Source organism: Lytechinus variegatus, chromosome 7, assembly GCF_018143015.1.
Source record: "Lytechinus variegatus isolate NC3 chromosome 7, Lvar_3.0, whole genome shotgun sequence".
NCBI classification, from domain to species: Eukaryota; Metazoa; Echinodermata; class Echinoidea; order Temnopleuroida; family Toxopneustidae; genus Lytechinus; species Lytechinus variegatus.
This window is the reverse complement of record NC_054746.1, coordinates 8,720,767-8,776,777: the sequence shown is the minus strand read 5'-3', so window position 1 is coordinate 8,776,777 and position 56,011 is coordinate 8,720,767. Positions and strand designations below refer to the sequence as shown.

General features: G+C 36.2%; 2 protein-coding genes across 5 annotated transcripts; one reads left to right on the top strand and one right to left on the bottom strand.

The window, feature by feature from the left end:
• Positions 1–248: 248 nt before the first annotated feature.
• On the top strand, positions 249–35,567 carry LOC121418369 (serine/threonine-protein phosphatase 4 regulatory subunit 3A-like). 4 transcript variants are annotated; one of them, XM_041612200.1, is made up of 16 exons: positions 249–537; positions 6,033–6,088; positions 12,742–12,840; positions 13,313–13,939; positions 17,512–17,655; positions 18,009–18,053; positions 19,235–19,351; positions 22,977–23,031; positions 23,583–23,659; positions 24,637–24,739; positions 26,151–26,309; positions 27,001–27,170; positions 27,632–27,777; positions 29,142–29,356; positions 29,838–30,061; positions 30,505–35,567. In XM_041612200.1, the coding sequence occupies exons 1-16, from the start codon at positions 378–380 to the stop codon at positions 30,601–30,603; spliced, it is 2,496 nt and encodes an 831-aa protein (XP_041468134.1). In that variant the 5' UTR covers positions 249–377; the 3' UTR covers positions 30,604–35,567. The 4 variants fall into 4 exon arrangements, with proteins under 4 accessions (XP_041468134.1, XP_041468133.1, XP_041468132.1 ...); XM_041612199.1 differs by having other exon boundaries at positions 30,502–35,567; XM_041612198.1 differs by having other exon boundaries at positions 29,838–30,112.
• A 7,603-nt stretch (positions 35,568–43,170) lies between these two features.
• On the bottom strand, positions 43,171–55,294 carry LOC121418368 (cilia- and flagella-associated protein 36-like). Its single transcript, XM_041612196.1, has 9 exons — positions 55,075–55,294; positions 50,829–50,893; positions 49,147–49,251; positions 48,189–48,406; positions 47,020–47,170; positions 45,881–45,958; positions 45,127–45,288; positions 44,485–44,662; positions 43,171–43,494 (listed from the first exon to the last, which is right to left on the bottom strand). Exons 1-9 carry the CDS (start codon positions 55,277–55,279, stop codon positions 43,400–43,402), a joined length of 1,257 nt encoding a protein of 418 aa, XP_041468130.1. The 5' UTR covers positions 55,280–55,294; the 3' UTR covers positions 43,171–43,399.
• Between the last annotated feature and the right edge of the window lie 717 nt (positions 55,295–56,011).

Genomic DNA, 56,011 nt, shown 5'->3' with positions numbered 1-56,011 from the left:
GAGGGGGGGGGGGGCAATGGGGCCCAGTTCGAAAGGAATGAAGATTGGGAATAATTGTCAAATTCTAACAAAATATTGTAGTAGGTTTTGAAACTCAAATTTTCTCTCATGAGGTCTGACTTTAGTAGTACCTCGTTATTTTATATTGATATCTTACGAATTTGATTGAAATTTCTTGAATTCAAACTTCCCGCAGAGAAAGGCTTTGTAGTAACGTTGACCTTTGACAAGTGCTCAGATATTAGAGCGGGAAACCCGTCAGGCTATGTAAAAAGCCTACCAAGATGGCTGCCGTATGAAGTGTTTATCGTCATTTGTACGCCGTACATCGACATGAAAAAGTCCCCTGTTGAATCAAATTTTGTGGTGGAACTGTGATGTATTTGTCGTCCAAAATGTCAGATACCAGGAGAAGAGTAAAGCTTTATGTTCTTAATGATGAGCGACAATGGGATGACAGGGGGACTGGTCATGTATCATCATGTTTGGTGGATCGTCTGAATGGGATGTGTTTGCTAGTTTGTTCGGAAACCGATGGTACGTAAACGTCTATCACGTATCGCTATGGAGCGAAGAGCCAGTGCCAGAGCTGGAGGGGATGATGGGCCCGTCCAAACGCCCGTAATCCTGAGCTGCGGTGTCGTAGCAGTGGGTCGCCCTTGGCTATTGCGCTGGCTCTAAACTATTTAGGCTTGTTATCAGTTGGTTCAAATGTCTGACTATCTATGCAGTGTCCATTTATTACCCATATCCACATGTCATTCAATTGTTTTTTGTTCAAAATATATTCAATGGCAATGATTAAATTTAAGTGCAATGGCAAATGTGCATTCAATTGTGCATAGTCTGGATACGCATGGAGAGTAAATATTATCGCCAATGCGAGGTTAATCTCTCGTTAAATGGTTACGCCACCGTCTTCTTTGCTCTTTTTTTTCATGGAAATCTATTTTGCAATCGTTTAACCAATCAGCAAGCCAGACAATCGAAACTGAAAGCATGCAATGTTTTGATTGTTTGGCGTTTGATTGGTCAATTGGGATTACACAATCAAATGTTTCAAATAAAAGCCAAAATGGTGGTGTAAATATCAGCGAATTTTCATCATGGTTCTTAAAAAAATAATGTTGGTCAAGCATGTTGTGATGTGAAGTCGGATTAGAATGAACATAAAAAGTTTGTCAAAATACAGTGTATGCAGAATGAATATTGTATTTTTACAAGTTCAGTTTTACCATCTGCTGGTTGGAAATTATTTTGAGCCTTTGTTTACTTCCATTTAGAGATTAATTCCAATATGATATTTTATCAATATTTTCTTGACAGAATGTAAGATTCCACCAACTTCTCAGGCAAATCCTCTGTGCGTTCCACATGTAAACATTCATGATGGTTCCTTAAGAGCTTACTTCAAAAGTAGTATCTTCAGGTTTCTACAGTCCTTTATCCAAGATTGATAAAATAATAAACAATAGAACTTTTTTTAATCATCCTTGAATCAAAATTTACTTTTATTTGACATAAAAGTAAATTCAGATTCAAGTATACATATACGGTTGATTTCAAAGCTGTGATACATGTATAAATCTTGTGAATATTTGAGCAATCTTAAGTACATGTATCTTACATATGTACATACATGTACATAAGGTTAAACGAGGTTCGGTCCTGGACGCAGGATCTTCTGTTCCTCTATGTTTAGCTCCTGGTGATATTCAGTGAGGTTTTGCTCTTGGGGGCATGGAGACATCAATGAGGTTGAAATTAGGTCATCTGCAACAACTCAGACAACACATAGACATCCATGCAATAATTATGTGAAGAGAAGCAGACTGGATGTTAGATAAAATAATTTCAGTGCCAGAGTTGTAAATAACTGGAACTCCTTGCCGGCAGAGATGGTTACTGCATCGACGTTGAACAGATGCAAGTAAAATGTAATCTTACATGCGATTCCTCTTTGCGTCGATAATCGATCTCCGCGGTGCAGTGAGGGAATGCTGGGGTCGGTTTGTTCAGTTGGTGTATCCCCTTGACTCGAGTCTGACCATGTCGATCTCCTGAGAAGTTTTGGGGCGATGATGGGTCTGTTACTGCTAGTACTACTACATATACACATATTAGCGCTACTTGTAGCATTTTGCTAGTTATATCCCCTTTAAATGTCCTGAATTAAATTAATCCCCTGCTGAATAGTGGACGGCAAGACTTCCATATGTCCCCTCCACTAAAATAAAAAAAAAAAATGGAGAAGGTTTATCAAGAATTATCGAACATTTATCTAAGAGATTTAAGAAGGAAAAGTTGGATACATACCAAAATATGGCTTTATTTCGTCAAAAATTCAAGCGTGTGTAATACCCAATGGCATCGGTTTATTTATTCAGAAAAATAAATACCCAATACTCTTGGAGAGTAGACTAGTCGTAATATCGGTTGATAATGGGCGTTGTGCGTGCGCCTGTAATCCAAGCTGTGGGAAAGTTACAAATCGATGCAGAGGTTCGAGCCCTGGTCACGTCTTTCGGATGGTGACGTTAAAGGTAGGTCCCAGACGTAAATAATCGTATCTGATTGATACACGTCTGACAAAACTCAAGTACACACACACACGATAACCGTTATGAAAACCATGGCTTTCAACAATTCCTGCTAGCTCAGTGAGTAAGGCGACAGACAGAAGATGCCTCGATCAGCAGCGAGAGGTTCAAATCCAGAAGTAAGAAGAAAAAAAAGAGAACGAAAGAAGGGGGTTTTGGAGAAGTATTTTTTAAAATTAGTGGAGGGGACATATGGAAGTCTTTCCTAGTGGACTACTACTCTTCCGAACCCTGGACAAAACAGCTTTGACATTTCATTGGTTTACTAGGTGACCGGTAAACCTACCGCACTCCTAAAAAAAAATGAGAACAAAAAATCGGGCTCCTAAAAAAATTAAAATAAAAGAATTATTTTAAAATGCAAAAATTTCACATTTTACATATTTGAATCCATGAAATGGCCATCTATTTTCCATAATTCCTTGAAATTATTTTGAGTTAGTTGAAAACTGTCAGAAAAATGAAGAATATTCACCTCTTTCTCGACTCCGTTTTGAATTTAAACTCGGTATATATTGTAGTCCCATATGTAGATTTTCATGGCAACACCATGGAAGTCTACATGTGGAACTACATACTGAGTGTTCAAATCAGAGTCGGGAAAGAGGTGAATATTTTTCATTTTTCTGATAGTTTTCAACTAAATCAAAATAATTTATAGGAATTATGAAATAATAGATGGCCATTTCATGGATTTAAAGATGTAAAATATGAAATTTTATTTAAATAAAAAATTAATTATTTTTTTTTCAGGAGCGTGATATTTTGTAAACACATTGACCCAGGCCTAGTTTCACCACAGATTGATTAATAGCTACACAGCTATTGCATATATAGAAAAATCTACAATTTATCATACAGGTATTGTATTAAATTGATTTGAGCTCCTCAAGGAGAGCGATTCTGAGGAGCTCAATTGAGCTCCTCAAAAAAATAAGCAGAGCGATTAATTGAGCTCCACGAAATTATAAACACGAAGGACTGCAAAACTAAACTATAGTGCAAGTAAAAAGATGCATGTCAACTGGAGAGCTAACCAAGGGTGAGTGTTTCCAGGTGGCTCCTGAAAGATTCAGTTGGAGCCAAAACCACTGTTGTAGGCAGGACATTCCACAAGCAGATGGTAATTGGGAAAAATTCATCCTCCCTTTCGATGAAGTGAATCATCACAAAGACATCAGATATTGCCACTTGATTGTCACAGATTTTATATTGTGTGTACGATATACATACATGTAGTTTGTCAATGATTTGTCTCACCCTGAATATTCCTACACTAACTGTCGCTACTTACAGAACTTGTCAAATGGGCTGAAAATGTGGATTACCCCATACCTGTTCCCTTAGTGCACAGACGAAAATCGTGTTTCACTGTTGACATATTGCTTTATGAGAAGTATAGTATGTCGCTACCACAAACACTGTCCCATCTTTGGTCAAGTCCTGGTTTTAACGGTTGAGCACAAATATGATTAGTACATGTAGGGCTGTTATGAAGTCTTTATCGCTAGTCTCATCGATATTCGCTTGTTTTTGCCACTTCACAATAATGATAACCTTTTTTCTCGTTGTTGATAATACCCGCTATTATATAGGGACACAGTGATTTTCCGCGATTTTCACGGAAACGGCCTTTTGAAAGTGGATTTTCAAACGGAAAATCACAGATAACGTTTTTTTCCTCAAACTGTACAGAACAGCAACAGCAATTACTCCAAAATCTCAACAAAATGTGAATACTTACTGTCTTACATGTACTGGCCACAAAACATGATCTCACCCCCACTTGGCTATAATCATGACAATACAAACATAGTGACTGCACTTGACTCCATTCGACTGAATACATCGCAAGCTCAATTTTAGCAAAGTACCAACTAACGTAGAAGGCAGCACACGGCCGTTTGTTGCTGCCCTCTACATTCGAAGATGTACAGCATGATATAAAAATGACGTGGAGGCAAAAGACGTTGACTGCTCAGAATGATATCCAAAATAAGCCTGAACAGAATCGATTTTAAAATTGGTGTCCGATCAATGTCATCAAGCGCTGGTGCAGATTTTGCAAAATCGGTGCATCAAAAAAAAATGAGTGTGAAGGAAATAAATATGGCCGGCTGTTTCGTTGGTACTTACAGTCATCAAAATAAATAGTAATGTCTTTCTTAAATAATCTTAACTTACTACTTACTTGATTTATATTCCCCTACAACTGGCATTTATCTTTAAATCAGGATTCAAAAGGGCAAATGAGTTTTTAAAAAAAAACCAAGAATGCCAAGAATTAAAATTCTTGGCATTCTGTACAAAAACCCTTTTTCATGACTGAATAAATGTCTGTGTGTCATTGTCAGTCCCTTTGGGGGAAGGTGCAACATCATTTCCATGAACTGATTAATTAGCGTTCAGATTTCCCCAAAGACATCAATGAAAAAATATGACAACATTAATGGAGTTGGTCATGGGAGCACCTTTTTCCTCTTGCAAAGTCGCATCATATTTCAAATCACACTCACTATATAATTTTGTTTGAAGACATTGCTACGACTGACATACAGCTAAACTGCTAATTATTTAGTAACAGTAACTTTTAAGAAGTGGAATTCAGCGTATTGATGCTGAAATATTAATTAATCTGAGACTCTTGATTCTTGACTCATTGAATTCCTTCTTTAATTTCTTCATCAAATCAGTATAAAATTAATAATATCATTTGTTTTATCAGTTGGAATAAAATGTATTTTAAAGCCAAAATATAAACAAACTTTTGTTAGCTGTGCCAGAAAGGCAGAAAGTGATCCTCTCCCACATGTACACATTGATGTTAGTAGTCTAAAGATTAACATCAACTGATCAATCATTGAGAGTCACGAAAAGAGAGAATATTCTTTATTTTCTTGGCAGTTTCCAACTAAATCAAAATACTTTCAAGGAAATAAAGATTATAGATGGACATCATGGATGTGAAGAAATGAAATGTCCTTTTTTTCATCAAACTTCATGTTGCAGGCGTGGGCCCCATCTTACAAAGAGTTACGACTGATGGAATCAATCGTAACTCTATGGAAATCCGTCAGTGTCATAATTTTTTCTCCAGGAAATTTGCAAAATGTCCTTTGTAAACAAAGGAGATCACACCAAATTGTCAAGAAATCAATAAATTTATGGATATACATTCATATCTATATTTTTTTTAATAAACATGCATTTTATATGTTGACTTTGCTGGCTTTCCATAGTTGCGATTGATTGGATTAATTACAACTCTTTTTAAAATGACGGGGCTCAGGTCTCTCAATGGGCACTGATGGCTGTTCCATATACAGTGAATTTTAATTTATGATGTGGGACAACATGCGCTGAGGGCATGGACAGTAAGCTAAGGGTTTGTTGTTGATCAGCTCTCTTTGTTTATCTTCCTTTTTTTTATAGGTTCTATCCTGTTGGAATCCAAAATTCAACCAGACACAGCATACCAGAAGCAACAGGTAAATAACTCTTTAAATGTGATTTAGGTATCTGTTATTTAAAAAAAAAAAATCAGAAGAATGCTTGAACATTTGTTGGTTGTAAATGTTCCTTTCATTATATCATTTATCCCTTTTCCCCACTAGATCAATGTAAATCCTAGATTTATTCATTATGAAACACATTAAATCATCATTTCAATAATTGTAAATTAAAATGCGAAAGAAATCATCAGTGTGTCACACAATTAGCTTTCCCGTTTTCATATCACCAGGATGTACAGTACGTATATATTTAGGGACAGTGATTTTCCGCGATCGCGGAAAACGGACGGAATTCACGGAAAAGGCCTTTTGAAACGGAAAGTGGCATTTCAAACGGAAAATCACGGAAAACGTATTTTCCCTCAAAATACACAGAATAGCAACAGAAATTACTCCAAAATAACAACAAAATGAGAATATTAAATGGCCACAAAACCCCAGAAAACACGATCTCACTTCGCTACAATCATGACAATTCACACATTGTGATTGCTCTCGACATCAGCACACTCGATAGTACCCCGCGCCCGCGCCGGCGGGGTTGAGCTTCACATCGCTCAACTGCACGGTCATATGTTGCTTCCCTCTACGTTGAAGATGTAACAGCACGATATCGTGGTCTTAAAATCCAAGATGGCGGATTGGCGAAAGTCGTTGACTGATGATAACGATGTCCAAAAAACCCCAAAATTATCGATGAAATTTAATTTCACCGTAAAATAATGCTAATTATGTGAAAGGTGAGGATGTATGCATGCTAAATCAGTTTGAAATATTAAATACACCGATAGATCCGATTAGAACTGATTCTATTGTGTTGTTGGTACAGTAGCAGATACAAATTTTGGCCAGTGCGAGTGTATGCGCTGTGATTTTGCTATTCAATGTGTAAACGGAATTGTCACTTTTCCGTGTGTACAAAGTCTATGGGGAAACGGAATTTCCGTTTTCTGACGTGCTGAAACGGAAAAGGCCATTTTTTGAAACGGAAAATCACTGTCCCTATATATATCTTTTTGTGAAAATAGACGCGTAATGTACAAAAGAAAAAACAAAGGAAAAGAAATGAAGGCTGTAATTTTGATGCAAACAATCATAACTACTGAAATCCATCAAGTGTCATTTTTTTATACAGGAAATATGCAAAATGCCCTACGAAAACAAAGAACAACACACCAAATTGTCAAGAAAGAAATGAATTTATGGATATACATTCATACTTAGAACATTGTTTGAACAAACATGCATTTGTAAGTAGACTTTGCTGGCTTAACATAGTTGCGATTGATAGGATCACTCGCAACTCTTTGTAAGATGGGCCCCAGAAGTGAAGATGAAGAAAATCATCAACAAAATAGCAGAGAGTTTTGAATTCGAGAATTCCAGGGAGATTAGCAATGGAGTGATGGAAGAGGAAAGAGAGATGCACATGTGAGATTTTTAGAATGGGGATAGGATAGGTTTAGTTGGAGATCGTCTTGGAAATACGGTCATCAGTGGTGGTGGTCTGGTGGATGAAGCAAGAAGGTGTAGATTTTAAGCCTGAGTCGAATCGATTTTAAAATCGGTGTTCGATCGATGTCATCGAACACCGGTGCAGATTTTGCAAAATCGGTGCATCGAAAAAAAAAAATAAAAAATACGTCGGCCGGCCGATTCGTTTGGTTTACACAATCAATCATCAAAATATCAGTAATGTCCAACTTTACTACTACTTACTTGATTTCTATTGCCCCCAAAATGAAACCGAATGAGTAATTATGATGCTATTCACCATTAATTTGAAGTTTATTTCGATCATAGTTCGAGTCTTACTCGTCTGCTCGTGCCGAGATAATTTATGCACGATGAATTCATGAATGGAAGTCATGCATGGCCATCGATCGTGCATGCGCAGTACTGTTCTTTAATCAAACCAGAAAATGGCCGGAAATTGACGCGATCAACGTAAAATAAATCTTGCTTTCATGAACAATATTAAAATCATGACCATAGAACATTATTTAATCGTAATATTTAACAATAATTTGCATATGATAATCATTAATATGAATTTAGAGCTTGATGTGAAACGTTTGTATTTCGTTTCAATTTTCAATGGCGGACATCTCATGACGATCGACTTGACTTCTTGAGTCGAGCTAGTGCACTTGTCTAAAAAAAAATAATCATCACGTCAGGATTGATTCTCGAACATTGTCTACATGCAAAAACTCTGTTCAAGTTCGTAATATCACCATATAATAACATTTTACATGACAAAACAGAGAAAATTGCGTTTGATATTTTTTCCCATCAATTTGAAGCTAGTTTGTGCCCAACTTTGGGCTCTGATTTCATGAATGGGAAAATATGTCATACGTCATCAAACACGCATGCGCATTGTGCTTATTTTCTCGGAGCTTGGAGGAGACGTCCAGAGATGGAATAACAATAGAAATAATCCCAGTATTATTTCTTCCATATGAACATAACATACTTTGCTGACATCGTCAATATTCTTAGTATGACCATAAAATCTTGTTAAATCGTAATAATTTAGATGAATTTAGGGCTCGATTCGAAACATTCGTATTTATTTTGATCGCATGCTCAATTGCGTCTAAAAAACTGGATTGTCATTATCAGGATTAATTCTCGAACATCGTCATAACTCATATTCCACAATCTTTCCTCACAATCGTTATATCAGCATTGAATAGCAATTCAAATGACCATCCAGAGAAAATTACGTATTTATTCCCATAAATTTATTTGGAGCTCATTTTGGATCCAACTACACAATCTCAGGCAAGTTACAGCGCTCTCCGTTGATTGCAATTGTTTGCTGGCGCTGACGTCAAGCACGCCTGTCGTTTCGGGAGAGTGAGTGTACGGAGCTGCGGACGGGGCTGGTGAATGGACTGCGAATGCTAGTCGACCGAAAATCATTCGGATCGACTCTGCGTGATTCATGTCTTTATCATTGTTTCATTTTAAACTTATATGTTGTCATCTGCAAATATCATTGTTGAAGATATTTTGGAAGAATTCTGCTTTGGTCCCCGGCCTTTTTTGTGTGTTTTGTGATCATGGAAAATACAAACGAACTTTGCTCTGTCATCTGCTTGTGCAACGCTCACCCGGCCAACGCCAGCGCATATCGTCAGTGCGTAGTAGTGCATATGCAAAGCGCATCGCATCGACGCAAAAACAAGATTAAATTTTCCCCGCCTTCAATATTCGATGCATCGATGTTCGATCGAATTAGAGCTGTCGAACACCGGTTTTCAAAATAATCGATATGACTCAGGCTTAGTAGATTTGGATGAATAAAGTTCATTGAAATGGCTTCGATCCTAGCTGGTAGAAGGTAAGGTTTGTGTCAGACCAGCAACAATGGCTCAGAAACATAGAATGTGAAGTAATTCAAAAAAAAAAAAGCCATGATGTGAAAAATGTTTGATGTTGAGTAGGGAAGATGAACCAGACCTTCATCGCGATCGCGCCGGCGCTCCTACCGCGCTCCTAAAAAAAAAGAAAGAAAGCAATAAATCGCGCTCCTAAAAAAAAATGAAAAGAAAAATTGCTAAAATTTCACATGTTCGAATCCATGAAATGGCCTTCCTTTTTCCATAATTCCTTGAAATTACTTTGATTTAGTTGAAAACTATCAGAAAAATGAAGAATACCATATTCATCTCTTTCCCGACTCTGATTTTAATTTAAACTCGGTAAACAATGCAGTCCCATGTAGTCCCATATATAGATTTTCGTGGCAGCACCATGGAAGTCCACATGTGGGACTACAATATTTACCGAGGTAAGTTCAAATCAGAGTCAGGAAAGAGGTGAATATTCTTCATTTTTCTGATAGTTTTCAACTAAATCAAAGTAATTTCAAGGAATTTCAAGTGCAGAATTATGGAAAAAAGGCCATTTCATGGATTTAAAGATGTAAAATGTGAAATTTTAGCAATTTTTTTTTCCATTTTTTTTTTTTTTTAGCAGGAGCGCGTACGACATCTTGTAAACGTATTGACGTGACCCAGGCCTAGTTTCTAGTTTCACCATGGATTAATTAATAGCTAACACAGCTATTGCATATAATGTTAAGAAAAATCTACAATTTATCATACATGTATTGTAATGAATTGATTTGAGCTCCTCACGGAGAGCGATTCTGAGGAGCTCAATTGAGCTCCTCAAAAAAATAAGGAGAGCGATTTATTGAGCTCCACGAAATTATAAACGTGAAGGACTGATGAACCTATGAAAAGAGCATGAAATCTCAAATTAAATGGCCTAACATGAAAGGGAAGACCAAAGATTACATGGAAAGAACATGTACAGTGAAGAAGGAAAGCAGTATGTTCGCTCTGAACAAGGAGGATAGTGAAGACGTGACTTTGTGGAAAGACCTGAGGACGGTCTTCATGGTACAAGAGCCAGTGACCCTTCATCAGAAGAAAAATACTGACTGAAATTAATGATTGTGATGATGATTTTGGTGTTATAGGCCTACTGTCTTTCTTCTTTTCTTTTATTTTTAGTAATACCTGTGAAAGATATGAGGGGATTTGTACATGTACCAATATGCAAGCTGCAACTTTGATTCAGATAGAGTGAAAAATCTAATTGCTTAATGTGATGGCAAGATAGCATCCACATAATATTGTATACGGTAAACACTGTAGTCTGTAGATCATGTCAAACCATTACTTAGCAAGGACACATTTGTTTGCTTTATTTTGTTTCAACATGCATTATAAACAGCTACATGTATGTGTGTCATCGAGTGTAAATTAATACTTTCTATACCTAGTTCAAAACAAGTTCAAACATGTTCCCCTAAGAGAGAAAGATGATTTATAGTTTTATTCATATTTTGTGAATCAATGTATCAACAACAAATACATACTAGTAAATGTAGTCGCAGCCCTTCATTTACTTTCTCACAATTTGCACACGTACATTTCAAGAGAAAGGTTGCCCTGTGCCCGCTAGGTTCTAACTATTATTAGCCTGTCAGGAATCGGGATGAAATCCCAGTGGTTTCAGACCTGAGATGGTTCCTGAGTTCCGAGATGAATGCATTTAGACTGTCTGACAAAAGAAAATGAATATCTAAATCCAGCCTCATATCATTTTAATGTATTCTTACATGTACAATGTATTTGAGAAGGATTGGGAGTATGCATTTATCTTATCCCTGAAATAAAGAAACCTTTAAATGTATAAAATATTGGAGATCATGTTTTTCTTGTCTCAATTCGATTTGCCCAGAGAGCAACGGCATCTTCTCGTAACGATCATAATCACATGAAAATAATGTTGATGCCCGGAAGGAAAACCTGGCTTGAACCTGGGCCAGAAGGTTTAGCAAAAAATTACCGGGTCCTGGATCGGCATCAGGAATGGCTTTATTTCGGCCTTGATCCTGATTTCATCGTTTGAATTCTCATATTTATGGTCTCATTCCGATGTATATTCTTTTTTTATATGTGCCGAAATTAGAGATTACATACGGCAAACACGAAGTCAAATGCGTTGCTGACCTTGAAGTTCCGCTTGGCAAAATCAGACTCAGAATTCAAACGAAGACGTCGAGATTGAATCCAAAATAATGCCGTTTCCGATGTTCGATGTGGCTAAAATTCATGTAAAGGATCGATTAAGTCGGGTTATTTGGGAAAATATAAGAGCCCAGTACATGCATGGAGGTAAATGGTCATATTTATCTCGCTTTTTATTTGGCATTTTTTCTGAGACATAACAGCTTGCGATCTTTGCTGTTTAGCTCTCAACCTGCCTTGGCCTCTTGGCCTGGGGAAAATACCCCCCCCCCATCTCGCCGATCTCTGAGATCCAGCCCAGCCTGGCTCCTAGCATTTCATGAAAAGTACATACTTTTTTCACTGATGATTAAATCATGGACCTACTATTTAATGCAGAATCACAACTCACAAGTATTTTACTGTTGTGCCATATAACAGCAATAAAAAACAAATCTATTTTCATTACAAACTATATACAGGTAGGTTTGTAGCAAAAATTGCTTGGTCATTTCTTCAGTGTACAAGTATCTCTCTGAGCAGCATTCACAAACATGCCGGTGTAACATATCAACATGTGTCTTGAATGAAAAATTATTGTAAATGTTAGTGTATGGCACAGGTTGTAACTGGAGAAGAAAAAAACATGGACTTTGTGCTAGTCCAGTTCTTTGAATAAAGAGCAACGTGATAAATATTTGTTTAATTCATAGATCCAGGTTATTTCATGTCCTTGCATGCTCTGATCAGCAGTCAAGCAAGCAGCACCAGATACCCATGTACATGTAATTGGTATTTGCTTTTTCACATGAATATTCATGCCTCATTGCTTATCTTCTGCTTTTTTTTTAATATATTAAAATTCTTAATGGTTTTTTGGATTCCATCTGAATGTGATCACCTATTTTTTGTTTTTATTATACTCTACTTGAAGTTGAACATCAATCCTGGGCATATGATTCACGTGAAAAGTGAATTAATTTCACAGCTAAGGATTTTATTTTATAATATAATTTCACATTTTCCCTTTTTTCACCTCCATTGGTCTTTATTTCAACAGTATCTGTTGCCATTTTTTGTTTCTCTGAATGACAGGAAACTCTAATTGTTTGGTCAGAGAATGACAATTATGACTTGGCTCTTAGTTTCCAAGAGAGAGCAGGCTGTGATGACATCTGGGAAATCATCTGCCAGGTAATTCAAGTTCAGTGAAAAAAATGATTCAAATGTGTTCACTGTTGAAATGTATTTTGGATTAAATATTTACATTGGGAGTAAGTAATAAATGACTGGGGAAAATATTGGAATGTTATTTTGTTTAGAAAAATATTGCATCATGCAGTGAACTAGGTATATACATGTACAATGTAGGAGGGTAGTTTAAAAGGTTTTTTTTTAATACTGAAAGGTAGTTTTAATGGAAAAGGCTGTATTAAGGTATTTAAAACAGGTAGTTTGAACTAGCTTATTGATGGGCATTATACTTAATATGGGGTTAAAATATTTTACTTTGCTAATTGGTATTTGATTTGAATAATCAACAGAACAAAAATCATTTATTGCAGTCTTTGGCAAAGTTAATGTAAGCATAATATATGGCTCCTAATAAAGCATCAGTGGATTGGATGTACAGTGTGAAAATTCATATTTCCCCCACTTTTGACAGGTTCAAGGGAAAGATCCATCGGTTGACATTACGCAAGATGTCGTGGATGAATCCGAAGAAGACCGCTTTGAGGAACTCCCTGAAGCAGCCACACCTATCGAACTACCTCCTTGTGAAATCAGCAAACTGGAGGAGATAACAGAGCTATTCAGCAGTGCTTTGCAGTCCCCCATCAAACGGGAAAAGCTTGCCATAGCAATAGAGAAGGAGAACTACATTCGGAAACTCATTGAACTATTTTGTATTTGTGAGGACCTTGACAACAACACGGAGTGCTTACATTATCTCTACGAGATCATGAAGAACACCATACTCCTCAATAAGACGTCGCTCCTCGAGATTCTGTTTTCAGACGAACTTATCTACGATGTGGTAGGCTGTCTAGAACACGATCCCAATGCGACGGACTGTCGGCGGCATCGGGAGTATTTGAATTCAAAGGCGAACTTCCATGAAGTGATCCCTATCACGAATAGAAACCTTTTGAATAAAATCCACCAGACTTACAGAGTTCAGTACATTCAGGATGTCATTCTGCCCACACCTTCTGTCTTTGAGGAGAACATGTTGTCAACGCTTAGTTCATTTGTCTTCTTCAACAAGGTGGACATTGTAGATATGATTCAGGTAATGTTTCCTTTTATTCAGTTTTTCATATTTTTGTGTATATTCATGTAAGATATATATTAGGCTATGATTATATCTTTGCAAGGTTATAGTGGGTTGTAAAATATTGTAAAAGCACTGCACTAGACACATGATTAGCCACAATTTGAAAATGAACAAAGTTTTCCAATGATATGAAAGTTAAAACAATTGCTCCAAAATCACAGAGATTACATGTACAGTATATTTCATCTGATCCAAATTCTGATGTGGGATATTCAAGTGCAAGAACTTGGTAAGCCAATAGTTTTGTTATACTTAGAAAAAGGTGCTTTGAGAGTGGAAATATCTAGAAATGTTACCTGCCATATAATTTGACCACCATGGTTACTTGTATTTGTCATCATTTATCCTTGTTCGTGTATTTATACATTTCTGTGATACACCTGTAGGTGGTCTTCATAATTTTTAATTAATTGGTTATCAATTCATTAAATTTAGTTTACGGTAGCTTGTGTGAAGTGTGTTTCCAATTTTGAGGGAAATTTCCAATCCTGCATCAATAAATGTCAACCATCCAAACCTTGGAGCTATTCATGATTTACATTATTGTGCCTGCATAATGTTATCTTTGAGGTCTTTTTTACTGTTCAGTCACAAAATATGAATATTGTAGATTTACAAATGACTGTTTTCTCTAATTAGTTGGTTTTCATTCTCATTCACGTGTCATCATGGCATTGATAGAACTTTACGATTATAATCCAATACAACTTTCCTGTACATTTCTTGTACCCATTGTTTTGATAATCTTTACTCTTCCTTTTTATCTTTAAAACAAGTACATGTATGCCTTTTCTTTGATGTCCTAAGCAGTTTTTTGACCTCAACTTCAGGAATTACATGTACAGATAAATTTACATCATTGAAATTCATTGCTTTTCATGATATTTCATATTGTGATACAAATTGGTTTGCCATTTTCATTAGAAATTTTGATTGAATTTGTAAACCACTGCTTGGTATGGGTTAGGGAATCGGGTAAAATCCTGCGCAAATTACTGGGGGAAATGAGTTACCGAGGGCACTGTGGTAGACCATCCTCATTCTTCTAGGAACCTGGCAAAGAGTGCATCAATTTCCATGCCTTTCCTGAATTGATTGGAAAGAGAAGAAAGGCAGTAATATCCTGACCAGAAAATGGTTATTAATGGAATCATATTCTTGCCAGTGCATGCATGAAGCCCAAATATCCTAATCACAAGAAGCATGCATGTTGGAAAACATGTCATGGAGTAAAAGCTGCAGTGCAGAACATTGTATTTACATGTATGAACGGGGGGGGGGGGGAGTTCACAAAGATTTAAGGATGACTTAAAATCACATTTGAATGCGTAGTTGCATGTGTTGTAAAAGGCATGACCGCATTGGTCAGATCATGCCAAGAGGTTGCGCAGTACTGCGTATTAATAAATAAGATTGCATTTTGCGTTATCATATTACATGTCGTCATTTCATTCCTAAATGTGAAACACCCCTGGGGTCTTGGATGTTTTTGTTGGAAAGATACATGTTTGAAAGTAAACAAAACATGTAATTGTGCTGCTGTGTACATGTACAAATGGTATTTATACCAAGGCTATAAATATTTTATGTACATGTAATAGACCAGTTCGTAATTACTTCATGGGCAATTTTGGTCAAATGACCTTTCACTTCTTTCATCATGATAGGCAGATTTCAAAGCAAGATATTACGTAAGTTTGCCTTACATAGCAGGATGAAGGAATTGAATAGACCAGGTGACCAGAATAGCACACCAATGAACGCTTAATGAAGGTATTTGTTGCATTCCTACTTTGAATGCATATCTTAGCATGTTGCACAATGTACTTGACAAACTGTGAAATACTAGTCGTTCGTGGAAGCATTGTTGTTTTTTGTGGATGTAAATGAAAACGACAATTCAAAAGAATATATGAATAATCAAGACATCAAAGTTGGTGCTTATCTCATTAGATTTTAAAGCACCATGTCACTTTAGTGCAAATGACCTTCTTCTGATCATGCGTAGAATCTTTTGATCATGCGCAGAAAGGAACTACGAACTGGCTTATTGACCAAGTATAATTGAAACCTATTTTTCATTATTAAGAAAACTAAATTATTTGTAATTATATTTTTGTTTTCACATGTTCATTTAGTCCAAAAGAGAGTGTCACAAAGTTAACACTACTACTGGATTGTATAATTGCATTACATTTACTGAATGTTGGCAAAGCTGCTGGGTGTTCACTTGTTGAATCCAGTTGAAATTTAACAGTGGATCTTTTAAATTGTGTTGGAAAGCCACACTTAGAGGCTCAGCCCTGTTTATTCTTACTGGTGTTACTCAATTACTTTGTATTAGATAATGTACAATTATGTCAATTATCTGAACAAAATGCTTGTATTGACAATACATACATGTGTACATTACAAGCTTGTACAAAATTTGTCAAATTTGTACCTCATGTAAATTCACTCTTAGTATAATACTTCACTGCTTTGTAAAGGAACGGGATTCAACAATTGACAAAGGTGTATTTACTGTAAGATGGGTCTTGTCATTTATTTTATAGATCTATGCCAATGCACTGGCATGAGAGTTAAAGGACAAGTCCACCCCAACAAAAACTTGATTTGAATAAAAAGAGAAAAATTGACACTGAAAATTTCATCAAATTCAGATGTGAAATAAGAAAGTTATGGCATTTTAAAGTTTCGCTTCATTTCACAAAACAATTACACGCACATCTCGGTCGGTATGCAAATGAGGAACTGATGACATCACTCACTATTTCTTTTGTATTTTATTATATGAAATATGAAATATTTTTATTTTCTCGTCATTGTCATTTGAAATGAAGTTTCATTCCTCCCTGAACACGTGGAATTCCATTATTTAAACATTTTGTGCTTCAGGCAAGGAGATCCTAATCGTCAAATTCGTAAAAATTGGATTATTGTATAATTCAAACAATAAAAAACAAAAGAAATAGTGAGTGACATCATCGACTCTCTCATTTGGATGTAACTGGCTCGTTCATATAACTATTTTGTTAAAAATAAGCGAAACTTTGAAATGTCATAACTTTCTTATTTTACATCCGGTTTTGATGAAATTTTCAGCATTGTGCTTGTCTGATTTTTCTCTATTGATTCAAATCAACATTCTTCTGAGGTGGACTTGACCTTTAAATAGACATACATACATGTATCTCATAGCAGGATTAATGTTTTTCTTTGAAAGTAAAATTGTAAAATACAAATATTTGAAAACTATAATTTTGTTAATATGTCACTTGCTTCCTTCTTTCATTGGGATGGCAGAACATGTATGAAGTCTAATGTGCAAATTCATGTAATGGTTAGTTTTGAGCCATTATCGTCAAGGACACCATGATAATAAGGGATGTTTGCACAGTACAACACTTCATTTCAGTGTGAGAAAACTTGTTGAAGGAGCTCATCAGTATTCCATTAAACATACGTACCTCTTCGTAAAGAACCCTTTTGAACCAAATCAATACCGTTGCTTTGCCACTTTGTAGGACGATGAGAAATTCCTGCCCGAGCTCTTTGCACAACTCATCAGTGAGAGTACGGAGAACCACAGGCGGAGAGACCTTGTTTTATTCCTCAAAGAATTCTGCTGTTTTGCTCAGAATAGTCAGAACAGGGAAGGCTTCTTCAAGGTGAGCACATGTTCTTGTTACTTTTTGAAAAACTTATTTAGTCAAATGACTCCCCCTCCCCCCGACAAACCAAAAATACATGTATTTAGATACATTAATTTAGTTACAACTCATTTCGATTTGGATTGATACAGTCATAAATAAAGCATTGCACAATATTTCTATTCTAATTCTAACAAACTTGTGTTACATCCAAACTGATGTTCTTTTTTGAGAACTTTTTTTTGTATGAAAGTAGTACTTTCAATGTACTTGGGTTTTATGCTGTGATTGTTCCTCATGAATGTCAAAATTGTAATATTATTTGCTTTGTTATGTAATTTCTGTTTTGTTTTGTTTTTTTCAATATTCAGACGTTATCAAGCTTAGGTATTCTCCCTGCCCTAGAAGTTGTCTTGGTGAGTTGAGTCTTAAGTTACTATTATTATTATTATTTATTCGGCATAATCAAACATATATACAACAAATACAAACAATAGGATAAGGAGAGTCACATGGATGCCGGGAAAGGAAAAAGATTAACTAAATAACTATAACCCGAAGGTCTTCCTTTCCAATCCATGTGACTTTACAAACATAACATGCATGTAACACAAAAATTGTAAAATACAACTGTAGGGGAGACCGGGGCCAGCTGGAACATGGGGCAAGCTGAAACACCGCAACCCTCTTCAAAGCCTGCAAAACTAATTCATACAACACTGCCCTCGATCGATCCCTACTAATAATACAACAGTGTTGAATTATCATTGCAACAAACTGAGGGCAGCACTGCAAAAAATCTATTTCACAGGCGTCAAAGAAAACCACAATGCTCCAACCCACCCCACGCTCCAACCAACCCCGGTCCCCCCCACAGTTGTTGAAGATAATAACAAATTAAATAAAAATCAAATAAAGAATCAAGAAGAAGTGTCAACCTTGGTAGAAGTAGAGCTCATAAGAACAATAAAAAAAATAATACTTAAATGTGAGCACGTGCCCAGATTGATGCATTATGAATGAAAAGGGCACTGTGCAATAAAATAATTTAGCATGTGAGCAAAATGATTAACATATAAATTAAGTTTTATTAGACCCTATACATGTAGGCAGAGAAGCCAACACTATGATTGAGACAAGAGATTACTTACATAGTCTGATGACATTCTATTTATGATATTTCTATATTTTTGTTTGTTTGATAAATTTCTTTTTGTCTTGTATATCAAAACTTTATCATATGTACTTCTAAAAAATGGGTTTTGTTATTGTTTTTGTTATTATTAGCATCATCACTGTATTAATTTTTATTATTTTGAATCCATAAACTATACAAAAAAAATATTTATGTTTAAAATAATATTCAGTCTTACTCTTACAATTAGATCGAAAACGTCTAGGGCCCCAAAACATGAAGCTCAGTGGATCATGGGGCTGGTTTCGATTGATTTCATTGATTCTTGTGTTTAATCAGTGGTAATAATCAGCACCTCAATCGATAACTCTACTTTATGTAAAACAGCTCAGGATAGATTTTCAACATAAATTGCTTGTTATAAAAGCAACAATGTTTTTATTCAATTTTCTTTATTTATAGGGTATGGATGATTCAGAGGTTAGGCAAGCAGCAATAGACATCTTCTCCTTGGTCGTAGGATTCAATGCGTCTATGGTTAGGGAGTTCATCATGCATGAAGGTTCATCATCGGAAGACGTGAGTCTATATTCTACTAAAGGGGTGGGCGGTGTAAAGGCCCTGTCACATTGTCGCATGCAAGCCTTGCGGATGAACTGCAGGCACAAGTCGCCCACAACATTATTTGGGCAAATCAGACTAGTGCTCGCTCCTGCAGGCAACCTCCTGTGAAATACAGGCGTGATACTGTCAATGCGTGTGGCCTGCAGAGGGACAGTGATTTTCCGCGATCGGGGAATTCACGGAAATGGCCTTTTGAAACAGAAGGTGGCATTTCAAATGGAAAATCACAGAAAACATATTTTTCCTCAGAATACACAGAACAGCAACAGAAATTACTCCAAAATCTCAACAAAAAACGAATATTAAATGGCCACAAAACACGATCTCTCTTCACTACAATCATGACAATCCACATATTCTGACTGCTCTTGACTCCATCACCACTCGCCCCGGCACTTGGCCGGCGGCACGGCGGGGTCGTCCGTAGCAAAAACATTTACATGCACACATACATAGTTTGATTTAAACAACATGGTTATGTGTTGCTTCTCTCTACATTTGAAGATGCAACATCACGATATTCCGGTCTTGAAATCCAAAATGGCGGATAAGACAAAATCGTTGACTGCTCGAAACGATGTCCAAAAAAATAAAAAAAATTATCAATGAAATTTCATTCAACCGTAAAATAATGCTTATAATGTGAAAGGTGAGGATTTATTCATGTCAAATGTGTTGGTCAAAGTATTTTGTGTACCCGCATTGATACGATTAGAGCAGATTCTACTGAGTTGTTGGTACAGTGGCAGATACAAATACGGAATTGTCATTTTTTATGTACACAAAGTCTATGGGGGAAACAGAATGTCGTTTTCTGACATGCTGAAACGGATTTTAAGCTTTTCTGAAACGGAAAAGGCAATTTTTTTTTAAAGGAAAATCACTGTCCCTACCTGCAGATGACCTGCGGGTAGCAGAAATAGTCATCCAAAAGTCATGTACAAGGCATGCAAGGAACAATGTGACAGAGCCTTTACATAAAAAGATGATGATTGATATTTGTGATTGATAGCAACTTTTTGTGCATGGCTTGCCAAAGACCTACAGTTGTACAAGTGATTTTATCTTTTATGTAACAGGGCCTGAGGCTGAAATGAATCCATGGCCACCCCTGTCCATGGATACCCCTCTGATTGCCTTGATACCCCTCTGACCTCTGATTGGCCTTGGATTTATGTGCCCTTTTTGTGCCTGCCCTTATTTTTCTTATTTGTACATGTCTTTTTGCTGTACTATAGTACCCATGAAAAAGAATGATGGCCTCAAGAGAAATTGTTTATACCTCATTCTTATCGTCATGCAATCCCTTTGCCTTTCGTAGCTGATGCAAAAAGTATGAAGCCTGCAAAAAAAATTCTACACTAAAAATGATTGCCACAACTGGGGAGCGTTTCATGAAAGGACTTGTCAGACGTTTTATCCGACAAGTACTGTTTTATCCGACAGTTGCTATAGTAACAGTGCTTCTGATCTGACAACTTGTCGGACGAAAATATTGATGATTGCCACAACTGATATCAAGATCTGACACGATCACTACGATTACTCCAACATATCTACCACGGTTTCAATCTTGGCGTAAATTATGACGGTAGGAACAAGGTATAAACCACTGATCTGACACATGATTTGATCCAGAATCCCAAGTCAGACTGTCCTGTATTTGACCGCATCTCGTTTCCTTACTTTCCCCAGCAGTCACCCCTCTACAACCCCGCACTCGAGTCGACCCAAGCTGTATAATCTCCTATTATTCTTGTCAGATGCGTACATATTGAAACAATGCTGAGCATCTTGTAGGGTATCGATGAGCTTGAGTTAACAACTGTTTCCTTCAATCAAGCCCAGACCACACCAATTACTCATTCATAGTAATGAAAAGGAAATGCTTATTTACTTCAGAAAACATGTATGAGTGATAGGAATAGGACTTGAATGTGTTATATCATTAGGGTTCCATTTCAAGAAGACTTGTTAAATATTATAATAAATACAATTTTTTTTAACAAGTTTATCATCAGCCAATAACATTGAAGGATTTTGGTAGCCTTTAACTGTTGATGCGAATTTGTTATTGTAACAAGTTTTATGAATCAGGCCCCAGGGGCCCGTTTCATAAAGAGTTACAACTGTTGTAACTTACCTGTTATGGCAAATACCATGCTAACCTTGATTTTGATTGGCTACTGAGCCCTGTTGCCATGGTAGTTGCCATGATGATAAAGTTGCTCTTTGAAACGGACCCCAGATGTTTTGTAGAAGGTCACTATTGTTAGAGAAAGTGTAATTTTTAAACGGCATCATACATGTATGCTGATATAAATAATGACAAATACATTTAAGAAGATTTTCCAGAATAATTTGTCTTTATATAATGGCCTTAAAGTCTTACAGTTTCCAAATTATTGACTTTGAACGTTATATATCAAGGTGTTGTTTAGCTGTAGAATTAGTATTCTCTTGATATAGGTTGTATTGAATTATATATATAAATCTGGTAATATAGTATGTAATCTTTGAATAAAGATCTTGTGTGTTATTTCGAAATAGGACTCTTTTAATCTCCTTAGTCTTCATTTAGATACGATGTTGCAGTATAATCACCTCTTTCTTCACTGAACCATAATCATAAACTCATAATTCTCATATTATTGTTATTGTTGTGGAATGGCAGTAGTTATCCATGCAATACCACATGAATGTATTCCCCAATGTTGTTTTACATAGATTGAGAATGACATTCATTTTTAGTGTTGTTGAGGAGCCATTCATGTTCTGTGTTGTTTGAGAGTGCTATTCATTTTGAGGTGAGACATTCATATTTAGTGTTGTTTTGTTGAACTATTCATGTTCAATGTTGTTGAGAATGACATTCATGTTAGGGCGTACCGTTCATGTTCAATGTTGTTGAGAATGACATTCATGTTAAGGTGTACCATTCATGTTCAATGTTGTTGAGAATGACATTCATGTTAAGGTGGACCATTCATGTTCAATGTTGTTGAGAATGACATTCATGTTAAGGTGGACCATACATGTTCAATGTTGTTGAGAATGACATTCATGTTAAGGTGGACCATTCATGTTCAATGTTGTTGAGAATGACATTCATGTTAAGGTGGACCAATCATGTTCAATGTTGTTGAGAATGACATTCATGTTAAGGTGGACCATTCATGTTCAATGTTGTTGAGAATGACATTCATGTTAAGGTGGACCATTCATGTTCAGTATTGTTGAGAATGACATTCATGTTAAGGTGTACCATTCATGTTCAATGTTGTTGAGAATGACATTCATGTTAAGGTGTACCATTCATGTTCAATGTTGTTGAGAATGACATTCATGTTAAGGTGGACCATTCATGTTCAATGTTGTTGAGAATGACATTCATGTTAAGGTGGACCATTCATGTTCAATGTTGTTGAGAATGACATTCATGTTAAGGTGGACCATTCATGTTCAATGTTGTTGAGAATGACATTCATGTTAAGGTGGACCATTCATGTTCAATGTTGTTGAGAATGACATTCATGTTCAGGTGTAACATACTTTGTCTACCTTGTATACACCCATGCAGGATGTACTACTAATCAACCTTGTCATTGAGCAGATGATTTGCGACACCGATCCAGGTAAGTCAACTTATTAATAGCTACCCTTTGCTTCTTCCATTTCAAGGCCTGACGGCGGCTCTTGCTTTTACTATGTGTAAATATAGAAAGTGGAATTTATGTTTTCTAAGTCATGTCCACCTTATTCCTAAATATTGCAGAGCTCTCAACCATCTTGACTTGAGAGAATCTCATTTTTTTTCCTATTCAAAGCTTTTTTTTTTTCATAGTTCATTCCAATTTTTGAATGATTTTACTGTAAGCTACTATGAGAAATGCAATTTCTTTCATACATTTTGGCAAAATCATCCCTATTTTTCAAATAAGAAGGTTGGAAAATCTAAGGTTGATATTCACACTTAGTGATGGAATAGTTCAATGGTTCTTTAATATTTTGTGATGAGTCTTAGTGACAACATTGTCTAGATATCAGAAAATAGTGTTTTTATGGTAGAGCTGTGTGATAGGCATTAGTTTTATTGAATTAAGCAAAGTGATTTATTATTTAACTTGATGAAATTGTTTCAAATATTACCTGCATTATTGATATTGTATTTTTTTTTGTTATGTAGATCTTGGCAGTGCCCTTCAACTGATGAACATCCTCAAAATGCTTGTAGATCCTGAGAATATGATGGCAACTGGAGTTGTGAGTTATATTCTAATTATCTATTGATTAGAGCTTAGTTTTTGGATGATAACTGAGCAAGATTTCTGACATCTTTTCAATTCTCTGTGAGATAAACTATTTTGTTTCCTTCTTTTCAAAAGTAAATACTGTTTATCTCAATATATGATTGATATATTTTTACCATGTCATTCCCTTGTTTTTTAATGCTTAAATGATTCAGCCTTGTTTGTGAATTCAGTCAACTGGACCCTGTCTTACAAAGAGTTGCGATAGATCCAACCAACCTGAAACGTATGGAAATCCATGAATGTCATATTTTTTCTGCAGAAAATTTGTGCAATTGTACGTTGTGAGCAAAAAGATGCACCCTGAATTTTCAAGAAAAACAATGAATGTATGAATAAACAGCATATATCTAGAGAATATTTTTAACAAACATGTATTTTAGATGTTGACATTGTTGGCTTTCCAAAGTTTTGGTTGATCGGATCAACCGCAATTCTTCATAAGCCGGGGCCGTGATCCAACTTGCAACAGTCACAATATTCTGTGCTACTCGTGCTTCTTGCATGGCGGCCATGGTGTTTATCACCGTCACAAAAGATGACTTCACAATAGTGCATGAATCGCACAATGTGCCACCATTTAATCCTGCATCTAGGGAGCATTTCACAAAACAAATAGCGATCTTTACTGATCTACTGAAATCCCTGCATCTGATTGGCTAAGAGCAAAATTGTTACTGAAATGTGCCTTTAAGTTAATCTATAGGGCTGTTATTAACTTGATCAGCTATATCTTTTTATTGTGGATTTTCTTTTATTTGATATTCCATCCAACTAAATTCTTGCAGTGAGACAAAATACGTCAAGAAAATATATACTCTTTTTATGTTCGCATATGGTTTTCTTTCTTTGAACCTGTAATTTACATTTATTTATTTTTGTGTGTATGATACATAAATTGTTTTCATCTTTTCCCCTTACTTTTTGCAGAAGACAGAGAAGACAGAATTCTTGACATTCTTCTACAAACACTGTATGCACGTCCTTACCGCTCCTCTCCTTGCCAATACGATAGATGACAAACCCAGTAAAGGTAAGCTTTATTTTAAGATTGATAAAACTGAGCCTCATTGCATAAAAGACATTGATTTTGAAACTATGCCATTCAATGGTAACTTTCAGAGTCCTTGATTTTGATTGGCTGATGAGCGCTGTTACCATGGTAGTTGCCATTGGATTGCAAAGTTACCATAACAGTAACTTTTATGCAAAGGGGCTCTGGGCTCTTTCATCACACTTAGAGAGCATTTCATGAATCAAGTGGTGGTTTTCACTGGCTATTGTTTCAAACTACTGAAATCCTTGCATGTGATTGGCTGAGAGTAAATTAGGAAAAATCACTAACTAAACTTTGCATGAAAGGCTGCCTTGTTGTCAATGACTAGTAAGTAGAAGTCATTCATTTTTTTCTTGCCTGCAGAGCAAGGCCATAGGCACCGCTTTTCTGATGGCGGTGGCGTCGGCGTCTACATCAAATCGTAACCTAAAGTAATCAAGTATCATTGCTCATCTATCAAGGTCAAATGTCATTCAGGGTCAAATGTCATTTATGAACATAGTATTAGATTATTATAGGAATGGCGTTTTTTGTGAATGATTATTTTATCAAAGTCAGCACTGTTGCCATATCGAATTGTGTAATGTAGACAAGACTGCCAGAGGCGCTCCACTTGTTATTTTGGCTGATTTGTTCATTACCTTTTTTATTCTGACATTTCAATTTAAATCTTGGAACAATATGCTTCTTTGATTTCACTGTTCATCCCGGGGGGCCACTTACATTGGCGAGTGGATACCATGCGCGACCAAAAAAACACGTAAAAAGGGTGTCTTTTTCACAACAGGGCACGTTACGTACGTAACGTGAAAAGGGTGTCAAAAACACAAAAATAATGAAAAAAGGGTATCTAATTCGCTAGGAAGATTACGTGTTTAGGGTCGAATTTGCGGGGATGATAAAACAAAATTAAAATGTTTTATAAAGGATGTCCTTTTTGCCCCAACACTTCGTGTTTAGAGTCCGATTTGCGCGAGGTGTAGAAGGTGGGGTCGTACTAAACCAAATAAGGTAAAGCCGAGAACCAAAGGACCCGTAACAAAACATTCCTGTACTTGTTTAGGGGTTCATTTCAGGGAATATTTGCCAAGAGTATCGTTTTGTTTCCAATACTTGTTAAGGGTAGGGTTTCACACGGCAATACTTGTTAAGGGGTGCATTTTCAGAATATGGAAATTACGTGTTTAGGGTGCTTTTCGAGACCCCATGATCGCGCATGGTATCCACTCGTGAATGGAAGTGCCCCCCCCCCCCCCCCCCGGGCTGTTCATCCATTTTCTTTTTATTTACCTGTTAACATTGTACTCAAACATAAGATTATTGGCGTAGGTATGGATTTCTCATGCAGTACTTCCTGACTTTCATTGTCTTACTTCTTCTTCAACAGATGACTACCAGACATCCCAGCTGTTGAGTTTGATTCTAGAATTATTAACGTTTGCAGTGGAGCACCATACGTACCACATAAAGAACTACATCATAAACAAAGATCTTCTCAGGAGAATATTAGTCTTACTTAGATCTTCGCATCATTTCCTTGTATTATGTAAGTTTTGGAAGATTTGTTTTTCATCTAGAATAAAAGATAGTCATATTTTTCTTGTATTTATTATACCTACCCCCCCCCCTCAAAAAAAATCACTTGATTTAACAAAATATGGGGTATAAACAAAATATACAAATCAATTATTCAAAACAAAAATAATACTGCATTGATAAATAATACTACCTAGTAAATTTACCTAGTTAAAGTTGTATCAGCAAAAAATGTAATTTTTGCAACTATTATTACTATTATTATGATCATCGGGGTTACATTTGTATGGTATTATTTAACTTCAATAGTGGAAACGCCGTGGTGTGCGGTTCTGACTCTCGCCTTGTAATCAGAGGGTCGTGTGTTCGAATCCAACCATGGCCTAGCGTCCTTTGGCAAGGCGTTAATCCACACTTTGCCACTCTCGACCCAGGTGTTAAATTTGTACCCGGTAGGATGTGAAAGCCTGTATGTAGTATGCCTAGCAATTGAGTCTTGGAACTCCCCATGGACTGCTCCCCAGGGAGTGGAGAAGGTGCATACATTGTGTGCGGGCATGCAAGGATCCGATGACCGGGGTAATAATATGTCTGTATAGCGCTTAGAGACGTCGTTCCAAAGTATTGAGCGCTATGTAAATGCGGAATATTATTATTAGTAGTAGTATTAACTTTTTTTCCCCTTTCATTGTCAATTGCAGGTGCTGTTAGGTTCTTCAGGAAGGTAGTAGCCATGAGAGATGACTTCTATAATAGGTATATTGTCAAAGGGAACCTCTTTGAGCCCCTCGTTAGTCTCTTCAATGTCAACCGGTCCAAATATAACCTACTCAACTCCGCTCTCATCGAACTCTTTGAATTCATTAGGATAGTAAGTAGAATCAAATACTCTTGTAATTCCTTCGATTTGATAAATGTATTGTTTTGATGAGTTATGTGAGATGAGAATTTGGAGAATCCTTTGTTCAGTCCCAACTCTTTTAGGGCTTTGCAGTCATTTGGTTAAAAGAGTAACATTTTAACTTGAGAGACTGTTCCAAGTACAGCAAACACCATTGAAATGTGTGGCAGAGCTTTTATTTAGAAAAAAAAAGATGAATTCTTATAGTAGTCTGCCGTACAATTGTACATAATAATGTGTTTTTCATTCAACTTGTGCTTCAATTATTTTATTGGCTATATGATATAAAGCTTTTTCATATAATTCAATGCTATTCCCCACCTCCACCATCGCTCTTCATCAGAGATTTTACCTAATTTGACGCATCATTTCTCTTAAATCGTTTCCATAATATGGATATTGCGTAATCATCATCCTGTTTTGATCACCAGGAGGGAATCAAGATGCTTTTGACACACATAGTGGAGAAGCACGGTGAAGAGTTGAAAGGCGTGGACTATGTAGCAACATTCAAAGGGCTTAGTGTCAAGTATGAACAGTTCATGGACAGAATCAACACCAGGCCCAACTTAGACAAGTAAGTCAGTATAACAATTTCCTTGTCAGTATTTTGTATGGTATGGTACAGTTATGTAGAAACATGTTCTTTGGAAGATATTTTTATCTCATTATTTATGCTACTTTGTACAATTGTTGTCCATTTCATTTGTTAATATTTTTTAGATTTCTGTCAACAATGACATGAAGTTCTGTCAGAATTAAACAGTGCTTGCATTTTACTTTTGACTGCTGGTTTGGGATTGAATGTGAATGATATTCTCTATATAGGGACAGTGATTTTCCGTTTAAAAAAATTGCCTTTTCCGTTTCAGAAAATGTTAAATTCCGTTTCGGCATGTCAGAAAACGGAAATTCCGTTTCCCCATAGACTTTGTACACACGGAAAAGTGACGATTCCGTTTACCCATCCAGTAGCAATAATACAAGTTAACGCTCGCGCTGGTCAAAATTTGGATCTGTCACTGTACCAACAACGCAGTAGAATCCGCTCTAATCGGATCTATGCGGGCACAAAAAATATTTTGACACATATATCTAACATGAACACATCCTCACCTTTCACATGTCTAGCATTATTTCACTGTTTGAATGAATCTTTATAGATAATTTGGGGGATTTTGGACATCGTTTCGAGCAGTCAACGATTTCATTCTATCCGCCATTTTGGATTTCAAGATCGTGCTGTACATTTTCAAACGTAGAGGGTAGCAAAACACGACCTGAATGATTTCAATACGGCCGATCGACTGCACCTGCCAGAGCGGCTGGGAAGAACCTGGGCGAGGGGCCGGGGTACGATCGGATGTGAAGGAGTGAAGAGCAGTCACGATGTGTTGATTTTGTCATGATTGTGGTGAAGTGAGATCATGTTTTGTGAGGTTTTGTGGCCATTTAATATTCGTATTTTGTTGAGATTTTGGAGCAATTTATGTTGCTGTTCTGTGTATTTTGAGGAAAAATATGTTTTCCGTGATTTTCCGCTTGAAATGCCACTTTCCGTTTCAAAAGGCCATTTCCATGAATTCCGTCCGTTTTTCGCGATCGCTGAAAATCACTGTCCCTATCTATACAGAATTTTTTTTTTGTAGGACACTCAAATGGTAAGCAGTAACTGCGTGCACATCGAGTTCCTGTGTGTGCTTTGAACTTCTTCACACTATAAGCTATTGAAAAAAAATTTCGCTTGAGAAAATAAGATAATATTTGAACAAGATTAGCCATATTGTAGCATTTGTATTTGTTATCATCATTACCTCATGGCTATCATTATAACCATCTTTTTATCATCATCATCATTATCATCATCATCATCCACATCATCATCCTAGCTTTTGTTTTCACACAATACTGTTCATCAATACTTTTTTTATCACATTTCAGTTTGAGGCATGCAAGCATCCTGCAGAATACGAGATTTCGACGGGATGCACGTGACCTGGATGAGGAGGAGGAGCTCTGGTTTGATCAAGATGAAGATGGAGAGGATGCGGAAGCAGTGGTTCCCGTTGTAGATAGTGCATTCCGATCAGCCAAGATCTGCGGTGATGTCATCGATGATGTCGAGGACACGGGAAGGATAATTGGCAACAAGAAAGGTGAGAAAAGACAGATATCTTTAAAAGATCAATGCCATTAGTGGTAACAATCTGAAAATATGTTGCAGAATCCAATGAAATTAGCTCCCGAAAGTTTAAATGTACAGATGAAAATATGTGCAAAATGAGTCTGGAAGAAAATGTGTAATTGCAAAGAAAAATAGCACACTTAGCATGGTGTTACAGCCAAATGGCAGCAATAATAATACACTGTACCACATGTGCACTCCAACAATGAAAGCATCAGTTTGTCTTGCCCAAGTGTGGGTCAAAAGTTGTAATTATTTGAATTCCTATTTCAGATATACATTGAATTTCTCTGGTTGTATGGAGTAATCATCATGTAATCTCACTCATGTATATTGATATTCATTGGGAACAATGGCGACACTAAGTCAAGTTAATATTGATATTCATTGTCCTGCTAACTTTGGACACAGTATTTAAAAGTATTGTTCTTGATTATACCTCACTATCCCAGAAAACCAGCTTTTGAACAGGTCGGAACCTCTGAACGCCAGCAATGGAAGACCGGACACACCTCTCAGGCCGTCACCTGGTAACAACCCCAACAAGAGGGCGGCACCGTTGACCAACAACAGACCATCCAGTCCCATTCCTGTGTCTTCGAACACGTCGACATCACCAACCATCAAGAAAATGGCAGACACGGAGCTAGCCAATAACATCGGTGGCAGCGCTGAGGTAAAGAAGGTTTCACCGGCATCTGAATTGAAGGCAAATAGTGCGGCAAAGGTACAGCTATCGCATGCTTCGTGTGTGTGTCTTGTGCTGTATGTCCAGTAGATTGGAGACCATTGCATGTCAAATTTTCTCAGAGTCATCCTCAAAAAGGGGATTATGGGAAGAAATCATTTGCAATTGGGAATCAAGTTTTTTGGTTGGAATCAAAATATACCGGAGCTGATTCAAACTAAGGTTGGATATTTTGGGACCATAGAAGAAATCCAACTTAGAAGATATTATTGCATGCTTTGATTTTTCTATTTATGGGAAGGTCAACATATGCGTAGTCTCATGCATGAATGTTTGTAGGGATATCAATAGGGTAGTTCAACTTCTTATTCTTCCAAAAACCAGATCTGCTAATGTAAACTTTGCTTCTTCTCTTTATTTGACCTCAGCAGGGAGGTTTGGTGGGGTTGGTAGACTATCCTGATGAGGATTCCGACGAAGACGAAGATGCAGACGAGCACCCTCCTCTGAAGAGAGCACGTCTGATCTAGGAAGCGTCCAGTCCAGTCAGATCAAACCCGTCCTCCACCTACTCACCTATGCCTTGAGTTGCTGGTCCTGTTGAGACGCACGCAGACCCGACCTTGGACGTTGCCAAACTCGCCGTCACGTGCAACAAGTATTACATCTCGCAAGGGTTCACGTCTGCCTCAAGGGACCTTGGCAAAGACACGCTGACGCACACTCCAGGAACAACGGTTAAGCTTAGGGCTTCCTCGAGAGCTTACAAGCTTGATTATGATGATGATGATTGGGATGACGATGATGATGAAAATGTGCCATGCCCAGATCACAATGAATTGCTTGATAGATTCTACTGTGTATACAAGAAGATTGTCATCATGTATACTTAAAATTTGCTTCCTCATGTCCCATGAGAAGTCGTATGTTTTTAAAGCCAAGGACTGTTTGGGATCTATACCAAGCTTTCACTTGAGCTTGAAACCTGCACTTGTGTGTGTTTTAATGTTTTTGATTAGTCTTTTTTAAAGGCCTATCTCTTCCTTCTTTTAACACTATAGATTCCAGTATGGCTTTCATACACACTACTTACAATGACGATATTCATGGATTTGGACAAGGGCAATAATTGGGGTATCTTTTTATCTTCTGTTCGATGAGGCATTATCACAAGCCAGTTAGAGAAGAAATGAAGAAGATTGGATGTTTTATGATTTTTATTTTAGAAAGACCTGTGACCTCTGCCGATGAGATAGGGGGAGTGTGTCATGAATAATTTTCTCAGCGGTTTTCACCGGCGGATGTTAAAAGCTACTTGAAATCATGGCTTCTGATTGGCTGAGAGCAAATAAGTCGGTGAAAATCACGGACGAAACTCTTCATGAAAAGCTCCCGGGGAGCGGACAACCCCCTGGAGCAGGATGGATGGGATCGTCTGGGTTGCATTTCATTAAAAACAAATAATCATTTATTTCACCAACAATTTTTTTGCTCAGAGCCAATCAGATGCAAGGTTTTCGGTAGCTTGTAACGAATAGTCGGCGATTCTCAATGTTAATTGTCCCGTGGAATCTATGCTGCACCACCATCACTCAGGTATTTGATGGGAGTATGTAACTCGAGGCCCCCATCACCAACCCATGTAAAGCAGTGTACAATTGTTGTAAAAGTCAAGATATTTTTCATACCACTTTCCAGTCGAGTGTATTTTGCATTATATAATCGTGTATGAGGTTGAATGTGCTTGGCAGTTTCCAAATGCGCAATTATAGGTATTGTGTCAGAGAGAAAGAGAGCGAGAGAGAGAGATTTTATGTGTGAGATGGAGCAAGAGAGATAGTGTGAACTTATAGACGTGTTCTCAGTCTGTCATTCAGTCCTTTATATTGATTTTTAAAATTCTTTCTGACATTTTATGTAACTGTCCACCTTATGCACAATTTTTCACGACCAGAAAATTCACAAGACCTTTGATTTTCATGAAAATTCATATGAATCTTCTCCACCAGCATAGATTTTGGAAAGACCCGTCATGGTTTGAAGATTCATGGTGTTTTTTGTTTTGTGTTTTTTTCACGAAGAACAGGATTATAATCAGAAGATATATGCATTATCTGTTTCATTCTTGGGGTACAGATCTGTCAACATAACACTCCTATTTTCCCCATAAGGTCATTGAGGACCCAAGTTAGGTCAATGGATAGGGCTTTTCCTCATGTACGATTCACAAAAAAGCACGATCATGTTGAGTGGTCCAAAAATGCAACATTATTTCTTCATTTTCACCACTAATATTTTTTCGAATGGTGCTAAATATCGGTCCTTCAGCTGCGGAGGAAGTGTGTTGACTTGATCTTACAGCACGGCCGTCCAAGCAAACTGCGTGTCATGCGCCATTCTGTGTTTCTAATCAGTGATGCATTTAGAGTCTCTTTCAACTACTGTGAAGTCAGGCATTCCAACTACATGCACAAATGAAATTGACTCAGTGTTTATGCTCATCCTTTCCTCCCCCTACCCTCCTGCCAATTATTTCCTTATTTCTGAATGCAAATTTCAATGCATATCATGCATTGACTCTTGCTTTCAATTGTCAGAGGGATTTTTTTTATTAAGTTGTCTTTGATAACAAATTCTATTATGTGTCTTATGTGACAAATACTGGTATTTAAGTTTGGTTTGAGAAAGATATATTTTTTATGGATAATGACGCCAAATTATTTTCCCTTCCCACTTACTGTGTTGTGTTTGGATTTGTACAAAGCAAATATGTGTTGCCACAATGTTTTGCTATTATGCTGTGTGTAAAATATCAGAGTGTACTAAAACATGTATATCTTTGTACAGCTAGTTAGTCATCATTCGTGGCAGAGTAGAAACCTTTATTTCCAAACCGATATAAAGAAATTAAAAATTATTTCGTATTTGAATGGTGCCTGACCCGATCCGCGTTCGAATGTCGAATAGCTTCTTCCCTCTTTTACCACTTTTAGATGGTTTTATCAGATTTTACTTGTAATTTTTATTTTGTAATTTATTTTGTTCATATGGAATTTGAATCTTGTCATTTCTCTTGAATTTTATTTGAAATTTACTCAAAATATTTGTAGATTTCCTTTAGAGAGAAGTATATTTAGCATTATATTGTAAATGATATTACATGGAGTTTGTTCAAACCGTGTCATGGACTCTGAATGATATGGTTTATATTATGCAATTACATGTAATGACAAGTAAAGCACATCGCATCCCCTTATTCTATCCATGTTTTTGTAAAACTATCAATTGATGGATAAACTTCCAGCAATTGCAACTACCATGGCAACAAGACTAACAATATTGAACAGCCAATCACAATCAATGTCATGGAAGTTACAATTGATGGCAGAATCATCAGTGGTAGGTTTTGTGCAACAGGGCCCACTCTACATCTCTGGTATTTCTTTGTATTCATGTGAAATTCAGTAAGTCCATACTTGCAATGCTTCTGCCAAACCATTGCAAGAATGCCAGTGTTGATGACAAATTGAATTTATGCTCGTTTTCACTTTGCTGTTGAGCAAGTGTACAAGGCATCTCCATATGATTCGCTATAACACTTTATTTTGCTTCCCAGGGGCCTGTTGCAGAAAAGAGTTGCGATCGAACGAAGCTAAAAAAATCTTGTGCAACTTGATATTTTGACTTACGTTTAAAAATAAAAGCAACTCTTCATGCTACAGGCCATAGAGAACACCATTTCAGGAAAGTTGACAGCAATTTTTGTTTCCCTGGCATTGTTGCAGGAGTGTTGACACTTGACAGCACTGTTGTCGGCAGTGTCTGAATGTTACAATGTTGTGCCCCAGTCCCACTCACAAAGCCAACTTCAAACCGATGGATGATACCCCATTCACAATAACATATTATCTTTGATCGGACTAGAGTCGGTTTCCTCGGTGTGACTGCACCATATACTGTCATTCAATAATTTCTTTTATTTAATTCCAGAAGTGTCCAGAGTGAGATTAAACACATGTTAAGATGCAATTTTTCTCTGTCCAACAAGTGTCAAAAAAATAGTATGAATATTTGAAAGAGAAGCACTCTGACTACTGCAGAGCTTAACACCAATCCTTATATGATGATTCAGCTACCTGTTAATAAACCAGTGGGGTGTGTCACAAAGATTTAAGTGTGACTTAAGAGTAGCACTTGAATTTCAGTTGCGTGTGGTTTATAAGGCATTACCACATTGGTCAGATCATGTGCACTGCCGTATATCCATCAGATTACATGTTAGATGTCAGGTGCCCATTGGCGTTTAAGCTCGACTCTTGAGGGGGTGTTGCAAGAAAATATTTGCGAATCCATTGCAAATATTCTGTTGCCATTGTTTAAACTGATAGATCAACATAAGCTGTAGCAAACCAGATTACACCCCTTGTTTCAAACAGATTAGCAATCAATCACGAATTTGCAATTAATTGCAAGACATGATTGATTTAGGGACCAAAAATAGACTTGTAATTAATCGCAAGCACAAGTTTCTTGCAAAACCCCATTAGTCACACTTTTTGTGAAACACCCCAAGAGCAATTTCGGGTAAGTTGATTCGGTAGCCAACACATTTTTTGTTGAAGTTGATTAATATCAAGCCTTGCATACTAAATTGGCACATTCAGATATTGGTTATCGTCTCTGTCTTTGTCTATGAATTTTCTATATTTGGCATGATACAGATTGAGATGTATTTATTATGTTTTTGAGAGCAGAATCAATCAGTATTTTGATGGAGAGGCATGTCGGGACATACTTTCCCATGTCATAACATGCAAGATGTTACACCATCGAGTGAAAAATCAGTGTCATTCTTATGGGTTTATCATCTGATGTGGTCTTTAGATTTGAGTGTATCCTGTGTATTTGTCATTTATAGCACATCTTCTGCCATTTACTTTCACGTGCATTCAGATGTAGGTACATTTCTCTCTTGGTTATCTCTGCGTATTTGTCTCTTCCCACTGTTTTTCCGAGTACAACTTGAATTTAATTCTATTTGTGTTTTATCCTTCATGTCCATGGTCTGCACCCCATCTCTCTTCCTCTCTTTTCTCTTCCCTTTTCTCCTCTTTTCTCTTCACTTCTCTCCTCTTTTCTTTTCTCTTCACTTTTCTCTTCACCTTTGTCCTCTTTTTCTCTCCTCTTCTCTCTCCCTCTCTCTTGCATCCTTTCCAACTCTCCTTACCTATTCTCATTATTCAAATTCATTTATTTATCCCCCTTGCTCAATACGAGTGAGATCACTGCGTGTGAACCTAAATGGCAGTTGGCAGTACTGGGTCGTATATTTGTAGAACACTTTTTTAATAATGAGAGAGAGAAGAAAAAAAAAGTATGAAGTACAATGATATGAACTATATTATAGGGTGCCTGATTGCTAGAAATGGATCCAAGGTCACCCCTTTTGTGAAATGTAAATAAATTCTTTGGAGCAGAACAACAAAAAAAACTATGATTTGCCTCTGAGCCTTTTATTGAGACATCTGGTGATCTGTAACTTTTTGATAGTGTACAAAAGTGTAGTATGTGACTAGTTTGTGAGTGAATCATGAATAGTGATTTGCCTCCATGAGAGCGAGTGTGAGAGGGTTGATTGTGATAAGTGAGTAAACTTTCAAATATGAAATGAACTGCCAATGAGCCCTTTATTGAACTATCTGGGGCCTGTAACACAAAGCTTAGCATCGATCATAGAACATTTTTCTATGATTGATTCCATTGACTACACTGTACAATTAATCGTGAAAATCAAGCATACAATCAATCGCCAACCTTTGTGTTAAGGGACCCTGGTGATTTGTCATTTATAAGAGTGTGGATGGTATGATAGTAAAACCTGATTCAGCAACTTTGACATTCTTGGTATGATGTCGATTATTAAACTCCAACAGTGTACCTCAGGGAAGTGTGCACTTTGCCAACCCCCCCCTGACAGAAATTAGATTGTCAATTTTTTTTTTTGACTGGTAGAATGCTTCTGGCAGTAACGGTAACCTGTAACCTTTTTTAAGTCCCCCCTGACAAGGCTTTTTCCAGGTTTGCCACTTTCTTTCATACTGCAGAATATGCACTTGTATGAAAAGTAAAATTTCAGGGTAAAATTTAGTTATTTTCAAAATACCTAAATGAAACTGGATCCTTGCAAAGGCTATAACTAATAGGATCCGTGATAAAACAAATTTTCTCAGCTGAATCTTGGAATGATGAAAGAAACCTCTGCATATGCATCATTATTTTGGATACAAAGAACATTTATGTAGAATGAATGAAAACGGTTGAAAATAGTTCTTATCCTAGACTGTTTAGGGAAATTCCTTAAAATATTCAACGATGTTATACATATATGTCCCACTTCCAATGATTCCTCTCTCAATTCACTTCATGAATTGCTCAAGTTGTGATCATTTGAAAGCATGATTTTAAGAACTAGGTAATTGAGAGTGTCCCACACGAAATACTGGGGGCCGTTTCATAAAGCTGTTCGTAAGTTAAGAGCGGCTTTAAGAACGACTGGTGATCCTTTCTTACGGCGCTTAACCATTGCCAATGAATATATCATTTACCACACGAAAGGATCACCAGTCGCTCTTAACTTACGAACAGCTTTATGAAACGGACCCCAGGACTAATATATTTTATATAATATATTCCGCATGTTCCACAAAAAAGGTTCATGGCACTTTGTATGATTATAACGTGAAAATAATTAAATCATAACATTTTGTAATTGTAAACTAGCATTTGTTTCATAACATTGGCTAGAATGTTATGCGGTATGGTCCATCGAACGCAGAGATATGAGCCTTCTTTTAGCTCTCAAAACCTCAATCCAAGTTTCATCATTACGTTGAATTAAGTACTTAATCAAATCACGTTTTATTTCCCTTTTTTGAAAAATAGTTTTGGCTCACAACTTGCGCTGATACTTCAAAAAAAAAAAAAAAGATTCATGCCCATTAAGAAATCTGCATGATATCTTTAATTACACATGAAAATGAATTGATTTAGGTGACATCACAAGACGATTCAATTCATTGCGCTCAGTAAAAAATGAAGGTGTAATACGCATGTAGCCTGCTGCGCACTGCAGCTGCCCTAGATATCATGCGCGCTTGCGGGATTTTGATTTTCGCTTTCAATATTTTTTGCTCCTTTCCAATAGATTAATGCAGGGAAAAACTTGAATTTTTTTTATATTTTCGCTAAATTCAAAGGTGTTGTAAAACACAAATAGCGAATATTTTTATTAACTGTAATGAAAAAATATTGCATAATCATCCTCTTCAAGGTATTGATCGACATAAACTACCGTGCAGAAATTGCTGGTATATGCCACGATCGTGGCCATATACCGGATTACGAAATTGCAAAAAGAGGGCAATTGACCAATCAGGAGCCTTCTCTCATATACAACCCATCTTGTATATTAAAATATACATGTACATTAACAGCACTGTAATATAGGAGAAAATATCCTGGTAAAGCTGGCAATAGAAAATTCCTCTTCTATTATAACATCAAATGAATTCATATCATATGACAGAGAGAATTGTAGCCTCTGTTTTCAGATAATTGCAAATTGTCATCAGTCACGCATGCAGAATTAAATGCAATAATGCATATTTTCAGGCCTTAAGTTCTCTGATCATTAAAGCATTACCCACAAGTGGTTCAATGATCATGACTGGTTCCTGACCTTTTTGAGAGAGATCGGATATCCTTTATTTCATTTTAAAAAATCAGGCTTTTAATTTGATCTCTTAATTTTAACAGGAAAACATATATGAATCAATTTGCAGCAACAACTTTACAAAAGTCGAAGCACACAGGGATAACTAAAATTGAAATACTAAGAATTGTATATCAAGTGACAAAATATCATGTACAGTAATCCATCTGTAAAATGAATAAACAAGCCACAATCATCATGCATGGCAAGGTCTGCAAATGCACATTTAGTAATTCATATAATCATTTATCCATGACTGATCACAATTTGCAACTAGTTGAAACAAAGGCTACATTTTACCAGGCATTTTACTCTTTTGTATTAGATACAATTCATTAGAATTCTTGATAGCCGGGTTATTATTTTTTTTTCCCAGCATAATTTATCTTCCTTTTATAAGTGTTGTTACTGTATGGTGTAGAAAATAATTTATACACCGGCACTAGTATTGACATTTACAAGGTAGACTGCACAAGAAAAATGTCACAAAATATTCAAGATTCTTTTCCACTTCATGGAAATATTTATTGAGCATCAGGTCATTACAAAGTTATAGATGATAATACTTTGTACAGAAGTAGGTATTTAATTCTCATATATACTTGTTCAAATTCTAGTCTACTCAGTGCTTGTCGAAAAGTGCAACATGTCCAAGAGGAATACATTTTAAGCATGAATAGATGTTTACTGGAGTTACTATTTTTTTTACAGTTTGAATAACTTCAACATCTCTTTAGCTCGGATATAAAGTTAAATGTTATCTCATTTCTCTCTAGAAATGGGACAGAACAAAATAAAATAAGGAATATACATTTTGGTCAATAACTTTGTAATCGGGAATGTCCATATCTGCCCAATACAATTCACAGGTTGATTTCTTCCTTTCATTCTGGACGGAAAACAATGCAAGGTGATCCAAATAAATTAATGCACAAACATAAGGGATTTCTCAGTAATATGCATAAGCATTTTCTTTTTCAGACTCCACTAAGTGTAAAATAATAAGCACACCACTTACCAGGTGTATTGTATAACAAAATGGATTTCAGCTACCCCATCCCAGGATGGAAGAAGTATCAAAGGATGCTGAGAATATTTGCCTGATAAGATAGGGATGCGCCATTGATAGGGGTAACTTTCTCAACCAAAAATCTCTTAAAATGGGGTACACTTTGTGATTTCATAAACACAGGTGATGCCAGGGGGGGGGTACTCGACCAAAATAACGGGGGCCTTGGAGCGGGCTTATTGTACAAAGGAACGAGTTTCGGAACTACAAATGTGCATCTGAGCATCACCCCATGGGGTAATGCTCGGAAGGGAAGTGGGTTAATAACCCCTTTTCATGATTATCTCCCAATTTCCTTTCAGATAAGTTCCCTCTTCTCCTTCTGATAAGTTGCCCCTGACCTTTGAAATATTGCCTTTTAAATAGCCTTACAAAAATCACCCTTTTACCTTGGTACTAAGGAGGGTGGGGGGTACTGATAAGCACTCCTCTTTTTTTTCTTAAATGGTGCCCAATTTTCCTCCTACTAAGTGCCTTTATTTTTACATAAGACATATTGCCTTGCTCGAATTTGAAAAAAAATAAAACATTTGCCTAATTTCCATCCATTTTTCTTCTAAGTGCCCTTTTCACCTCTGATATATATATATCCATTTTAGTACCCTATGCTTCTTATTTATCATAAAATGCTCTTAAATCATGGAATAAATGACCCTACCTTTGTCTCATTAAAGTCTGATACTAATGTACTGTAGTATAATTATTGTAGATCAAATGGATCACCTTTCCTTCATTTCCTTATCTTCATTTCATTTTTTCTTCATTTCGTTTTATGGACGAAATATTTCGGCAACTCTTTGTATATCCAATACCAAAGGTTTATTGAATTAAATGAAAAACGTTAAAAAATAACCACACATGAATGAAATTAGCTTTGAAATATTGAACGAAATCATTATTTTGAGTAATTTTTCATCCTCCATCATGTAGGAACAACATTTTACCAAACTTTAGAAGCCAGTAACAAGCCCTCACAAATTCGGTCTCAAATGATGGGCAAGATTCAAAGCTGTTGTTTATCATTACTTTACTATTCTTGATTTTAATCAAAATCAAAGAAAGTTCCATTTATTTCTATAATTGTAAATTCTATTTAATGCCCTGATATAATAATAATAATAATAGGTATATATTTACCCAGGGTAGCCACTTCAGCTACGAAAACTGTTCTACCAGCGGCCCTGCTATTATTATTACCCCGGATGGGTATTATAATATTTTGAATAACTTAAACATAAGGTAAGATAAAATGTGCCTTTCCAAAACTCTGTGAAAAGCAAAGTTTTTCAACAACTTGGTTGACCACCAGACTAATATTCTTGAATACATACTGCACACATTATCAATTTGTACTTAGGCACAAATATAGTCATTCAACTAGAAAAATGAAAATATATTAACAATTTTGCTACATGATCACCAATATTCACATTCTACGTTTATCACACACAAACCTCAGTTTAACTATACAAATTTGCATAAATACAATTTAGTCTCTCATACTCTTTACTCAGAAATCTAATCTTCAGTGGAACAAATGCTGTGTTTAGGATAATGACTTAAACGAAGATGAATTGATATCTTGTAAATATCCATGTAAAAGTGAAAAACTATGTGTATCTCATAAAACAAAGCAAATTACAAATAGAGTGTGCTTTAGTCAACCATCCATTATTTGAATAAGCGGCCAAGTAAAAGCATTTTTTTCAGACTGTATTCGCATCTTCGCATTTACATTTACAAGTCACCATAGACTTCTGTGACCCCAAGGGATTAAATCTGTGCAGATTCTAGCTATTTGATGCAAAAACATGCGAACAAGCCTAAAGCTAAACACCATGGCCTATATTTTAAAGTCGGGGGTAGATTCTAGTCTAAAGTCATGGTTTAACTATGGAAAGCCAACTGTGACATCTCTTTGACAGTTAAGTTCAATTTGTCAGCTCATTCGACAATCAAATCATTCATAACTGTCTGGGGTGATATATAAGACAGGTTTTTTTCACATTAAAGAATCAATAAAAAGCACAGTACTGTAGATCTAACAAACATACAATATACACAAAATTTTGACATTTTTGGCTTGCCATAAGTTCGCACAGAGTTAGACCATGGTCAGAGTTAAACTGGACTGCAGAATAGGGGTCCATGAGGCTAAGATTATCACATATGGGGATGTAATGTATTACTGGTGTTCCCCCTTTTTGTCTCAATATGAGAATAAAAGACAGTATTTCTTTGTTACAGAAATGTGCTAGCTCTCATATAACACCATTCATTTCCAACTCTGAAATTCATATGCTGTAGAATGGAATAACAATTATACCTACATCCATAACATTTTCACTGGAATGTTCTAGACAAAATAATTTTCTTGAAAGACCAGATATTAACAAGAAAAGGGGGAAAGGGCCTTACAAAGTGCACTTGCTTTCACAAACACAAACACTGAACTAATGCAGACTTAACAACACAAACTGCCAGGAACTGATCTTATCTAGTACTATTATATGATAAATATCAATATTTAGTTATTCTCTTTTTTAAAATCTCTCCCCCCCCCCTCTCTCTCTCTCTCTTTTAATTCTATTTACAATGGAGTGGGATACAAGGGAAAAGTGCACAAAATGCAGCAATACAAGTTTCCACACTTAATTTTTAAACATGTCGTTTAAGCCTGACACTGTTGTTTAAACCTGTTTAAACAACTTGTCAAAAGTTTAATCAATAGCTGTTAGAGTGACAGGCTTAAACAACATGCTTAAAATTTAAAACAGCACTTTTACAGTGTAAAAGGTCAGATGTACCTAGCACTTCACTGTGATAATTAAGACAAAACCAGAACGGCATTTGCACTAAAAATGTATAAATTACATTTTCTTTTACCGTACTAATATCATGATAGCAGTATTGGACTTTTAAGGGGTGATGGAAGAAATTTTTGCAATCACTTGCAAATTTCCGGTGCAAATCTTCAATTGTATACCAATCGTAAAAAGCTGCAATTGATTTCATTATCAATTGTAAACAAAGCAAATTGATCTTTACTGCCTGTAGCACGAACCAGACCAGATATCAAGTGCACACTTGCAATTGATTGTCTGAACTATGATTGATTTTTGACCCACAATTGACTTTCAATCAATTGCAAGTTTTTTGCAATGCTTTTTTAAAGTCATCTAAAATTGATTTTGTTTTTCTTTAATTGATTCTAAGTGACAATTATAAACCATCTAGTAGAGGGATCCATATTCCATTAACCTAAAATTCTTAAATCATAACTTTAGTTAACATCAATCGAATTGATATGTTAATTTGTGTGGTGTTTCATAAAACTGTTTGTAAAGTTACGCATTGCTTTACGCATGTGTGGAACATGTTCTTAGGAGCTAAGTCCTCCACATAGGAATAGATCATTTAGCGCAAGAAAGGTTCATCAGTCATGCGTGAAGTCATTTTTTAACAGCTTTATGATACTCCCACATGGAGCAGTACAATGAAAACATTAGTGAATACATGTTCAGGTTGCTTTGAATGCAGATGGCATCAGTGAACATTCATCCTGTTGATGAAAAAGCCGTCTTCCTTTCATATTGGTTATTTGCAATTTATTGCTGGCATCTAAATCTACCGACATCAGACCAAACGATCAAAACAGACATATTAATATACACTGCTCATTTACATAATTCGCTGATACTAATATAGCACTAAACCCGTCACATCTTGCACGCGCTACTTGAAATATAGTCAAAATGATAGGATGACAGACATCTGAAGTGTAATCATAATTATAGAATACTCACAGATCTGGACCAGGCCTCACAAAGAGATGCGATTGATCTGATCAACCACAACTATGGAGAGCCAGCAATGTCAACATCTAAAGGCGGCCGCACACCTTACGATTGGTCTGCGACCCGATTTCAGAATAAATTGTAGTAGAATTAGATGCTAATATTGAGACTTGGAATATCTTACTGTGTAATGTTCGAAATCATTGTACGAATACCTATGTTAAAATCTGTGACTATGCTATCATATTTCTTAAAATAAAAGCGAATTTAATATCTAGTCATAATGACATCATAGCAGTCATGCGATTGGCTACAACTTGAAACTAATTTGGCGTTTACTCCAAAATAAAGGTTTGCAATCTTTCAAAATTGTTATATTAGTATTCTTTCAATTTATTTTAACCTCAAATATAATGATATGTTCCATTCACATTTTCAGAAAATGAGCAAAGTGCGTTCCAAAATCGGATCGCGAACAGTTGTAAGGTGTGCGGTAGCCTTAAAATGCATGTTTGTTCAAAAAAATTTCGAGATAAGATGTACAGTCTGCTTCCTCTACATTCACAAAGGACATTGTCCAAATTTCAGGGAGGAAATATTCTGGCATCGATGGATTTCCATACAGTTGTGGTCGATCGGATCAATCTATACTCTTTGTAAGACGGTAACATGGGTTCTTTTATGAATAATTATTTGTCAATGACTTCATTCTTGAGGCATTCAGCGAGAGCTCTCCTCGTGGCTAGCTGCTTTTCATCAATACCCCCATCCAGCTTGACATTACCTAAGAAAAAAAAAAAGTGATTGGTTAACATTGGTTTGACTTTTAAGAAATCTGAGCTAGAAGGTCACACTTGTCACCTGTGTCTGTGATATGTTACAAAAATGAAGCCCAGAAAAAATTGCGTTCGAAAATAATTATTTAGTGCTTCAAAAATTGAAATATAAAGTGACCGGAAACCCCATCTTAAATTTCATCCCATACACTTATGTGTACTATTTAGGCGTCTATAAGACACCTATTTACAAAATCGGGGTTTGCCTTGTAGTTTTAGCTTTTCATTCTCAATAATGGTTGTTTTCAGGGTTTATTAGTTCTAATACATGCACTTTTTTAAATCGGCTGCTCACAAAGTTAAACAATAGCTTTAAAGCATGATTTAAACCATGCTAAACAGGGGTGTGACAGATTGCAAATGAAAATAGCTGAAATTGCAAAAGCTCACTATAATTCAGTACAAAGTACACAAAGCTTTAAAATGCGCTGAAAAAAATTAGCTGAAATCAACTAGAAAGCTGAACTCAAAGTATACAATTTATTCTTCTATGGGCATATATTTGGTCCTGAAAAGGACCCACCAAACTCAATGAAAGGCATGAATAAAATTCGCCCCCAAATGTGGGCGCATCATGGTAGATCACACACACGTACGTGTGCGAGCATTTTTTTTTCCAACATTGGGGTTATTAATGAATTTTGGAGGCTATTTCTCTTGTTTAATCAAATGGGTACTTTTCTTGGCACGAGCATTTATGCTGTGAATGCAAACTATCATTAATCTGCTCTCTGTAGAATATTGATTCTTATCATTATTGATTATTATTATGAATACTGATTCTTGAATATTGTGTGTGGCAGATCTTAAGGACAAATGTAGAAAAGATGCTTAGCTAAAAGCATTTCATTTGAGGAATTTTAGGGGTGAATTGGGCCACAATTAGAGTAAAATCATCCCCAGACCTCCTGTATAACCTACGCTGGTCCTTGACATACCTTGAGTTGCCTGTCGTGCAGCTCGTGATGACTTTGGCCTCGCTTGGACCTGCTTCTGCTCGTAGGCATCCAAGCTCTTTTCCCGAGCGCTCTTCTTCTTGGCGATCAGAATATCACGTTGTTGTTTCAGGTACTGGGCTCTCTTCTCTAAATCACTGGGATCTGCTGTTGACAGGTTCTGCAATCAAGATATTTATAATAATGATAAAAATTATTAGAACAATAATTTGAGGAATTATATTTGGATCACTGTCTAAATGATACCTGTAATCTCAACAAATTGAAATACAATTTCAAAATCTAAACATCCATATCTACTTGTTTTCATCCTAAAAAAAATCATTATCCTCCTCCTTTCCTTTTCCTCTTCCTCCTCCTACTTCTTCTTCTTCACTATCCTTTTCCTTATTCTTCCTCCTCCTCCCCACCCTCCTCCTCTCCTTCTTCATTCTTTTCTATCTTCTTTTTTTTTTTACTTCACTTTTTCTTCAACCCATCATCCTGTTTCATTAGGATATACCATAATAATAACAACAACAATAATAATTTTTTAAAATATATATTTTTTTTTTACCCAGGGTATCTGGTTCCGAAAACTGTTCTCCCAGTGGCCCCTGCTTAACACGATAAACCATGACTTACACTGACTCTGGATTCTGTCCCTCCCGATGTATTCGCTGCCTCTGCTTTAGCACTGAGTAGCCAATTAGCTGCTGCTTCTTGGCCAGTCACTGGCCTCGAGGACTTGCTACTTGCAGAACTTGAGGTTGACGGTGTCGGTGACTTGGGTAAACTTGTAGCAGACTAGGCATGGGAATATCAAATGAATAAGGAAATAAAAATTCTGTCTACAACCACTTTGCCAGAGTCAAGACCTAGAGTCACTACATTGCATAAAAGTGAAGTAGCAACTTTGCCATCGAAAAATGACCATAAGACCCCTTGTCTTAAAGGCCCCGATCGGAAACTGAAAGACACTTTAAACTCCAATAAAGAAATGTTTTTATTTTCTATATACAAATATTCACTGCAAATTAAGTGAGTATTCTAATTAAGAAATTATCAAATTATCAGGTTTCAACAATAGACTTTATTAAGCTTTTTATTGGCCTGAATTACAGGTCATTTTGGGGAGTTCAAAGCCACTTCTTAAGTCCCAAACAAAGTCAACTTAATATAAAAAATTTAGCTATTATAATATTGGGGTAATAATATCCAAGTCCTCTGGAAGCTCAAAGAACTGACTATTATTATTATTAGTTCAATTTACTCAGTATCTCTCATCATCCTTATCACACGACTGAAACTTTGCTCATTAACTTTGATTATTATAACAAAAAATATTTTATTAAGCAAGTATAGAAATTCAGGTGTAAAAAAAAATTGATATAAATACCTGAGGTTTTGGAGTTTTACTGGTTGATGCTGGCTTTGGTGCTGGCTTAGGGCCCTCGGAGATGGCCAACTTCAATGTCTACGAAAATAAAACAGAGATGCATTGCATCACATGAATTACTTACTCTACCATTTGAACTCATTAAAGATACAATTCCATTAAATTTCATTTGATTTTCTATTCATTTTGATGAGTCTACCCTCCCATTGGGTGGATGGTGGGGCATTCCTGTCCTTGTTTTGATCTTGCATTCTCTTCAGAACAATTTCATCAATCAAATTCAAACATTGGTCACGAGATCTGATTTCATGTACATTATAGCTTATTCTTCACCATGTATAGTGCAAATCAAACGTTAATTGGACCTGAGCCACATACACAGAAACGTTGCTAGCCTGAGAGAGCACTAACAGTAAGCCCAGTCACATCTTTCGTAATGTGAAGTCAAAACATTCATTTCAATGTGTCAGTAATGCATTGTTGTAACAATTAGGCATCGCTGCCACACTACCTGTTGTGACAGGGGCCCCAGCTAGTGCATTGTTAGTGCTAATGTTTCTGTGCGGTCAGTACAGATTGATAGCACACCGAATGGGATTAGCCCATGTGGTTTTTACACGCCCATCCTAGGACGGGACGTATTATGGTATCACGCAGTGTCCGTCTGTCCGTCCGTCCGTTAACTTTTCCTTGTAAACGTGATAACTTCAGTTTAACTTAACCTAGGCTCATATAATTTGGTGTGAATGATACTAGCATGGATCCAAATAAGCCTATTGATTTTTAAAGTCAAAAGGACAAATGGTCAAGGTCACAGTGACATGTTTTCATCTTACCCTTCTGCAGTCCTTGTAAATCCGATAAATTCAGCTTAACTTAACCTAGGCTCATACAATTTGGTGTGTATGATACAAGCATAGATCCCAGGAAATCTATTGATTTTGAGGCCAGAAGGTCAAAGGTGAAGTTGCCATCACCTTCCACTTAACCTTCCACTTAACCTTCCGCTTAACCAATAACCCCATTTTCCACATTACAGACAGGCGTATTATGTGCTCGCCTTAGCGACACTCTTTTTAGACTATCTAAGAAGTAGATTAACTGCTGGTAGATCAAGTGAATATATTGATTAATCCTACCTTTTCAAGCATCTCTTCCTCCTTTTGTTTATGAATTTTTAGCTGCTCGACCTCCTTCCCAGATGCAAGCGACTTATCCATGGCTGTGTTCACAGTACTAGATTGTTTCTTAGATTTCTTCATTTCTTCTTTATATTCCTTTTCAGATAACCTACAATAAAAAAAAATTCAGATATGCCTAGAAGAAATCAATCCAGGCTCTGTAACATGAAGCTTAGTAATTGATCGCAATGCTAATTCCTACAATTGATTGCAATTATTTTATTGTGCATGATCAATTGTAAAATCAGCCCTCTGCGATTAATTGCTAAGTTTTATGTAATGGGGCCCTGAACTCTTAGGTTAAAAAAAGTTAAAATCAAAGTCTTATCTACAGTAGTCATCAGTGTGATTCAATTCAAATTCAACTCATTGTACTCGCATTTTTTCAGTTACGGAGTAAAATGTAACTGAATGCAAATTATGGAACTGAAGTAACTTTACATACCATTAGTAAACATAGAGAATTCCATTAGAATGTTTTTTATAAATCATAAACAAGACAATGATATATATATATATATATATATATATATATATATATATATATATATATATATATATATATATACATGTATATTAATTATTCAAGTTCATGGCATAGCCAGGAAATATTACAGACTTATAAGATGAAAACTAAGTTCGGGTAGTACTTCATTTTCATATCAGGATTGAGAAAGAAACAAAAGAATTGGTAATATCGTTCATACATATCCAGAATTCTTTACATGCTGGTTCCAATGTTACAGGAAAGAAAATAAGTACATGAGCAAAATTAGTCTCCTTCTTCAGACTCTGCACTAAGCAAGAACATAAGGTCTGTGCCTGCATAATAGGTTTGACTGTACGATCATATCCAGGATACACTACTGGAGAGTTGCAAAGAGACTTGCAATCGATTGCAAGTCAATTTTAGGTCCACAAATCAATCACAAGTCTTGCAATGGCAAATTTGCAATTGATTGATTATCCCCTTCTAGTGGTAAACTATCAACAACTATAAATTCATCTGCTTTACCTAAAACTGATCATTTGTACATTTACGACTGAAATATGCAATTGATTGCACATATTTTCTTGCAACACACTCTATCGCATACTACATGAACATGGAAAAGATGGTGACTTACGCCAGGACTTCTTGGAGGATCCGCTCCTCTTCGTTGTCCTCTTGCGCCTGGGAGTGTGCGATCGGCGTACTCTCCCCCGGCTTCATGATGTCGGGGATCTGACCGCTGCGTTGCTGGAGCATGCTCAAGGCCTGGAGCTCCAGCTCAATGTTCTTCTGTGTCATCATGGCCTTGAAGACCTGGAAATCCTGGGCCGCGTACACCTGCTCAAACACGGTCTACATTAAAAAAAGCAAACTTAAGTTACAAAATGTTTTTGAAGTTTGATTTGCCAATAGCAAAATAGCATACTAGAGTTCTATACATATTGAGGACATGGATCCAGAGTCAGACTTTTATGTCTGATCCTCAGTCAGATACCTACAGCCACACCCCCCCCCCCCCCGGCCTGTACTATTTAACATCTTTATATATTTCACTTTATTTCTTAAACTCACCAAGAGGTAAATTACACTACAAATCATTTTCTTTTAAAATAATCAACCCGTTTTATTTTTTCAAGGCATAGCATTGTATCAACGTTTGTTGTTTAACAACCTTCCTTGGTTTTTATCGTTACTTCAGAGGTTGATTTTGTTTTGATAAGCTGAGAAGTGCCTGACCATTTCTATGGTAAATGTCAGATAACCAGGCTTTGTAAGAAAAAAAGTCAGGTAAGGATCCTTTCATGAAAGGCTCTCCTTACAAGAAGTCATTGGTAATGAGATTACAACAACTGACTTACCGCCCTTTCACAAGATAAAAAAATTTGTAATTTGAATGATGATCCTAGTGAAAAATAAGGCTAATGACGAATATTTAGCACGTGTGAAACCAAACTAGAACATGATTAGAATCACGAACCCTATTCACAGTCACGATTACCATAGGAATCATCATTACAATGATGATTCAAGATTCACGTGTGAAAAGGCCCTAAGTCCCTTTCTTCTAGAAATACATTTGAGGTATGGCATACTTTATTGGACTGTGACTGGTTGGTCTTGAAAGCATTGCAAACTTCCACGAAGGATGCAGCGTTGATGTTGAGGTCCTCAAGGAAGCTTTGCAGTAACATTTCCACCTGCATTGAAATTAATTAAATTGATAATTATAATGAGTGGCAAAAAGTCATTTGTTATTCATAGAAACGGTAACATAGAGATGGAAAGGGGATTTGGGTGTTAAAAGAGTATTTTCAATTCCTTTTCCAATAGACATAAGGGATGACTTGATTATGAAAAGAGGGTAACCATGGACCTACTAGATAAGTAGGTTCATGGGGTAACTGACTCAACTTGTGCAATGTAGTTACATGTTTAGCTGTAATGGATTTGTAGCGCAGGATGTTTTTCATTTCATTTTCTCATAATCAATGAATCTGTTCATGATTCCATGTTGAAAATCCAGTTATAGTCTTAATCTGAATTCCATTGATCAGTGAAACCCATTCCACTTTGTTACCACCAAAGTGATCACTCCAAATTATTTATTAAGAAGAACTTTACAATGCCTAGAACAGAGGCCACTGCTGCTCCCCAAAGTTACATTGAACCTCCTTGCTGAAAACACTCAAATTTCTTAAATTTTGAAATTTAGAGGACATGGATTTTGGAAGTTGCAGCTTTGTGAGACTAGAAATAGCAATCAATCAGTAACCCATCTGTCTGGAGAATATGGTAACTCGACCTTTTTATATAACCTGGTGATCGTAAAATTAGGAATCAAGATAAAGAGTAGTCTACGAGCTCAGACTCAAATTTGACATTTTAATAAATCATACCATGTCTACAGTAAAGAATAGACTCCAATCTCTCTGTCTGTGACAATAAGCAACCAGAGAGTAGTCTCACTACTTCAGACTCATCATTATGCACTATGCAAAAGACCAAAGGTAGTACATGAGTGAATCTAGTCTCACTATTTCAGACTCGTCATTGTGCACTAGGAGAAAGCCAAAGGTCTGAGGCTTCAGACTAATTTTAATCACCCTGGTGCAGTTGGCATTTCAACCCCATGATTATCTATTCAAATACCAGTAGTTAAGCATTGACCACTCGATTAATGATTGACAATATTCATAGAATTTACTGGATTTGGAGGAAAAGGTTAAAATAATAAAACTTCATATGATTCTGCTTTTTTTTTTCAAGAGGATATAAATAGATATATTTTTTTTTGGGGGGGGGTCAGTCCCATAGTAGGTTTTGATTCTGATCATTTTCCTTTATTCTAAAGCCACAGACCCTAATTTGATTAATTTTAGGAATTAAAAGTGATCTAGAAAGAGTGCAAACTATGATATGTTGGACTTTTATATGCACTTCAGAATCCCACCTCTCCTCTTTCTGGCTAACATTTCCACCATCATTGACAAAGTGGGATCTGCACTGCAAACTGCTGCGAGTGGACAGAGATGGGTTCGAGGTTTGCGTTTTACATCTACAGATAGGGGGTCCGAGGCCAACACGAGTCCACCCCTAGACTACCTCTGGAGTTGATCTCTGGTACATGTAGGTTTGCTGAAAGGCAACCAGAGTTTGGTTTCCATCTACCCCAGGTAGTAACAAGGTCTTTATATTAGAATAGGCTATTTATGCTGGATACTCGAAAGGTAGCATATATGTAATCCATGAATGTTTTAGATACACGTCAACTTACCAAATTTCCATACTCTTCATAGATCTCTGTGTAAACAATCTTGTTTTCTTCATCGGGGTCAAACGCTATAAATCAAAGACAGAAAGTGAGAAAGAAGAGGATTCATCAAACCTCTATTGAAAGGATTTGTGCATTTTTTCATTACGGTAAGTAAAGTGGTCTGTGTTTGAGACTACCTGTAGACTAAACATGTGAATCAATTCCGGGTGGGTGTTTCATAAAGCTGTTCGTAAGATACGAATGACTTTACGCACGACTGGTGATCCTTTCTTATGCTATGTGTTATCCCTATGTAATTGAGTTATAACCTAAGAACATGCTCCAGTCATGCGTAAAGTCGGTCGTAACTTTACGAACAGCTTTATGAAACACCCACCTGTTCATTAGTTTCTTCAAGGACAAGTCCACCCAAATGAAAAGTTTATTTTAATGAAAGGAGAAAATCCAACAAGCATATAAACACTGAAAACTTCATCAAAATCGGGTTTGAAATAAGAAAGTTGTGACATCTTAAAGTTATGCTTAATTTCACAAAACAGTTATATGCACATCCTGGTTGCCATGCAAATGAGGAGACTGATGACTTATCCATTCACTATTTCTTTTGTATTTTCTATATGAAATATTCTAATTTTTCCTCATTGCCAAGTACATGTATATTAACGATTAATTCCTCCCTGAATATGTGGAATTAGCATTGTTTACATCTACATATGGTTCAGTCAAGTTGGTCCTTATTGTCAAATCTGTAAAAAAAACTAAACATTGTATAATCCAAAGTTCCAAACAATGAGGGACATCATCTACTGTTTCGTTTGGGTGTCACTGAGTAGTGCATATCACTGTTTAGCAAAAAATAAGGGAAACTTTGAAATGTCATAACTTTCTCATTTTACATCCGATTTTGATGAAATTTTCAGCGTTAAGCTAGTCTGATTTTTCTCTATTTATTAAAGGGGATGAACTGTTTGTGGTCTCTTATTGACTGTGTGTTATAAATACATTGTCTGAAAACATACTTTTCAGATTAATACTACAGAGAATGAATTGACGTATAATTGTATTTGTGTAGAGAAACTAAAATGTTCTGATAGGAAAAGTAATTGTTTTGCTACTTGGTTAGATAATTATTGCGGTAAAAATGTATTGAGTAATTAATAAGCATGTTATCATTCAGGTGGATCTATATAACTAAAATATATACTAGCATTATGGGTCAGGAAACTGGCCAGGTATGAGTAGTTGAGGACTCAGATGGCGCTATTGGTTCATACATGTATCTACTTTAAAATCAACATTTTTCTGGATTGAACTTGACTTTAAAGGTCGAGTCCACCCCAAAAAAAGGTGATTTTAATAAATTGATAAAAAATCCAACTAGCAAAACACTATAAATTTCATCAAACTCGGATGTAAACTAAGAAATTTATGACATTTTAAAGTTTCGCATATTTTTCACAAAACAGTTTTATGCACATCTCAGTGACATCCAAATGAGACAGTCGATGATGTCCATCACTCACTGTTTCTTTTGTTGTTTTTTTCTTTGAATTATACAATATTTCCTTTTTTATAGATTTGACATTAAGGATCAACTTGACTGAACCATATAGTATTACAACAATGCTAATTCTACATGTCCAGGGAGGAATTAAGCTTTGTTTCACTTGAGAATGAGGAGAAAATTAGAATATTTCAAATAATGAAATACAAAAGAAATAGTGAGTGGATGACATCATCAGTCTCCTCATTTGCATACCGACCAGGATGTGCATATAACTGTTTTGTGAAATTAAAAATGTCATAACTTTCTTATTTTACATCCGATTTTGAGGACATTTTCAGCATTATGCTAGTTGGGTTTTTCTCTTTTTATTCAAATAAACTTTTTGTTGGGGTGGAAGCATCATCATGTGGCCTATCAAAATATGACATCTTAGGAGTGTCACATGAAACAAATACTCTGTGATTTTCAATGACTACCTGGATATACATGTAAATCTACTGGAGTCCTTGCTATGTCTGATGCAGCTCAGCTAAAAACAAACTTAGAACTCAAAAGTGCTTTGCAGTTTTTAAAGGGATTTTTATCATGCAAAAAAAATTAAAGAAATGCTCTACAAAAGAATAGCCATAGGCAGCTCATAGAATATATTCTACAAAACAAAAAGAAACAAAAGACAGATTTTGATTACCTGACAGGCCTGTCATCTGACACCTGGTTCTGATTTTGTTCAAGTCTCCTTTAAGGAGCATGTACTTTTAAGCTTTTTAACTTAGAACTGGTTGAAAAGATTGGCTGGTTCTAAAGCTCAAGCGCTACTGTCTGACGATATTATTTAGCCTCATCTTCACTTAATTACTTGTCTAAATCAGAATTTTCTTCACTTAATATAATTGTCTAAATCATAGTTGTCTATAATTATATGGCAGTGTTTAATGCCTATATTCTTTATTCTATATGTTTGCAAATTTCCATTTTATTTGGACAATAAATACTAGTATGCAACCATACCTTACCTTTATGTTCAGACCAAATTATAATCATATTGGACAGAGTAACAGCTGAATTGCTGAGTAGACATTTTTTTAACAAAGCATGACCTTATAAATTGAAGCTTTCTGTATAATCAGTACACGTATATACTACATTTCTATGTGAAGTAAGAATATCTACCATAAAGGCTTACATCATGAGGGGCTGGGGGGGGGGTCAAACCCAAACATTAGCCAGAAAAGTGAAAGTCTTGTTTACAATTTATACCAGCAGTTTTTCTGCAGCATTTTTATGATAATATCCTCACATGTGCAATTTCAATAAAAGTTTTTATCGTTAACATTCACAATTTGTGAAGACTGGGGTGGGTGAAGATCTTTGGAGAGTGATTCAATCTAAAAAGCTTTATGAAAAGTGCATTCAAGTCATTATTCCCAAGATTACTGATACCAGCATGTTTAAAATTGCCAGTATCCCAATGGCCGGTAAGGTCAATTGTATGAATTGTATAGTCATCAACTCACTGACTGCCAAAACAAAAAAAACAAAAACTGATATGCAGACAATGTACTATCTAATTCTTTCATTTAATATAAGGTGTCTCATTTTTTCCTCTTCTGCATTGTATGTTATTAAGGATTTTGTTCTAAATGCACAAAATTATAGGAGCAATAAAATAACAATGAAAATAATATACCAAGTGCAGGCATCAGCTTATACAAATACAAAAGTAAAACAGTGATTCACTGACAGGGGTTAATAAATTGAAAAATAAGAAAAAAAAATGTTCATTCATTCATTTCTAAAACAATAAACAATAGCGAAAAACCATGTCTGATAATCAATTACCAATAAATTTTACAAAATACAATAACAAAAGAGTACTGTAATTTATGTAAGTTAAAAACAATCAACTAATGTTAGTTTCAGTTAATGTATCAAAAACATAAAAAACTAAATTGAAGTTATATGGTAGTTGGTCCTAAAGCTGCGCGGGTCCTAAAGCTACGCACCACTCATCGCGCATGCAGTTTTTAATGGCAAATGCGCACTTTGTGTGGAATTGTGACTGCAGAGTGACGAACGATTCCTATTCAATTTTTTCTACAGAGGCTGCAGTAAATCTCTAAATGCAGAGAACACCCACAACTGTTTTGAATTTTTGAGCTATATTCTCTTTAATTTCATATTATCCTATAATAGTATGAACATATTTTAGAAATTGAGGCACAGAAAATTCTATTTTTCTGCATGATAAATCGAGTGCGTAGCTTTAGGACCCCTTCTAACATCGGGCGGCGAATTCAAGAGGTGTTCGGAAAACACGGCGGGATTTTCGTATTAGTGAGTTTTGTGATATTTTGTTCTTGCTTAATGATCTTTAGAATATTTGCCACAAGTTAGCGACAGATAATTTGTTCAAATATTAAAATTGGCATAGTTTCTATCGTTTGTAAACAAAGTGCGTAGCCTTAGGTCCCCCCATCATACACTTAAACGTTAGATTAAAAAGAAATCAAGTTCTGTTAGTGTTACTAGTGTTGACAAAGTCATGCATTTTATACTAGCTCTCCCATATTTGAGCACCTGTGCAATTCCAATAAATGCATCACAGAATTATGATGACCCCTATGTCTATGTCTGATATGACTATGTCAATTGTCATGTTTCTGCGTATTTAGCTTCCTATATTGTTGCATGCCATTGCCTAAGCATATCATTGGCTTCCACTTGCCATTGTTGACTTACCGATACATTTATGTTCGATGAAAGAAAGAACGGGAACCCTCCATATTGGACTTTGAAGAAATCCAATAACACCATCCATGATAAATTCTTGTTCTGCCATCTTTTCTAAGTGTTGAAGCAAAATCAATCCACCGAGTAAAAAGGTTTCTTCCCGAGCAATCTGTAACGATCTGACTGAATCTAAGGACGCTAGCTGCGTTGACATTAATTGTGGAATGTATGGAACGCGCCCCGCGTGTACGTGTGTGAGGCTATCGGCATGCACGAGATAAAACGGTTGTGGGAACTCATCATATACGGAAGCTTTTGTTTTAAATATAAAAAAGGGGGTACTACAGGCTTTGAATAATAAATGTGATTTAAATAGAAAAAGTAAATTCAGACAAACAAACCGCTAAAAATTTCATCAAAATCCGACAAAGAACAACAAAGTTGTGGCACTTTCCATATTTTGTTCATTTTTTCGGTGAAACAGAGCCTAGGCCCTGTATTGTTTTATTCATTTAGGCCTATTCCTCCTATTCATTTTCATTATTATCTTTTGGGGGGAGGGGGGGGGGGTAAAGCATTTTTCTATTGATTTTTCCAGTGTTGTTAAGATTAATTCACTAGCAGCAATAAAATACTTATACAGTATACAAACATCTAGGGGCGGATCCAAGATTGTCCAGGGGGGGGGGCATATTTTCCTAGGAAAAATTTAAAAAGTGAAAAATAAAAAGGGGGTCAAACATAAAACATTTCGTCCACGAAAATATTTGACCAGAAAAAAAAGAACAGTTTTTAAACAAAACATAATTATATTTCACAAGTACAGAAAAAAAGGTAAAGAAAGGCCACACATCCGATCGAATTTTCCTTCAGACCCCCCCCCCCCCTCCCGGTCTCTGACAGGATATCTTATAGCGCTGGAGCTACAACTTTTTGTATTTGACAT

Coding starts and splice junctions, on each gene's coding strand:
- LOC121418369 (XM_041612197.1), top strand. CDS start 378: ATGTATTTGTCGTCCAAAATGTCAGATACCAGGAGAAGAGTAAAGCTT. Junction 24,740..26,150: donor AGATGACAAACCCAGTAAAG/GTAAGCTTTATT, acceptor CTTCTTCAACAG/ATGACTACCAGACATCCCAG. Junction 27,778..29,141: donor ACCAGGCCCAACTTAGACAA/GTAAGTCAGTAT, acceptor ATCACATTTCAG/TTTGAGGCATGCAAGCATCC.
- LOC121418368 (XM_041612196.1), bottom strand. CDS start 55,279: ATGTCAACGCAGCTAGCGTCCTTAGATTCAGTCAGATCGTTACAGATT. Junction 47,171..48,188: donor ATCCTCCAAGAAGTCCTGGC/GTAAGTCACCAT, acceptor TTTTTATTGTAG/GTTATCTGAAAAGGAATATA. Junction 45,289..45,880: donor GTAAAACTCCAAAACCTCAG/GTATTTATATCA, acceptor TCCCATGCCTAG/TCTGCTACAAGTTTACCCAA.